The sequence below is a fragment of the Oculina patagonica genome, chromosome 5 (genome assembly GCF_052425735.1).
Source record: "Oculina patagonica isolate OP01 chromosome 5, crgOcupat, whole genome shotgun sequence".
NCBI lineage: Eukaryota > Metazoa > Cnidaria > Anthozoa > Scleractinia > Oculinidae > Oculina > Oculina patagonica.
This window is the reverse complement of record NC_135762.1, coordinates 28,119,353-28,172,302: the sequence shown is the minus strand read 5'-3', so window position 1 is coordinate 28,172,302 and position 52,950 is coordinate 28,119,353. Positions and strand designations below refer to the sequence as shown.

The window sequence follows — 52,950 nt, the reverse complement described above, 5'->3', positions numbered from 1 at the left end:
GACGAGGACCTACTTTGTTCTTTCTGACAATGATAATGTTCGTTCAGTTTTAAGTGACTTTGTTCTATTACTGAACATTTCTTTCTCTCTAAATAGCTATAGATTATTTTTTTTAATTTTCGGAAAATCGCTTAATTTAATAGTCGCTAAATCTTGCTCAGAAAAAATCGCTAAAATTAGTAGTCGCTAAAAATAGTAACCTTAAGGTAATTTATTCATAGATTCATTAACCTAACCCACTTCTCTACATGTGTGTTTATATTGTTGATATAGTCATTTTATTCTATCATACATTGGGCGACACACTGAGCAAACCTAGTATAAACATAATATTCTTTATTTACAATTCCTTTCGGTATGCCAGATATGAGCTTTAATCTGGCTCATACTAAAACAAAGTAAAATATAGATACTTTTTGTTGGACATATTTCCGGGGGGGGGGGGCTAAAAAGGGACGGGAAAGGGAAAGGAGACAGGGCCTCTTATTGGAAAATATTTTGCGTTACGCTTGAAATTGTGCCGACACAAAAAGGTCCCAGGGACATGACGCGGTGACATATATCAGAGACAGAATCACAACCTACTCACACGATGTGTTCATGTTGTGGTTTTGTCCCTACTACATGTCCTACATATCACCGTCACTTGTTCCTATGTACATCAGTTTCTTTTTGTTAGGTAGTTCTTTTCGTCTAAAAGGTGCAAAGTGTACATAGGCAACTGTGCATGGAATTAAAAACACTCCAAAAATATAAAGATATGAAAATTAAAAAAGTCTCTGAACATACTGCAACAACATCAAATAATAAAATAAAACCTCTACAGAAGTCCATAGCCTTAGATTCGGGAGGATCATTAATTATGGGAATTCTACGATAAGCAATTTCAGACTTGATATAATTGTACCTGAGTCAAAGTGGGCACTCCACAAAATACTGCCATTTTGGTTCGGTTTCTGTTAGCAAAACTTATTGCAAAGCAAAAATATATATATCGCGTATGGACTACTATTTGTTTTCCTTTTCTCTCGCGAAAACCATTCGTTATAAAATACATTGTTTTGTTATTATCATATCGTGTCAGTACTGTAGCTTTTTACAGACTCGTGGGTTACGCCGAGACACGGGACTGGTTATTTTCTTCGTTCTGTTGTTGCCATGGATACATATTTCCGAGCGGTGGATACTGTGGGGCACTCTCCTCTCCAGGGTAGGGTGGAGGAGACTCTGCCGGATAAGAGTACGGTGGTGGTGGCTGTGAAGGATAATCCGCTGCGGTGGGTGGGTATGTTCCAATGGGCATGTATGAGTTGACGCTGTTAGACTGGAATTGCGCTTGCGGGGGAGGGGGGAGGGCTCTTGAACAGACGTCAAGGCGGTTGACAAATCCGCAGTTCTCTTTGCGTTCCTGCATCGTAGAATTACACAGGCGATAAGAAAGCAAAGCAGAAGTACCACAGACGCACCGATAACATAGCCAATGATCTTTACATCTTAAAGAAAATACAATGAAAGATATAAATTAGACTATGTTACTGGCAAACGTCGATGTCGCCTATGACGTATATGCTTGTTTATTTTAGATCTGTATGAAGGCAGGGCCGTAGCTTAAGTAACAGGCGAACCGAGGCACTTGGCTCGGTAAAAAAGTTTCAAATTATTTATCTTTTCAGGTTCCTGAAAGATGCCGTAAGAGGTTATGAATTAAAAAATAAATATATCAAATATGAAAGGTTTTTTTCTGATATTGCCTCGGTAAGAATTTTCGTCTGGCTACACCAATAAACTGTCAATGCAGAAATGCGCATTCTTCTGTTTCTCAATGCAAAGCAAAAAGAAAGTTCATGCACGATGAAAATTGCAAAATATCTGGAGTGGCCAAGGGATATGGCAGCTTTAATTTGGGATCGACTAATTCTGGGCGGCTTCAAGCGAGATGTACAAGAGATAAGTATCCAGTAATATCTCCTTTCCTAGCTGAGTGGCACATTCCCAGGTCGTCTTTTAAGTAATATATCAAACACAAGAGAGAGTATTTCATAGCATTTCCAAACACCAAGAGGAAAGTTGAAAATACGACGAGCAGAGAAGTATTTTCAATGACGAACTTCAAGGTGGTTGGAAATGTGATAAAACACTCTCTCGGGTGTTTGATATATCTTCCTTATCTAAACTGAAACAAAGGAGAAAACGAATAAATAAATCGTTAAGAGCCCTACTAATTAAGATCACATTTAAAACTGTACACGACCCCCACCAGCTTAGTTTTAAACTTTTTACTGTGGATAAATTAAGTTGTTATTCAGTATTAAATATCCAAACCATTGTCACGGAGTTTGAGAAAAAAATGTCGATGATAAAGTAGTTCGTAGTTGTTTACTCAAGTTATACGAAACTAAAGTAGTAAGCTTACTGGGATTGACTTCTTCAAACTGCGCCTTGAACCCATAATTGCTATAATTGTTACTGTCAGAACTGAATTGAACCCTCATGTGGCGACCAGTAGAGAACACATCGTCTGGTATTGACGAACCACATAACGTCTTTTTCACCGTGCTAGAGGAATGCTGTCCGTCAAACACTTTTACATAGTCTTCATCGCAGTTTGCAGACCACTCGACATCAAATTTTTCGAAGTTGAGTTTGACCTGCTTTCCTTCCGGGACGGTTATAACCCAAACACAGTTTATAAATTTGGGGTACTTCAGTGGGTAGCGTGGACTTTGAAACGTCCCTGACGAGCCTTCCAGCTCCAGATTGCTGTTGTCGATGTTGCCAAGGAAACACTTCTTTTTGTCACTGACTTAAGTAAAGGCAGGCATGGGAACATTAGCAACTAATTAATATACATAAAAACGGCCACCGTTAACAACTTTAACATTGGCCTGAACATTATTACTTTATTTCACGTCCATATAAAGGTCTTACAGGACAACTAAAATGCAAGATTTGCAACAACAAAAAAACGTCACTTAATTACATCTCATCCACAAATGAATTAGAGGGGGACATTGGGGGTTGCTGAACACCGCATTACCGCAAAAAAGTTCGAAAAACACCGCAATGCTGAAAAAAGTTCGCAGAATACCGCAATTTCATAGTAAGCCTGTAAAGCTAGCGGATTCGTTGACACGAGGGCAAAAAAGAGACAAAACACAAGCGGCGGGACCGTGGAAACAATGACGGCTTTAATGACTGGTTGTTAAAACAGTCAAACCGTGTAGATTAAAATGTGTGACAAAATAGAGCTGTTACAGGTTGCTTCCGAAACGACCAGAAATTACTAAAAAATGGTCGGGAGAAAGAGAAGAATACGTTTTTTATACTGACTATCGCCGGCGAAAACGCTAAGATAAGGTATCCCACAGGTTTGGAGAATACCGCAATTCAAGAGTGAAGTTATGTATACCGAAATACCGCATGAAAAATTGGCTAAAAAGGGCAACCAGGGCCGTAGCCAGCAAGAGGCAAGACGAGGCAATTGCTTCGTCTAGATTTTAGCTGAAAATTGAAAAAAAAAAAAAAATGTTTTGTTGGGAAAATAATTCCAAGTTGAACAAGATTGATTTTTCTCAAATTCCCTATGAAAAATGTCGAAGAACGAGTTTCAGAGCTTCTAGATTTCGACATTTTTTGGAAGGCATACCCCCGGCCCCAGAAGCTCCTAGCCTCGTCTATGGCAAACGTCTGGTTATGTCATCCCAATTGAAATGTTTCGTTTCCCATCGCCCCGTCTCTTGTGATGGTGGGTGGGTCGGTCGGGCAAAAAAAAAAAAAGAATGAACACTTGAAGGGTTCTGGGTTCCAGAAAAGGCCGGGATGCTAAGTAAGAAAGCCTGATTACAAAGTCAACTCGAAAACGTGGTCTTTTCGTTCGTTATTCCTTAACAGTCTTTAAATAACGTAGTATCGATGTTTATTAAAGACAAAGACATCACATCATACCAATTGTTGTTAATAAAAGAAGATCGTGTGCTTGTAAAATGAAGTACTTGCCTCTTTGATTAGTGAATCTGGAATTTTTTTTTTTTTTACTTTTCGAAAAAATTGGGTCGGTCGGGCGATGGGAAATGAAACATTTTATTGCGATGGCATTACGGCACTGGGCAATACCGCAAAACCCAATGTCCCCCTCTGAATTATTCAGTAAAGGTGAGTTTCAGTTTTGCTAACTACACAATTATCCACATATACATGTACAAAGAACTTATCTTTCCTTACCTGCCGGAACAGCGAAGTAGCTCAGTTTGAATCCTTTATAATTGAATCCTACATCAGTAGCAAATCTCAGCGACAGGTATCTTCCTGTTGAATACACCTTAGCGGGCGTATCCATGAAACCGCAGAATGTGCCAATTTTGGACCCTGATTGTGGTAAGCCGTCATAGACCACCAGGTAGTCATGGTTACCACAGCTTTGCACGTTATCGGATTCTAATCTAAAATCATCAAACGTCACCTCTACAATATAACCATTGTGCTGGCTTGTTTCGATAGTCCATGAGCAATCCGTGTTGCTGTCGTAATCAGAAGGGTAGTTAGGACTTGTTAGAGTTTTAACGGAAGAGGATTCTGCTACGAGAGTTTGACCCAGACTCGAACAAGCTGTAAAGAAAGAATCCAGAGCAACCACTTTTACTGTAAAGATTCGATTTAGCGCCCTCTTTACATAAGTGCCCCAGTCGACTCAAACGACTTCCCCACCCATCAACTCTTTGAACGGGTTTCGAAATAAGTGCCTGGACAGAAATTTGGTAAGCATCTACATGTATTCTTACAAACACCAATGTGACTGAAACTAAAATTAGTGTTAAAAAACGCTTTATATTAAGGGCAATGGGGGCGGGGCACTCTGTATATTTTAGGTGGGAGTGTGCCGCTGGGACTCTAAAGCCCTTACCCTATACCAGACCATGTTCAGCTGAATTTGCAACCCTATACTAGGCTAGACGCTGGAACCCACACATATTACAATGAAAAAATAAAACATTTTCATAATACAGGAAACTATGTTATCAAATAGACTAGTAAACTGTTTAGAATACCGACAGAAGAAGACACAACAGCTAACTTACAATGACTCTGAACACCAGATGATTCCATCCAGGCTACTAAAAACAGTCCTGAAATATAAGCATACATTTATTGAATCTTAATAGCATTTACTTTCATACCTTATATTTAATTGACTACATCATCACTAATCTGAATACATGCACATGAGGCACTGGTTAAAATATTTTATGGCTTGTGGTTTTGAAGGTCCAAAAAAATTGTTTTAACCCAAAAAGCCATAGCAAAATCTCAAGCGCTATGATAATACAGCTGTTTTATTCTCATGTTTTTAATAAAAACAGAGCTTTCCTTCATACAAAAAATAACCGCAACAATGGCTTTGGAGGCCCAAAAAGTTTGCAGGGCTTTCAAGAAACAGGCCCCCAGACTCCAGACCAAGTGATCTCAGGTTTGTCAGCCCTGGCTGAGATCATTTTGTAAGTTCTTCTCTCACATTGCCACCCACTGCAGGCATATATAACTCACACTGGAACCCTAATTAATATAATGAAGCCCTATTAAAGGGACATTGTCACCAGTTTTACTTCAAAACCTCAAGAGCCGGTAAAGACATTTGGAAACTACAAAGAGTAGTCCAATCAGTTAAAAATCACCATCAAGTGATATTATTGTGATGCCATCAGGAACTTTAGATCTCAACTTGAAAAAAAATCAGGCTGATTTTTTCAAGTTTTGTCCTTAAGCTTGTGAACTGCCTAAAAATTATTATGGCTACCTTCTTCCTTCAACAACAATTCATTTTATATCTTTATCTTCAGTTGATGTACTAGGTGCATTTCATATACGAGAAGACCTACATGTATTTGCCAATTTTGGTACCTGTTACTGAAAAGCATTAAAATCACCGTGACATTGTCCCTTTCATAAATAAAAAGTTTATGCCAAAATATATTCTGAGTCAGCCAAACCAAAGTAAATAGATATTGAGTGACAGTTAGGTGTATATTGGAACGAAGCACTGGTATGAAAAAATACTGTTATAATAAACATATTTTTCAGTCCCTTGGCACTTTGTATGTTATAATTGTGGTTTCGCTGACAAATGGTATTAGTGCAATTTTAGTGTAGGGTGGGGGGGGGGGGGGTCACAATGGACCTGCATGCAAATTTTTGAGTTGTCTTTACTTAATACTCAATAAGTATACTTTGGGAACTTTGTCACATGTCAGAGCTATAACTATTTTTAAAAAGAAGTTAAAGCTCTTACATCAAACAAGGTTCACATTCAGCCACAACTTATCGGTCAACTACATTGCTGTGTCAAACTCCCATACTTATATTCACATTTTTAAATAATGGGTGAATGCATGTGCCTGGAAGAAATTATTCCATCCAAACTAAGGACCGGTGTACAATATTTTGGGTACCAGCAAATTTAATGCTAGCTGGGGTTACCTTTAGCTTGCAATGGACTAGCTAGAATAGATAGACAAACAAACAGAAACAAAAAAACAAGATTAATGGCCACCTACATTACCTTACTCATTATCAGACTTACATGTAAATCAACACTCTTAACCTTCTACTTACCGGTATATACATGTAATGACATCAAAAAGTATACTTTGTATAACTTTGTCAGATGTCAAAGCTTTTATTTTAACTTTTTGAAAAAGAAGTTCAAGCTCTTACATCAAACAAGGTTCAAATTTAGCCACCTTTTCTCGGGTCATTTCTTTTGGTTCAGCTTAATCCGCTTGCATAATGTTTTGTCAAAATACATATATATTGTGTAATTATATGCCAGGGTGCATTCCATGTACACACCATGCCGAAGATATGCCAAGTTTTTTTTATAGGTCTATGCCAATGTCCTTTATTATTCATACCTAAAATAAGTCATCTGTGTGCCAGTTAAAAGGTACCAACCGGATTGCACGCCAGCACACCAGGCAATTTTGAAATCCACACCAAAGATCTTTGGCGTAACCTACGTGTACATAGAATGCAGCCTGGCATGTATGCCTTCCTTAAAAATTCTGAGACATTTGTTAACCTAGTCAGAAGCCAAGTGGAATCCCGGTTTTTAAAACCTCCTAAGGAAACAAAATTTGGTTTGAGAAATCCGAGGTAAAATGCCGTGTATTGACTGATAGAAAGGAAACCAGCTTTTGGTTCAAGTTATCAGGAGGCTCGAGAAATTGAGGGTTCAAGAAATCAGGACATCGCCATATTTTTTTATTTAAAAATATACACTGTAAGTGCATATGGGCTCCCGGGCGCTTTTGCTCTGGGCCGCGCGCGCGGGCGGGGGGGGGGGGGGGGCGGGGTCGGGGGCCCCGTGGTCGTGTGGGCTGCGGGGGCGGTTCGGCGCTCGGTGGGGGGGGGGGGTGTGCGCTGGGGGTGGTGGTCAGTGCGCGGGGAGCCCAGGCCCTCGCCTTGGCTCGATGTTCTTGTTCTCTTCTCTCTCTGCATCTGTGCTCTCCCGTCCTTCGGTTCGCTGTCGGTGTCGGCGGCCTGGGGTGGCGTCCTTCTGTCTTCATCTGAGGAGAATGTCATTTTTAATAAGCCATCTTGCCCCTTTGAGTGGAATTGAGGGTTCAAGAAACTAGGATTCTACTATCTTAAAAAAAAAAAAAGGATTCTACTATCTTAAATCTAAGTACAGTAAATTAAGCAATCTTGCCCCTTTAAAAGAGATGGCTTTTCTATTAATTTGGTTCAAATGATTTGCATGCAGTGCACGCATGTTGCAAGATGTATATTACTATATTACAAGGGAATTTATAGAAATTATTTCACATTTTAATATTATGCGTGAACAGGCCTGGAAGTAAATATTCTATCCAAACCAAGGACTGGCGTACAGTTTTGGTACCTGTGAATTGAATGCTGGGATAACCGTGCAGTGGACTAGCATAGTCGTATGATAGAAAGACAGACAAACAGACAGACACACAGATACATGTAGACAGATAGGCAAAAAGACAGACAGACACTACAAGTAGCTCAAACACAGACTTTTCCTACTTACCTTACCTTACTCATCATCAGACTTACATCATCACTCCGATAATGATTTCATAGCTATCTACTCACGGGCTGATAATGACATCAAGAAGTTAAGTACCAGGAGTGTACTTTGTAACTTTGTCAGATGTCAGAGTTTTAACTTTCTTAAAAAAGGAAATTCAAGCTCTTACATCAAACAAGGTTCAAATTTAGCTGCCTTTTACGGTCATTTGTTTTGGTTTAGATTAAGCTACTTGCATTGCTGTGTCAAGCTCTCATACATATACATGTATGCCAGGGTGCATTCCACTTTGAGTATAATGGTGTTTCCACAATTTTGTCTCAAATGATTTGCATGCACGCATGTTGCCAGATGTTACTACGACATAATAAGCGAATTTATAGAAAACATTTCACATGCCAATATAATGCGCGAACGCGCCTGGAAGTAATTATTCCATCCGAACCAAGGACCGGATAATACACAAATAAAGGTCATGTTGATAACAAGACATGATGATAACATCAGCATAGACATCTTAGACATCTTATTACTCACCTATTGTCATAAATCCAGGAGCTAATCTCAAAGACTTCTGCTCTATGGCGGCCCAGAAAAACATCGTTTTTACGCAAATTGCTACAGATCAAAACATTCGATCAGGTTTCACGAGAGGGCTAACAACCACGGACTTCTTTCTTACGATTTTCTTCAGCCATAAGATGAACATTTGAGATGGGGCGTCGAAATTAAAACAAATCCTTCCGGAAGCAATAGGATTGTTTTCAGAATTGGAATTTCCGCTTGTTCCGCCAGGCGTCCCCAATGGAGTTAAGTCTGGGAACCAATCCGACACACTCTAATCCCCAGACCCCATCTTCTCTTTCAGCCGGGAAGGGCTAAGCACAAAAACAATCGGTAAAGTCTGACAACATGGGCGGCTATAAAGCTTTCGATTTCCCTTAAAATTGTGACATTTTTTCATGGATCACATCGTAGCCTGTATGATATTAGGTAAGATTGTCTTTTTCTTCAAATATAAATGTGGCAAATGATACAAACATTATTATTGCCAGGGCCACAGACTGACTTCGTGACACACGCTCATAATCATATTAAAAACCTCCGCCACAACCCGAAATGCGAAACTTTTTGAAATTGAAGTAAGCTTAATCTAGCTTGGAAGGTAGATTTTAAGTTAGTTTAATTTTATGTTGAGTAACTGTGCTTTTCTCGGAAGAGTGAAGAAAATCAGAACTGTTAATTTAGCAGCTTTAACTTTTAATAAATGTAAATGGCATTTTGGACGCATTTTGGACCTACGGGTGTATCAATGTTAAGTCGGGGGGGGGGGAAGGGTAGGAAACGGGCACAAAGGCAGAAATAAGATAAGAGATCAGATAACTTTATTTTAGGGTTGGATCTGGCAGCAATCATCTGCTCGTATTGGGGACTTTTGTCTGTTTTATGGACTAATTCTGGGACATATTTTGAACAGAAAATCTCAGCTAAGTTCAAATCCTCCGTTTATGCCCCGTCTATGCCCAGCCTCCCCCTGCCCCGTCTAGGTTAACATGCCTACAGTAAACCTTAGATGGTAACTAACTTCTGGTATCTTGTCTCAATTTTTTTTTATTTTATTGCAAATGGTTGGCCTGTCTTATACAAGGTTTTAATTACTTATCATCAATATCTTATGTTTCAAATCTAATGTCTTACAAACAGCACAACCCTGAAAGGTGTTGCAAAGAACTGTGAAGAAATCACAGTTCTTTGCATATTTTATTAAATAAAGCCTGAATGCAAAAGTCCCGAACTTTAATGTACAGATCTTCCATATTTTTATCAGAGCAGAAACAATCAAGTACAATTTAAATTGCATTTCCTGCTCTGTTTATTGACTATGAACAAAAGACGCCATTGTAATTCAAACCTCTGGACAACTGAAATTGTGTTTTCACCACAGGGTTTAAACTTAGCTGTCACACATGTTGTTTGTTTGTGAAAATATTACTTTTCATTCTTGAACTATTTAAAATCAATTCGTGAAATGTTAATGAACTAATTTACTAATAATTTCTAAGAAGATAGCTTGTGCCATAGGTTCAATTAAACGAGTTCGGCATCTCACTCCATTTAATATTTTAATTAAAGTTTATAGTAGCCTTATTCAACCACAATTTGATTATTGCAACATAGTGTGGGGAAGCTGTAACAAGGGTCTTTCTGAAAAACTGCTAAGGCTTCAGAACCGCGCAGCTCGTACCCTAATGTCTGCGAGCTATGATAGTAATTTAGATGATTTGTTCCGGACACTAGGGTGGGGAAGACTCTATTATCAAAGATTGGAACAGAAGTCTGTCCTAATGTATAAAACATTACATGGTATGACTCCTGATTATCTGAGATCAAGATTCCTATATCGTGACGATGTTAGTGCTTATCGTTTAAGGAATACCAAAAACAAATTAGTTCTTCCACAACCTCGAACTGATTATCTCAAGGAAAGTTTTTCGTACAGCGGAGCTCAGTTGTGGAACAACTTACCTAAGACAAGCAGGCCGATTTCAAATCTAAATTAAGTCGGCACAGTTTAAAGTAATATCTAAATTTTTGAAGTAAATTTTAGACACGGCCTCCACGAAAAGCAGACTTTTCTTTTTCTTTTTTTTTGTTAATATTTGAATTTGTTGTTATTAAATTTTTGTAGTTAGTTAGATAGGTAGATAGTCCAGTAACTTAATTGACTGATGGAAAAACTGTGTATAAATAAAGTTATCTTATCTTATCTCATCTAATGTACAATTGATTTTTTTATGTTAAATTGTTAATCTATCAATCTTGTTAATTAATTATGATATATGCTGACAAATTACTTTTCATTTATTTGTTTCTTATCTTAAAGGTCTAATATTGGTTTCCTGGGTACCAAGGAATACTTTTGCACAAAACATTAGTAAGTTGAATTGTTATTGATTAATGTCTTTTATTATATACCTCTTTTTGAGGTGATAAATTAATGGTTGTCAAGTGTCTTGGCATATAGGTAGAGGTTATATTCAATCTATATCTGATTATTTGTGCAGAGCTTTTATTACTACAGGATAAAACAGTGTTCAAGCCCCGGGGGGGGGGGGGGGAGGGGTACTCCATATAGTGGCCTATACGGGGAGGCTCCACCCGAAAGGGGTACCTTTTTCAGGTTTAAGGTATATAAAAGGGTAGGGATTTCACAAGTTTACAAGTTTAGGTATATGAAAGGGTATGTAAATCCGTCATTTAGGTTTTTAAAAGGGCCTTGAATTAAAATATTTCGAACAGACGCACTTTATGGCTATATTATTTTAATTTATAAAGCGCAACATGAAAATGACAAGAAAGCGTCCTGTTCTAAGTCTATGCCATGTCTTTTAGGTATATGAATTAAGTGGTACCTTTTTTCAGTAAAAGGTATACAAAAGGGGTACAATTTCTGTGAAAATGGTATATAAAAGGTTAAGGGGTAAGAGCTTGGGGCGGAGCCTCCCCGTTTAAAACTTTTTTGAGTGCCCCCCCCCCCCCCCCGGCTATTCAAGCTGTGTGGTTTAGGGCATAAAATACTTATTCTGGTCAATTTTATTTGTTTTATTGTTTTTAGACCTCTGGATATAATTATACCTGCCTTATTCGATTGGTTTAACATCAAATATGCGCAGATATCTTGTGAGTTGCGAAGTATTTTTCCGAGCCACGTAGGGGCTTGGAAAAATACCAAAATGGCTGAAAAGGTAAAACAAAACAAATCACCAAAACAACCAAAACCCATTGCAATTTAGAGCTACTGTGAACAGGCTAACTAGAGTGCCATATATATGGAACCAGAGTGCATAAAGGTGCACTTTGGTAATAAAGCCTGAAAAGCACTTCGGCTTAGCCTGTTTATGGTTAGTTCTCAATAAATTGTAATGGGTTTTGCTTGTATTGTGGGAGGCGCAATGACGTAATGGTTAGTGCGCTGGCCTCCGGATCGAGACTCAACGGTCCGGGTTCGAGCCCTGGCCGAGGTCATTGTGTTGTGTTCTTGGGCAAGACACTTTACTCTCATAGTGCCTCTCTCCACCCAGGTGTATAAATGGGTACCGGCAACATAATGCTGGGGGTGGGGGGGGGGGGGTACGCTGCGATGGACTAGCATCCCATTCAGGGGGGAAAAGAAATATTCCTAGCCGTTTAATGCTACAGAAACCGGGATAAGCTCCGGCAGTATGGGCCGCTTGGCTCGAGGCTTCCCTTTTTTTTTTTTTTTGCTTGTTTTGGTGAGTTTGTTTTCTTTTGCTTGTTTCGGCCATTTCGGTTGTTTCAGCAGTTTCATTCAGGTGGTTTTGTTGTGCTATTTTGGATTTTAGTACATTTTACATGCTTTTTGTGTTGACTATGCAAGGAGTGTGTGTGTGTGTAATAGAACACCCTGTCATGTGACCTCATCACTGATAGGAAATGGTCCTGAAACAAAATAGATGCAAGAAATTAAGACAGCGTGATGAAATTTGCGAGACTGCTAATTTTGAAAGCACAAGTGTTTATACCCTTGTAAAAATTTTACCGCGATCGCGGCGCGTTTTTGGCCGCCGCGATTGGCGCGATCGCGCCGCGATTCGCGCCGCGATCGGCTTGGATCGCGCCGCGATTTTGGCCGCCGCGATTGGCGCGATCGCGCCGCGATTGAGCTTGGATCGCGCCGCGATCGGCTTGGATCGCGCCGCGTTTTTGGCCGCCGCGATTCTCGCATCGCGGCGCGATGGATCGGGAATCGCGCCGCGATTTGGCTTGAATCGCGCCGCGATCGCGCCTAAATCTATAAATTTAAAAACAATTATCTTGGCGTTTTGCATATCGACAAAACAAACACACAGACTGTATCGAAACAACATCATTTATTTACAGAAGCTTACAGAAAAAGACGGCCAGTTTCGCTGCCGAGCACAATTAAATTTCGCAAAGCCGGAGAGCGTGATTGAGTCTTTAGTGTACAAGCAAATAGGTGAACAGTTCTTCTGTAAAATGTGAACAACACATACATAACGGCAACTAACCTTTTACTCGTGCTCAAGCGAAAGAAGATGCAATGATGTGATCTACCAAACGAGCGAACTATCTCTTGCATCTGCGAAGTAGCCGAACCGTCGAAGATGCGCTTTCTTTTCCCCGAAGCTTTTTTAAATAATACAACATCCCAAGCATCAACAGGTACAACTATGCATTGAATGGTCCTTACCGTCAAAATGTTTTCCTCTTTCCACTGTTCGAGTTTTGCATTTTTTTTATATTCACAGTTTAGCTGTAGTTCAGTCAACAAAGTCCATGACGAAGCGACGAAGCGCTAGCTGTTGAAATTATAAAAAAGCAGTCGCTCGAATTAACAAAACAAATTCTAGCAGTTTTCACAGAGACGCTATTCCCTCAAGTTAGGTCGCTTCTAAACTCTTGTTATTAACAGAAGCAGCTAAAAAAGAACACATTTTTCCAGTCCTGATTGTGAAGAGAAAACATACCAACTTTCTCGAAATAAAATTTCTTTTCTGCTTGGGATGGCGTAGCGATTGCGTGTACTATGCACTACGTGACCTAACTCAGCCAATCGTAACGCTCAGTTCACGACACCTTGCGGCAAAAGGCGGGAAAGGACTTCGATGTGTGTGGTCTACGATCGTGGTCTACGGGAAGGTAAATATAAAGCTCTAAAAAAAGCTCATTCTGACAGCCTCTTCGGAGCCACAATTAAATTAAATGCCATATAGAGGATTTTTCAATGCAAAAAACGCAATTGCAGCGAATTCCTGATTGTATTTGCATTTGAAGAAAATGGCCGACAGAAATTTGTCATTGGATTGCTCAAAGGTATTAAGGCTCCTCAAAGATAAGAAAAGAAAGAAACAAAGTGTTTGAAAAGATTAAAAAACGGACTGTTAAGAAATAAAAATTCTTATCTTTTAATTTATCTTTACTCATTATCACGCGCCGCTTTGTCGCGCCAGTTCGTCTAGACTAAAACTAAATAAAACTTTTCTCGTGGGAATCACGTCCTCACGGCTCACCGTCACGTAATAAAATGTTTTTCGACATTTTAAATCAAACTAGTTTTATAACTACTTTGATTAGTACTTAAAGTTTAATTCATCAATACAAGTCATGATTTGCGTTACGACCACAGCATGATTTGTGAGAGTTTCAAAGCATATTGACTTTCTCCCGGTGATCGAGAAGTGAGTTCTCGCCGGGAACACTTCCCGAGATTTATTGCAGCCCCCCAAATCGCGGTGCGGTGGTAATCAATCGCGCCGCGATCCCACTCATCACGCCGCGATCGCGACTATCGCGGCAATCGCGGCGCGATCGCGACATTCGCGGCGCGATCGCAACGGATGCTACTAAAAGTGGTAACGGGGAGCGGGGAACCGGGAACGACCGGGAACCGGGAACCGGAGTCTGGGAACGAGTGTACAGCGGTAATCCGTAAAATAATTCAAAATGGCGGACGAAAACACAGAAAAGGGACTGGGAACTAGTGTTCGAATTCGATTGTCGGAGCAAATCGACTTTTCGTGTGCTTTTGTTCGCTATAAAGGACTCACGAAGGTGCTGTTTAGGCAGAATTTTGGGACGAGTTGCAAGGTAGGTGAAGAATCATTGATATTTTCCTGGAGTTGTAAATATTTTTCCCCGATTGTTACATCCATAAATTTTCATCGTGTGCAATCTGGGCAAGGTAGACAACCTGGATTTTTGGTAGACTTTTTTAAAAGTTCGATGATCATGACGCAGCAATACTACGCGTACCAAATCAACTGTTCCACGAACAACCAAAATTTCTTTATAGGCAATCTTTTTTTTTTCCTGGGCTAAGCTATGTTCATGTGATACATCGTGGCGCACTGAGTATAATTTGCGCCAACGAAATGCCGAAGGCTGAAGACCAACTTTCATTACGAAAATAATCGAATGTGGGATGTTCCATTCTGGTGGATTAACCGAACTTCCATCCGCCGTGCATCTAAAATGCATGCTGATATCAGCTGCTGTTATTAAGCAACAATAATTATGAAAATTGCAGGAAATTTTTTTGAGTATTTATTTCATGATAAAGGAAATAGAGAACTTCTGTCACAAGGTTGCAAACCTCATGTCAGCAGGACATGCAACTGTGAATAAGAAATTCTTTAGACAGTTTGGCAATTTATACTATGGCAAGTGCAATTGTGAACCACATTGAATCTTAAAGAATGCTTAGTTAACACAAAGTTCAAGCACAATTCCTCACTTGGAAATCACCAATTTGCTTGTTGAAATACTTTTACAATGTCAATTTTTACCTTGTGGCCAGTAATAGAAAAGACAATCTCCAAATGAGTCCATGCATTAATTTCTAAAAATTTTTGTAACACCCCTCCCCAAACCACCAGTCGCTAATGCTATAATTGATTATGGAAACCAAGGTAAGCTCAGGCTTGATGGACCACTGGGCTCACACTCAGACTTAACCAACAGCTGTGATTCTGTAACCCCTATTGCAATCACGATACACATGTACGTCTCACAACAGATTGTGTCTTTTGCATGCTTCATCATTGGTTTTCAAACATGGCATAGTATCTTGGACTTTGCATGAAGATTTGTTCCATTTATGAAAAGAAAATAACTATTTGGTGATCGCTGTTCACCAGTTTATTGTATGCTGTTATATTTCAGCACACTGATCATAGCTGTATTTCATTTTTGCAGATCTGGCTCTTGCAGTTGACTAAAGGACAGACAACAAATAGAGACTAGTGTTAACCTACTGTAAAATGAAAATAAATTTGAAATTCTTTTCTTCTCATTCTGTCTGCTGATCATTTTGTGTTTTGTACAAGTGACTGGGGGATGTTCTTTCCAGCCCACAACTCTTGACAGCCTCCTGCAAAGCTCAGTGTGTTGCATTACGGTATATTTCTGTGTCATAGTTTGTTTTGGTGAATCTGTAAATGAATTCCAAACACTATGTGTTTGTACAAATTATCAGTAGGACAGCACAACACATCATTTGTGAGCAGTTTGTTATTTTTGGCATGCAACCAGTTTTATTTTTTTCGCAATGATATGAATTCAGAATGAATGCATGCAGTTGGGGAATGACATATACAGAAAATTAATATTCACAACATTACAAGGTTGTCTTTATTTCAATGTCCATCCTAACACTCGGTGGATGTTGCAAAAAGGTAAATCAGTGTAATTATACACCCCTGGAAAACTACAATTATAATTTACAGTACAGCATTAACAGCACATGTTAAATTTAATTTTTCCTTTTATGCAATACCATGATTACGAAGAAAAAGTGATTTTCAGGGACAATGATGTACACTGTGTTATACTGAATAGCATTTTGGAAATGCTACAAATATTCAGTGTTGCCTACAAAAATTGTTTGGTTCAAAAGCAAAATAAAAGTCACCATTCATATTACTATCTAACAACCTACAAATGCCAGAAAAAAGTTGTTTTTTAAGTCAAGAGATAGATGTACTTGGGAACTTTGTTAACGAGAGTGGGACAATACATAAATGTGACTAGCACGCAACAATTTACGCAGGTATGATCGATCGGATAACAAACCAAGCCAATATATATCTACTAATGTTACGCAACACATAGGTTCCATCCTGTCAAATGAAACCAATCCCGCAACTGTAGTGGAAAATACAGCATATTATGACTTACCCTACTATCAGCTACTATTCGACTGCATTTCAATAAAACATAATTTGATTTTCGAAATGAGGTATTTCGAAGCTATTGATCAGCGTGCAAGCTCCTTGCTCCCACAGCCGTCCTTTGCGTTGCGTTGTGTGTAAACGTGGATTCGAACACTGGCCTTGTTGAAAGATTCCTTCTAAAAAGAAATAAACATTCGAATTCTTCTTATAGCGATCGGCACGTCCACAAGTTTGCAAATGTCTGCGTTCGTCCGCCACGATCGGTGAACCAAAAGGCGGCTTCGGACCTTCCCATTGGCTGAAAGGCCAGATGGCCCTGTCCTAATATATTGGGATAATCTGGACTGGTAACACTAAGCATTTACCTTCATCAGTAAGCTACATTTTACTCCGTTTCTGTGTTTTTCGTCCGCCATTTTGAACTCTTATACGGATTACCGCTGTACACTCGTTCCCGGTTCCCGGTTCCCGGTCGTTCCTGGTTCCCCGTTACCACTTTTAGTAGCATCCGATCGCAACTATCGCGGCGCGTTCCCGTTCATTTACAATCGCGTCACGCACGATCGCGTCGCGATGACAACAAATCGCGGCGCGATCGCGTCAGTCGCGGCGCGATCGCGACATTCGCGGCGCGATCGCGGTAAAATTTTTACTGCCAGGATTTTATGTTTTTTTTTTAAATAATTAATGAATTTGTATGCTGCACTTGCCATCCAGCCTTTTTTTGCACAAATCATTCTTACCCTCAGACGTACAAGCAAATTCATACCCCCCACCATCGTACAAGAGGGGGGAGGAACCCCTCCCCAGAGGTTTCTTTCTATTAAGGCACAGCGAAATTATTTTGCACTGAGTAGAAAGCCCATAGCATTCTCTACAAGATGACATAACTTTTGTTGGTTGTGATGTCATATGACATCATGTGACGTCATTATGGCCGCCATCTTGGATCTGCCATGATCTTGGATTTCGCCATTTTCTTAGAAAGTCAGAAAATAACGGAAATTGATGCAAAATCAAGCCAGAATGCTTATGGAATGTGAAGATAATCAAATCGTGCAGTTCTGTCTCAAACACTGGAAAAATAAAGAAAACTGTTTAAAAAACTGATGATATTTGGCAAGACCGGCTTGCAATTATGACATTGTCATGGCAACATAAAAATTTCCTTGAAGCGATGAATGAACAGCTACTGAAAGTTTCAGCATTGAAGAGTAAATCCTCTTTTCCAAATTTCGAAAAAAGCTCAAGGGGGGGGGGGGGATTGGCATGCATCCACCCTCCCTGTATGTCCGAGGGTTAAGTAAATTTTTTTAAACTGTTAAACCACTTCTGATAAAAAATTAAATTTAGTCATTAATGATCTCAAGATTAGTAGCCTAGCTTTCAAATTTTGTCAATCTTTGCTCCGTTTTTCGTCTCCATTTAGTTCCACAGCCATTTTTTATGATTAACAAAATCATTTACATAGTTAAACCTGTTCCAGGCACATTTGGTTTGCAAAGGGGTTTTTGGCAAGGCAGCTCCAGATCCCCAGCTAACTGAACGGGGAGGAACAGGCCAATGTTCAGTACTACAACATCTTAACAGAATGACTATGGAATTAAAAGGTCTGATTTATAAAATTTGTATTTCTTTACAGCTGGCAGTTCCAAAGAGTTGTGTCTCCCAGGAAACATCAACAATAACAACCTGACATTAACTGGGTCAAATGGAACATTCCAAAGTCCACAGATGGGCTATTCGCACCCTTTGCAATGTAATTGGCTGATCACTGTTCCAGAGGGAAACATTGTAAAACTCAGCTTTGACAATTTTTTTCTTGTGTCAAGCTGTTACGAGGATTATGTGCAGGTTGTTGATGGAAATTACACTAACAGTAAGATTATACGAACATTTTGTGGTTTTCACTTCGACGATACTCCAAAGCACCCAGTTCGCTCAAGTGGTCAATACATGTTGGTCCGTTTTAGATCAGACTGGTTTTTTGGTGATTATAGCAGGGGATTTAAGGCTACATTCACAGCGGAAAATGAAGCAAGTAAGTGACAACTGTTCTTTTATAACGGCCATTAAATTAAATAAAAGGATCACTGTACTGTTACAGGGATTTTTCTGCTTTTCAGTAAAAAGCACTAAAATTGGCAAAGTACTCTGACTCATTCACTGACCGTATGCAGCTAGAACATTATGGTGAAGATATAAAGTAAATTGCTGTTGAAGAAATTAAGGGGGAGCTGTTACAAGTTATTAGCTCTTTTTCCAGGCCACAAGTTCAGAACTTACAGAAAAAGTCGGCTGACTTTTTCAAGTTGAGATTTTAAGTTACCGATGACATCACAATAATATCACTTGTTTATAGCTTCACTAAAACTGACATAGTAATTTTTTTACAAAACTGAACCTTTATTTGTAGATTTCAATATGTTTTCAGGCTCTTGAATTTTTGAAGCAAAGCTTGTGACAGTGTTCTTTTAATGTCCTGTCCAAGGAGAAAGATCCGCCCATTTTTCCCCAGGTGTTTTTTAGTTTGCTGTTCTCATGTTTAATGTCGATAATTAACTTTTTTACACATTTTTAATTACTTTGAAGTTTGTCCATATACCAGATTGGTGGTTAGTGCTGCATCCTACGAAAAAACTCTTACCAGCCCAAACTATCCCTCAAATACTGACAGTGGTTTGAACTGCAACTGGCTGCTTGAAGTTGACAATGGCCTTTCATCTGGTGGTTACATAGTGAAGGTGACATTCAGTGACTTTGCGGTGGAATGTGATGATGAGCTTAGGTTTTATGATGGTAACAGCACTAGCTCAAGACTTCTTGGATCATACTGTGGTTCAGCAACTCCAGAAGTTATTTATTCCACTGGCCGGTACCTATATGTCAACTTCCGTACAGACGACTATTATACTTACAAAGGGTTTAGCTTGAGCTTTTCAGCCGTTAAAGAAGGTGCAGTGTTGTAATAGATTATCATTACTCCCCAGCTGCTGTTTCTGTTATTTCCCTCTTACAGATATTTCTCGGTGCAATGGCCGGTGAATATCGCCTGTTATATTCCATCAGATATTTTTTCTCGCGTGTGATTGGTCTAAACACGTCACGTGACGCAGCCAAAATTGAAAATTATTTAATGAATAAACCCCTTCAGGCGGCTGGTATATTAAAGAATAACGCCCGAAGATAAAAGATTGTCCAAAAAATAAACAGTTGGCCGGAAAGCGAAGCTTTGAGGGCAACTGTGAAATTTTGAGGACAATCTTTCAACTAAGGGCATTATCCTCCAATAAACCCGCAAGCCAGAAAGGAGCTTTATTTAATTTCTAACCCTCCGATTAACTTCTACAACGCGCTTTATCGCAGGTGAATAGGAAAACCTACAGTGAAATTCGTGGCGTAAATGCAGTTGAAATAAATGCAAGTTGATTGGTTTACGTAAATTTTTTAACACTGTAATTTGTAGGTCGTGAAAAAATGGACTTGAAAAGGTGACTTTGTTCGTTTGATTTGTACTTGTCCATAAATCGGGCGACGGATATCAAATTGGAGGGGGTATGTTGACTGATACCTGTCGTCCGATTTTGTACCACGTGATGCGTTAATTTGTCCAATGACCGCGTGCGAAAATTAATCATCGGGTTACAACACTTGATATCCCGCAAGTGATATTCCGCTTTTTCCAAAGTTTAATCTGTTTTACGTTCGCTCGTTAGTTGTCAACGCATACATGTAAGTTATTAAATTAAATAGAACATTTTGAACGAACTAGCAACGTTTTTTTTTGGATGCCACGTAAAAATTAACTTTCACATTACGCTAGGAAAAAAGTTCCCCAGAATGAGCAACCCTGGCAAAAATATTTGAAAGATAATATACTCATTCGACAATAGCCTCTAGTAAGCTTCAAAAATATGCAGTAATATTTGTCCTTGGACATTATCTGTTCTTCGGCGATCACACTTTTTCTCGAGCTTCGTTCTCCGAAAACTGTTCACTGTTTTGGGAACAGATTATTTCTGCGGGCAAATATCAGTGTACATTTCGCTTCAAATGGAGGTTGTTGTTTATACGCAGAGCGAGGGTGATCGCCCCAGGCTTCTGGTAGAGAACAAAGGTGAAATGGTCCCGAGCAAGTGAGAGTTGATGCGAAGTTTATTATATAGCTTTTTTTTTTCCTTTTTTGAAAGTCATAATTAACTTTTCAAATTTCGATATAAAAATGAAACCCTAGCAAGAGGTTCGCTATCTCAGTACTGTTTGACTTCCTTATTCAATCGTTTCAGATAAGATTGACCGAACTTTTTTAAGATATCGACCAGTGCGTAAGCTAAGATTACCGCATGTAACTTTTCTATTTGTGTACCTAAGTTTTTTGTTTTTTGTTTTTTGTTTTAAATTGAAAAACAACACAACTTTTTTTGTTGCGGCACACTTTCTCTGAAACGGCTTGCCAGATGATGTTATGATGTTTTTTTATTATTATTATTATTATTATTATTATTTTCCTTACAGGGGAAGCCTCAGGAATATGTCGCCAATCAGATGGGGAAAATAAGGTCCGTAGGCTCAGTGGTTCTTCTGGTACATTCTTTAGCCCTGATTACCCATATCATTACCCAGATGATGTTAGGTGTGTTTGGACAATCTCCGTTCCTGCTGGCAAAGTTATTAAGCTGAGGTTTGAAAACTTTTACCTAGACTCTGAAGATTGCAAACGTAGTACAAAAGACAAAGATCATGTGCAGATACGCGATGGACAGGTCCTTGAAAGCAAAGAGCTTGCCCTTTATTGCGGATACTACGAGTTTATGGGTCCATCAGATGTTTATTCTACCGGAAGCCACATGACGGTTATCTTTCAATCCATCTCCGATGGTAAACAAAGCTCGAAAGGTTTTAATGCAAGTTTTGAAGCTGTAGACCCCCAAAGTAAGTATAACTCTTTAATTTATTGAGAGCGAGATACTTTCTTTTCGTCTGTCTTTCTTTTCGTCTATCAAATTTCATAGAATTTGATACTATTTTGTGCAAGCAGACTAAAATTTGTAACAACTAGCCAGCACGGTACATACCGTAAAATTCAGGTTATAAGCCCTGGGCTCATACAACTTCGTAAGGGGTTTTGGGTGGGCTTATAAGCGGAGGGGCTTATATCCGGGAGGGCTTATAAGCGGAATAATAAAAACGTTTCGAAACGAGCCACGGGAGTGTTGATCGAATTACGTTTTTAGGTTTAAAACACATAATAAAGCAACATTTAGCTCTGTTCAGTACTGTCATTCAGCAGAGAGGGGCTTATAACCGGATGTATTATTTTGTTTCCAGGTAGATGGGCCTATAACCGGGGGGGGGGGGGGTTATAAGCGGGGGGGCTCATAACCGGAATTTTACGGTATTTTATGAGTTGAGTATTATTTGTTCGCAGTTATTTGCAAGTGACTTACATGTGTATTGTCCCCTTAACCAATCAAAAGAACACTGTTAATTAAATCGCACGATAAAAGTTTTGTTGTTGTTGTTGTTGTTGTTGTGCCTTGTTGGTGTTTTTTGGCGCAGTAGTGAGTAATTTCCTCTCTTTTAATTATCCGCCTTTGATTTTTTTTCATTATCTTTACAGTTTTTCAGCGTAATCAAAACTTAAGAATGTCTCATTCTTTGTATTTACGATTCGTTTTTCTTACCTTGCCTTGGAGACAGAAAATTAGTTCTGGAAAACAATGTGGCAGATTAGAGAAAAAAACTCTAAAAAAATCCAAGACGGCTGATATTTTTGAAGCTATGACGTCATTTTGGCGCGATATCACTTCATAATTGAAACGTGACAGTCACGTGACAGTCAGATGTTTCACACACTCGTATTATTACCAGTGGGAACATGCAGAATAAGACAACGAGTAGTCTCTCATGTTTCACAGGGTCAGTCGAGTAGCCAAGCATACATGTGCGAAAAGGAGACGCAACACTTTTCGTTCGTGCGCGCTCTCGTGCTTTCCTATTCGACTGAAGTAAGAGACTACTTGTAGTGCAAGGAGGAATATGGTCAATGAGGAAAAAAAAAACAGAGAAATTTTTATGCTTAAAGCCCCAGCTAACCGATCAAACATTTTCGTCCAACATCATGTTGGCAGAGCATGTTTGACTGTTTAGCTGCCTCTTTCAACATTATGGTTTTCTATGTTTATCCATTATTTTGCTTCACGAGCAAATGTTTGATCGTTTAGCCACTGCTGCAAACAAAGCAAGCCCAAGTGGGAAAAAGCAACCAGGAACCGAATCCATGTGACGTTTCAGCGTCCAAAGCGTTATTTGGGCTCGCTTTGTTCGGTGTTTGATCGAACATTGTTTGCTCGTTAAGCCGCCTCAAGTTGTGTGCGATGGGCAGGAGAAACACAAGAATTTGCACGCGCATGCTTTATACACGTAATGACACACGCAACATAATTTTTGGTTTTGCGGTAAGTTGCTTGAATTTCGACCTAAACACCATAAATTTCTTACAGAAACTAAAGAAATACATTAAGTGTATCGATCAACCAAGCTTGTTCAAAAACAAGATTACGCCATCGAGCGCGAGCTAGCGCGCGCTGTGCATTTAATCAAAATATAGTAATTTGTTGGACGGAAATGGTTGATCGTTTAGCCGGGGCTTAAAGGTCTTGGATATGAAAATTTAACCGCTCTTTATTAAGAAATCGAATGGTGGTGTTTTTTAAAATTGGTATTTTGTTCATAGGTGCCACTTCCGATCATTTGTGTTTCTCGGGGAACGTCAACAATAACAATCTGAAAATAACTGCTTCACATGGAACTCTACAAAGTCCACTGAGAACTCTACACAGTTCACTTAGAGACTCCGTCTACCCCCCAGATCTGAGCTGTGATTGGCTCATCACTGTACCAGAGGGAAAGACGGTGAAACTCAGCTTTGAAAGATTTGATTTGGAACCGAGCTCTTGGTCAGGTAGATGTACAGCAGATTATGTGGAGATTCTAGATGGGAAGTACAATTATAGTGAGAGAAAAGGGAAATTCTGTGATCATCGTCCAGAGGACATTACCTCTAGTGGTCGGTACATGTGGGTGCGTTTCAGATCAGACTCTGCATACTACGCCTACAGTGGATTCAATGCTTCATTCATAGCGGAGGATAAACCCAGTAAGCCAGAAATGTTTATAACGATTAATGATACCGTAAATGTCCGAAAGGCCTCTACCTTTCAAAAATAGATCCAGATACAAAATATACATTACGGTTTGTATCAGAAACCCATAAGGGTTGAAAGGTGTAACGCGCGCGCACAGCGTTTGAATATTCATTTTGCTAAGTACCATATTTGGAAATACGAAGAATTTGCACGCGCATGCTTTATACACGTAATGACACACGCAACATAATTTTTGGTTTTGCGGTAAGTTGCTTGAATTTCGACCTAAACGCCATAAATTTCTTACAGAAACTAAAGAAATACATTAAGTGTATCGATCAACCAAGCTTGTTCAAAAACAAGATTACGCCATCGAGCGCGAGCTAGCGCGCGCTGTGCATTTAATCAAAATATAGTAATTTTGATTAGTTAAATGTTTCTCGTTGTTTTCCAAATATGGTACTTAGTGTAAACGAATGTACAAACGTTTTGTACAATCATAGGGAGTTACACGTTTCAACCCTTATGGGTTCTGTTTATATCTATCATGTTTTAACGAGATCAGGTGCAAACTTTTGCTCATGTAGTCTCTGTTGCATGAAATGTTAGCCAAAGGGGGCATTGTGGACATCAACATTATCAGAATTACAATGCCATGTACAGAAACGTGACAGAACAAACACGTGGTTGACGTTTTCCGAAATACCTGAATTCAAAGACGGCTCTCTTTTCTTGTGGTAATAAAGTATACCTGGTATACTGCGCATTAATTATTTGCTCTCGTTCAGTTTTTTTGGTTGCCATCGAATACAGAGTACCCAGTCGTTACTTGTTTTTTCGCTACGCTCGAACAGGTGGATGGGAAGGAGAGAGCGCTTTTCCTTCACCCTTTCCTTGATGCATTGTGCGCCGCTCGAAAAGCGAGAAAAGCGACCTAGTTTAGCAGTAGTCCGTCTGCAAAAAATGTCTATGCTAACATTTTGCAGAAAGAAAATCGCGAACAGTAAATCTTGCACGTTAGACTTTTTCTACCTGGCGATAATTTGCTGCACGTTTTGCTTTCGAAAATCAGACTTATGACATAACTTATAAACTAAAATAAGACCACAACAAAACATGGGAACCATGTGAATAAGATTTTGACCATTTTTGCATGGAATTGACAAGTATATGTATCTGTCCATATATAGCTGTAGGGGTACCTGCCAGTTCAAAGGAGGTGTGTTTCCCAGGGAATATCAACAATTACGACCTGAAGTTAACTGGCTCACATGGGACTCTACAAAGTCCACAGGAGGACTCCACGTATCCGCCAGACTCGAGCTGTGATTGGCTTATCACTGTACCAGAGGGGAAGATTGTAAAACTCAGCTTTGACAGATTTGACTTGGAGTGGAGTGAAGGATGTACAGAGGATTATGTGGAAGTTAGGGATGGGAATGGCTTAAATAGTGAAAGTAAAGGAAGATTCTGTGGCTTGACAGCTCCAGATGACATCCGCGCAAGCGGTCGATACATGGGGGTGGCCTTCAGGTCAGACTCGGAGTATTCATATTACGGGGGGTTCAAGGCCACATTCACAGCAGAGGATAAACCAAGTAAGTGAGAAATGTTAACCGTGAAGCAATAAACAGACTGTTCACAGTCCGCTATGGAGATCGATTGTGGAGTTCGACGGGCCGCTATTTTGGTTCCTAATTGGAGCAAAAACTGGGTAGAGTACAAAAAGCGCGGGGTAGCCAGGGTGCAGGCTGTTTATACTCGCCACAGTTTTGCTGGCGTTCAGGAACCAAGATGGCGGCACGTCTAACTCAACGATCGATTTCTACAACTTATCGGGAAAATAGGGAGCTGTGAACAGTCCAAGCAATAAACTACGTATACGCATTACTGTAGTTTATCGGTTCTATAATTCACAAAGAAATGATGCTATAGTCGTATGCTATAGGCAAGAAGTGTTTTACGATAATTTACGTTCGAGCCCAGTGGCCCATATGGCCAACTTTGCTCTCTTCATTCTACGGAAACTAGAGTCAAGAGATAGGAGTATTTATTTATTACTACCTTGTGGATGGGATACTTGCCCAGCCACTTAGCTCGATTAGCCTTAGCTATTTCTAAGTGACTGTGCTCTTTTTTATTGTTAATTTTTCTCTTTACATGTATTTACTTATTGTTAAACTCTTCTGGGCACGAAATAAAAGATTGTTGTTGTTGTTGTATACTCGTCCATTTCAGGGTTATCCCCAGTATTTAATTTGCTGGAATCACTGTGTTAGAGTAAAGTGTTTCGCCATCTGAAGAGCACAACAATAACCCCGGCCAGGGCTCGAAGCCCGACCACTCATTCCAGATATTAAGAGTACAATTGCGAAATATAATGTTGCGCCTCCCAGTAATTAAACTAGAAGCTGGAGAGTAGAGAATTACTCAAATGAAATTTTAAGTGATGAAAAACAACCCAGGATTTCTTTGTGAGCCCTAGAAAGGAAATTGGGGGCCACACTAGGCAAGGAAACATTACTTGTCCTTGATGGGATACGAACTCACAACCTCCGGATTACCGTTGCTCTGCTGACTAAGCTGCATGGCCCGACAGAAGCAGGTCGTGGGTAATTAAGGTGATAACTCGTGTGGTCCCAACATAATGCTCAGAAGAAAAATCCTGGGTTACTAGAGTTGATTTTCTACTTGCCAGGGTGGGGGCACGGAGGCGTAATGGATAGTGCGCCAGACTCCGGATCTAGCAGTCATGGTCGAACCCTGGCTGAGGCCATTGTGTTTTTGGGACGGCACTTTACTTTCACAGTTCCTCTCTTCACAGTCTGGAGTGTCACTTGAAGTGACTTGTGCCAATTAATTGTGAGGAGGATTATAGCTAATCTTATATAATAATAATAATAATAATAATAATAATAATAATAATTATAAAAACAATATATAATTATAATAAAAACCTTCCCAAAATCCTTTGCAACTGAAAAATCGTCAATGCCAAATAACTTGGTCAGTTTGAAGTCAGCAGGAGTAGTACGTCGTATAGAAATAACTCTTACCATAAACTACTTCTTGTATAAGTCGTAGGTTGATGACGTCATTAGTCACGTGACTTTGCTCAGAAGTTCGTTTTTGCTCACTGTGACGAAAATAGTTTATTACTAAAAAAGCAGTCATTGCAGTTTGAAGCACATTGGTGTGAGACATTTCGGACTGCCCAGGTACCGAACAAAATATCAAAATTAAGGGAGCAATGCACAATTTTCAAAAAATGGGAGTCTGGGTACAAGTGCGTATCTGGCATTGCATTAAATGCGAGGTAACAAGAAATTACATGTTGGTAGATACTTATATGTGAAGTAGTTTTTAATTAATCCCATTGTTATGACGTCATCGGTCACGTGACCAGAACGGATCACATTTTTAAATTCGCTTGAAAACTTTACTAGAACCTCTCTCTTGGGATCTTTTTGAGCAAAGTTGTAGTTTGTTAAATAGTGTTTTTAAAAATGGCCATTATTACTTTTTCGTGAAAAAGTACGGCAGTAAAAAATACAATTGAAAAGTTTGTTGGCTTCCTACTCAACGACCATTTGCATTTGAAATAAAAGAAAATTTTGCCAAAGGCTTGAGTGTATGCTCTTTATTATAGCGTTGTCAGTTTCTTTTCATTTTAATTGCTTTTCGCGAGATTGGATGTAATTTCTTTCGGACAAAGGAGTGGCGCTTGGGGAGAGTTTAAGAGGAAATTCGCCGGGAATTCGAGTAGTTATTGGACAAAATTATGTACCAAAACTATTTACACCTGATTGCAAGCTTTTGTGTTACTGCTTCAAATATCTTATCGAAAGAAATCTTTTCTAACAACACCAAACATCGAAAACAAAGTTCGAAGTTCCACTGAATTCCCATGAATCGCTTAAAAGATGTGAGCTTTTGCCCATAGCTTGTGAACTTTGAATATCATTTTCTCAGACTCTGATAAGAAATTGTTGTACCAGAACTATTTCCACCTTATTGCAAACTTTTTTGTTACTGCTTCAAATATCTTATCAAAAGAAATCTTTTCTAACAACACCAAACATCGAAAACAAATTTCGAAGTTCCGCTGAATTCCACTGAATCGCTTAAGACGAATTTACAAAATGGCTACACGTGAGATTTTGCCTTTACCTTGTGAACTTTAAAATTAATTTCTCAGACTCTGATAAGAAATTGTTGTTGGTGTTATCAGGGATAATTACTTACATCTTTACCTTTTATAAAGGGTAGGAAACAACGCAATAGGATTTAAATCTGATTGTATTTTTATCTGATTGTAATTTAAATCGGGTTTTTATATTTTTACTTTTAAATTTCAAATGTAAACGCACTGAGACGTTTGTAAAGTGCGTGCTAAGAACTGTTATTATTATTATTATTATTATTATTATTATTATTATTAAATTATTCTGGTACTTGATTTTTGTCCAACTTTAATAAATATTACTCGACTTCCTAGTGGATTCCGTCTTAAGCTGTGCCCCCCCTGCTTGCGGATTCCCCGTGGTCCGTATTGCGGGCGCATTTTCAAAATAGCGTCGATCGATCTAGTACGAGTGATTTTGCAATTTCGAGTTCTATAGGATAGTTTGGTCAAAGTTCTTTCTTCTTGACGCGATCACGAGTCCCGAAACAAAGGGTATTCGATATCCTTTATTTGTATTCCCGATACTGGAGAAGAATATGGAATGAGGAGAAACGGTGGAAGCTTTTCGCAAACATTTCTAACAGAAACTTACGGTGACCTGAGGTCACTTGAGGTAAGCGTTTCTCATTGTACTATAATTTCATTTTGAAGACTGGCTTAAGCTTATGTCTTCGGCGTTTATGTGAAGATTTATAAAAGTGCTAAAGATAGAATCGTACTAAAACTTAGCTCACTGGAATTAAAGCCGAGCTCGGCGATAAAAAAATAGATCTTGTAGATTTTGAGGCGATAGTGTCATAGTAATGTCACTCAGTTCGTCGAGGCATGTAATTGTTATTTATATTTGTCATCTGAATGTTCAGCTACTTCAATTTAATAAGAATCGCATCCTTTCATTATTTATACGTGAGGAAATGTTTGTCAAAATATTGACCATGTGGTCATTTCCGGCCGCAAAGAAATAAATGAGACCATTTCTGAAGTTTAAATTTCTATCTTTCCATGATGTGTACATGTATTGTATTGCCAGACATAGATTTACGTTTCTTTTGCATTTTTGTATACAGGTAATTTGTGGGATTAATAGAATGTCTAATTTGTAAACAGGATTTACAGAATTCAGAACTGAGGACTTTCTGAATTACTGGTGAGTTAAACTATGGATTATAACAAGTTCAGGTAGTTATTGATCTCTTCAGCCAATCTCAGCAATTCCCATCCTCCTCTCTACACACACTCACTACCTGAGACATTTTTAAAAGATCTACTTTTTGACCAGACATTTGCCTACTTTATAAAAAAGCTGTTTGACATTTTTTTAAGGCATGTATTTTCAGTTGTTGGATGGCCTTCAGTAGCATTTTAAACTACAGCTAGCAATGTAAAAAATTCAAATGAAGACTGACATTTTTTTCTGCAAAATTATGATTAATAAAAGGAAGGGTGCAAAGAAAATTGATTTCTTCCTGGCCTGACCCAGGTAGACTGTGCAAGGTGAAACCATTTATATGCTTACCCAAAGTCCCATGTTTCTCTGAAAAGATCAACAACAAAAAAATAAAAATCCATAAATATGTGGAAAAAATTATTGAATCCACTAGCCCAACATGAAAGCAGTCAGTTTTTTTTTTTTCACACACTGAAAAAGGCCATTCAATATACAGTCTGCATGCTGGAAAAATAGCAATTTCATCAAAATAAACAGTTTTGTTTGTTTTGTTTCTATTTACAGGTGACTTGAAGAGTGCAATGACATTCCTTTTAGTCAAAATGAACTCAAAAATACACATTGTGTTAATGTAATAAAATTGTCACATGATTGATTCCCACATGTTGCCAGTTTAAACCTGAATATACTTTAGTGACATTTATAGCTATTTATGTAATATGAACATCCCAGAACCCAATAAGGCAACATGTGAATACTGACACTTTATTACATGTAAGTTTTGAAACCATTCTGGGTTCATGACAAAACTATTTTGTTTTGGCATGATTGTAGAATACCCCGGCACTTTTTTTGCATAACTGAAATGACTGCCACCGCAGTCCGCAGTCACCATACAAATATCAAAATTTCATGCTGAACTGATTTTAATGTCACCGCAGTCCACGGTCCACGGTCCGACACAAAAAGTTTGGTGTTTAGATTGCCTGCCACCGCTGTCATAGTCACGCATTTCTTGTCTGCCACCGTGGTCTGCAGTCCCATAGTGAACACATGGGACAGAATGTTTTGTGTTTAGAGAGGCCTACTTATTCATTTTGGTTAGCCTAATATGCACTTTGGTTAGCCTGTTCACGGTTAGCTATCTATATTTGTAAGGGCAACACTATATATTGTTAACATGTAGAATTCTGGGTACACTACGGACTGCGATTAGGTTGCTTGCGGTTAGCCTTTATATTGTGTTCAGGATATCTACTGTTCTTAAATCCACTACGGGACTGCGGACCGCGGTGGCAAGCGATTAGAACATTTACTAGCATTTCTTAGAATCGACTACGGGACTACGGGCCCTGGTGGCAGGCGATTAGCAGACTTTGTATTATTTTCAAATAAAACACTACGGGACTGCGGACCGCGGTGACAGGCGATTATAACATTTACTAGCATTTCTTAGAATCGACTACGGGACTACGGGCCCTGGTGGCAGGCGATTAGCAGACTTTGTATTATTTTCAAATAAAACACTACGGGACTGTGGACCGCTGTGGCAGGCGATTATAACAATTAAATCCAATTTTGATCAATGGACTGCGGACTGCGTTATGAGTGAAATATAACTTAACAACAAAATTTCACTGCGGACTGTGGACCACGGGAGCAGACGAATAATGACGGGGTATTCTACAATTGCTCCTTTGTTTCAATAAAAATAATGAAATTACAGAGAATTTACGAAATTATTATCGCAGACCATAAATTTACTCTAGCACAGGCTAAAGTGTCTTCAATAGTGTAAAGGTCGGGACAAACTATGCGACAAGTCGCAGTGACAGGTCGCGGCGACAAGTCGCTCCATGTGTACTGCTTACAACTAAGTCGCTGCAACAAGGTGTTTGTTTGGTGCACAAGCAGCGAATTTGGAAGAGTGGGAATGCAAACTAGTTTTCCATATTCAATATGGCGAAAATACATGACGCGCTCTCATTGGTTAATTCATATTTTGTCGCAGCGATTTGTCGCAGACGTGTACACACGCTGCAACAACGCTGCTATCGCTCATTTTGTCGCTGCGACATGTCGCACAAATTCAATCCAGTTTGAATTCGTGCGACACATCGCAGCGACAAAATTCTGTTGCAGTGACATAGTTTGTCGCATGTCACACGAGGCGACTGTCACCGCGATGTGTTGCAGCGACGTGTCGCCTAGTGTGTCCCAACCTTTATGGCAGTTTAATTATAATGTGTGGTTCCAAAAATATCCATACCTATCCCAAGGATGGACCCTTCCGACCCCCTGGAACTTTCAGTTTAGCTTCATACTTTCTTTTAAAAATTTGGGCTATTGCGCCCTCCCTCCCCTTCGGAATTTCCATTGACCATCCTTGGGGTGAGTATGGAATTTTCTGGAACCGCACAATGCAGGCATTTACTTATGAATGTAAGCTGCAGATTAATACACACTAATCTATTTTTTTAACCTTTTCACATTTTCCTGTTTTCTATGGAATATATAATTATATATTGTTTTTACCGGTTTCACTTGTAATAATAATAATAATAATAATAATAATAATAATAATAATAATAATAATAATAACTTTATTTAAGTGTCTGGTCTTCTAGCTAGCCTTAAGCTTACTAATCGGGGACTAACTGTTCCTATTGTAGTTTCACCCTGTTTCTCGAGTGCTACGTCTGACAAAGAAAATTATATTTGAGAAGGAGAATACTTCTCTCAAGCTCTCTAAGTCATTTCGCCTGCTCATTTGCTTTTCCGTTCTGTATCTTTTTTCAGGCTCGAGCTCTACGACTATAATAATAGTCATTGTTTCTGTAGTACTCTTCTTTGCACTGGTTTGCTGTGTCGTGTGTGGCGCAATGCGGAAGAAGAAGCCAAACAACGATGCCGATGTTGCAATTCCAATGACGACATCAACGACTTCAGCATCTCGTACCACCCGGCCAGGTGTGGCTGAACATTCCCCTCACCCCTCCCGTCAGGCACCTTCTGTACCGGCGTTAAACCTCAATCCACTCCCTCCAGTTGGTTATGCTCCAGTCCCAACGAACCCAAAAGTACCTCCCCCAGCGTACCCGTATCCATTAGAATCACCACCACCCTACCCTGGAGATGAGTCAGCTCCACAATACCCACCACCAGGACAATCGTATCCATGGCAACAGACCAATAGCAGTGCTCCAGCCGAACCGTCTGCACCCACCGAGGGTCCAACCGAACCGTCTGCTCCCCCTGAGAATCCATAAGGTGTTGGTGGACAGCTGCAGTCAATGTTTGAAAATAACATTTCATTTTTTTTATCTAGTGAAGTCCTTAGCCAGAAAAATATTGTTTCTGCTCACTCACACGGAAAGATAAAAATATTCCACATCGATTACACGCATTACAAAGATCTTAATTAGTTAAATACCATTACCTGCCAGTCAGTAGGGTCTAAAGCACTGAAGTGCGCAAATAAAGGCCCTGTGGTAAGTGCCGTACGTGGATAGTTATGTTACGAAATGATATTAGAACTATTTATAGGAAACCTGAAAATAAAAGCCTGCGTCGCAGCCGGACGTGTCACAAAACCTCGGTATATACCAGGGCTTAGTTCGTCTGCTAGAAAATATCAGCTAAAGAAGATAGAGAAAATTGCTGGGTAGTCATCACGTAGAGAACGGACGGTATAAGATTAGGAATTTTGAAAAACGATAACATCATAATGATTTCTTTGTCTGTTTATTTATTTATTTATTTATTTATTTATTTATTTATTTATTTATTTATTTATTTTCGTTTCCTCTCGTTTTCCTGACGTGAAAAGAGTCTTTGGTAGATCAGAAGTTAGAAACATAACTTTCTTTGGGCATTTTTTTTTAGAACGTGCGATGTTTGCTGCAACCTCGTTCCGAGCACCCTGTACGTTTAGTATGTTGTGGTTCAATTTTACCCTTGAGACAATCTGGTATTTTCCTTTGTTTTATTGCCATTATCACATATTACGATAGCTCAGAACAAAAAAGTTTACATCTTTTTTTATTTTTTTGTCTTTTTCGGAGATATTTGCTGCCAAAGCTTCTATGTAAAATCCGAGATTTAAAAAAAAACTGATTCCGGCATGTATATACGTATGAAAAAGGAAATACCAAATTGTACCAATGGTAAAATTGAACCACAAAGTTTTGTATATAGCCAACTGGTCAGCCTCCCGCCAGGTTGGATTTTCAACAAGTTTCTGTTCTATTTACAATATTTGTCGTCTAATTCTGTCTGTAATCATACTACGCGACCGTCCGATTTTGATAGACACTCGTATGATTACTAACCGAAATGGACTGCACTGACTCAGTCGGATTACCATCTGACTTTAATAATAATTAATAATAATAATAAAATAATTAAAGTATTTATATAGCGCCAAAATCCACTAATTGCCCATGGCGCTTTACAATAAAAAAATAATTAAATGATGTAAAAAGTTAAAAACTCTAAACATTTAAAAACGGATATTTACAAATATAAGTTTAAATGTATCTAAAAAATAAAATAATTAAAAAGCCTGTTTAAAAAGGTACGTTTTAAAATTCTTTTAAAACATGTCAGTGGAAACACTAGACTTGCCCCAAGTCGCTCGTTTTTTCTTTGCATCTATAGTTACTTAAATAAAATCGCTTTGAAATCAAGCGCGAAAGACCACTTGAGTAAAATCGCCTTTTAAAATCGCGCGCGAGAGATCGCGCGGGATTCATTTCTGTGAACGCGCACGCCAGGAAAAGAGATGACCCTTGCCGAGGAATGGCCCGGAACGAGCGACTTGTATCACTTGCAGGAAATCGATTCTAGCTGACGTTTTTTGCCGCGAAAATATTGCATCATTTCGTGTGCATTATCTTGGTTTTCGGAATTACAGGTTTCCGTAAAAGTATTTCTACTCCTACCTGGATGGAATGCTAGCCCAAACCATTAAATTTGCATGTACCAATTTATACGCCTGGCTGAAGAGATGCACTGTGAGAGTGAGAGGTCTTGCTCAAGAACACAACACACCTTAACAGTTGAATACTACGTCAGTGAGTATCTTCCAGTGGAATGCACCTTAGCGGGTGTGCCCATGGACTAACGCAGAATGTGCCAATTTCGGACCACGATTGTGGTAAACCGTCATAGACTGCTGGGTGTCTTTGCATGTCATGTTTGTGTATATAAAAAAAAAAAAAAAAAAAAAAAAACACCATGATTAGCATGCCCAGTCTTACTGAACTTACTCACTGATTGTCATAAATTCTGAAGCTCACTTCTATGATTTCTGCTCTACAGAGGCCCCAAAAGACATCAATTTTACGCAAATTGCCCCACGTTGATTAAGTCGATCAGTTTTGTTGTGAAGGCGAACCAACATGGACTTCTTATTGTGAATATTGCAAAAAAAGTATATTGTAAGTGCCAAAAAGTTCATAATAAACCAGACGTTTCGGGCTTAGCCCTTCATCAGTGGTAAATTGGTCGTAACTAAAACTACCGTTAAAAATACGCCACGAGGGTATTTATTTCATGTCTCTAGCACGCGCGCGCGCGAGAACCTCAATAGAAACGGAAATCTAAGTTGAGGCCGCGCGGTTGGCAGGTGCCAAGTTGGAAAATTAAACGCATCTCCTGCCGCTTTCTTTGCTTGTTACCGCCGCAGAGCTTGACGCCGCGGACCTGTGCGTCCGCTGAGCTGTGTCATGCTCAACCTCATCCAATAATTGCTTAAGATTTCGGCTCTATGATGGCCCAGGAAAACATTGGGTTTTTTTTTTCACAAATTGCTGTTACAGATCAAAACATTCGATCAGGTTTCACGAGAAGGCGAACCACCACAGATTTCTTTCTTACGATTTCCTTCAGCCATAATAAGATGAACTTTTAAGATGGGGCGTCGAAATTACAACAAATCCTTTCAACAACTTTCATCAACTTTTAATGTGTCAGTACAATTCTAGCCGAGAGTGAAAACACTCCGGAAGCGATAGGATTGTTTTTAGAATGGAATTTCCGCTTGTTCCGCCAGGCTTTCCCAAGGGAGGTAGGTCTGGGAACCAATCCGACACTCTCATCCCCAGAGCCTATCTTCTCTTTTAACCGGGGAGGCCTAGGCACAAAAACAAAAACAATCGGTGCTTCCGGGAGCTTCCGTCGGTGAAAAGCTTTCTATTTCCCTTGAAATTGTGACATTTTCTCATGGATCACATCGTAGGTTGTATGGTATTAGGTAAGATTGTCTTTTTCTTCTAATATAAATGTGCCAAGTGATACAAACATAATTATTGGGGCCACAAATTGACTTCGTGATACACGCTCCATAACCTCCGCAATGCGGAACTTTTTAACTGCGCTGCGCAGTTCTTGCTCTGCACGGGGTTTATTAGTTTTGTCAGTGACCAGACGCAGACCTCCACTCGGTCGAGATTGAAGTCACGCGATGTTTAGAAGCTACAAATCAGTAACAAATGGAAACGTGTTCTCTTTTTTTAACCGGGTGGGGGTCTGGTGCCCCCCGGTTCATAATCTACCTTCGATTTTTAACCGGGTGGGGGTCTGGTGCCCCCCGGTTCATAATCTACCTTCGGTTTTTTTTTTTTTTAGTTTTTTTGTCGGTAGGGCATTGAAGGTCACGCATGTTGATTGGCTTAAAACAGGTCACCTTTCATCACCCACTTGAAATTGCCTCAGTATGCCTCAATGGGGGAAGGGGAATGGGACGGAGGAAATGTTAAAAATAACTTGCCACTTGAGGGATTAAAATTACGTGCGTTATACGCGTGTTCCATGTGTTTAACTCAACAATAAATCATCGCTTAGACCACAGTGCAAAATAAAATTGCTGCTCAGTTAGAAATGACCAGTACGAGATTTAAATGAAAGAGTCACATTATATTTTTATGACTTTTAAAAGTAGAACGAAAACAACTCTGATATCTCTACCTTCAAAGTCTTCAAAAGCGTTTAACGTGCCTTTGACCTTATTTACTGACCACAGAGTATCGTATATCGCATGTCACGCTTCAACATAACGCACTTCTTGTTGAACAGCAACAAAGGAAATATAAACGATACTGGGTACGTCTAAAAGCCTTAGGCTTTCTTGTTAGCCAAAAGAGTGGTTAAACATTAACCACCCGGTTTCGAGCTACTCAGTAGCTTCTTGTTTTTTTTTTTTTGTCGGTAGGGCATTGAAGGTCACGCATGTTGATTGGCTTAAAACAGGTCATCTTTTATCACCCACTTGAAATTGCCTCAGTGGAGGAAGGAGAATGGGACGGAGGAAATGTTTTAAATTACTTGCCACTTGAGGGATTAAAATTACGTGCGTTATACGCGTTTTTCGTGTGTTTAACTCAACAATAAATCATCGCTTAGACCACAAAGCAAAATAGAATTGCTGCTCAGTTAGAAATGACCAGTACGACATATAATTGAAAGAGTCAAGTTATATATTATGCGTTTTAAAAGTAGAACGAAAACAACTCTGATATCTCTACCTTCAAAGTCTTCAAAAGCGACCAAAGTGCCTTTGACCTTTAATAAATAATAAGGTGTACACTGACGGCTGAGTATCGTATATCGCATGTCACGCTTCAACATAACGCACTTCTTGTTGAACAGCAACAAAAGGAAATAAAACGCTACTGGGTATACGTCTAAAAGCCTTAGGCTTTCTTGTTAGCTAAAAGAGTGGTTAAACATTAACCACCCGGTTTCGAGCTACTAAGTAGCTTCTTGTTGTCTTTACAAAAAATGTTAAGTGTGAAATATTCGATTTTGAAGCGTTTGACTCATGGAAAATGATTAACTTCGACGCTTTCAAAGAGAATTATAATTCAGCGGGACAGAATCTGTGAATAAATACAATTACGTTGGTTTAAAAGAATGTGCTGACATGACAAGTTTCACTTTCGATCGGCTAGACCTCGCGTCACGTAATTTTTCAAAGCTATTATCAGCTACCTTTCAAATCTTTGCGAATCCTTTGGTCTTTACTTCAAAAATTCAGCGTGAAGTATTTTGAAGTGTTTGAATCAAAGAAAATACTAAAATTTCATGCTTTGAAAGAAAAATACGAGTTAGCGGGCAAGAATTTACATTTATTTACATTACGTTTGTGTCCTGGAATGTGCTGGCGTTGGCAAGTTTCATTTTCACAAGGCTTTGATGACGATAGGCAAGAATCACGCAATGTTTTGAAAGCTTTAAATCTGCTACAAATGGAAACCAAACAAATCCTTTGGTCTTAAACTAGCATGTTAAGTGTGAAATATTCGACTTTTTAGCGTTATGTATTTTTGAAGCTGTGTCATCTAGAAGATTTCTGAAATCTGAAGGAAACCCACTGAGACAAACATGTAAGGCTTACTTCACTAGTAAAATATTCCATTTTCGGAGTGAGTTATTCAATCTTTAAACGGAAATTCAAGACAACACTGGATGCTGATTTAAAAGATTTTTTTGTTTCACGGATCAGGATCGTGGGAATTAAATTTGGCCACCATTAGCATAAAAGAAAAATGTTTAATTTCGGATGGAACTAGTCAACCATGAAATGTCACGCAAGGTGTTTTCTTACCATCTTGTTTGTCAGTCGCAACATTGTTCGACGCAGGTAAAGGGGATAAGGGCAGGGGGGGGGTGCATTTTTTGTTCCCCCCACATGGCTCCCCTAAAGTGCTCACGAGACCAGCGCAGTTGTAAGCTCTAAGAGCTCTTGTTGAAATTGAAGTGTTAAAGCTTGAATTAGTTTGGAAGGTAGATTTAAGTTAGTTTTATTTTATGTTGCGTAGCTGTGCTTTCCCGGAACAGTGAAAAAAAAAATCAAAACTGTTAACTTAGCGGCTTTAACTTTTAATTATAATATTGTAAATGCCATTTTGGACGCTAATAAATTTAATGCTATTGGCCTCTTGTCTCAATTTAAGATTTCTTAATTGCAATTATAATTAGTTGGCCTGTCTCATGCACGGTTTCAATATCATCAATATCTTATATTTTAAACCTAATCTCTTACAAAAAAACACAACCCTGAAAAGTGTTGTAATTAACGTACTGTGAAGAAATAAAAACATTATCAGAGCAGAGACAATCAAGTTCAATATTCTGCTCTGTCTATTGACTATGAACAAAAGACGCCATTGTAATACAAACCTCGCCAGGACAAGATTGTGTTTACACCACAGGGATTAGCTGTCACACGTGTTGTTTTGATAATGTATAAAAACAAAGTGAACTCAGTAATTTCTGTAAAAATATTACTTTTCATTTTTAATTCTTTTTATTATCAGTTTGTGGAATGTTACATTTAGATCCATTTGATTTTTAGTGAGTAGAGTTACTAATTTTTATTATGTTAAATTGCAATCTTGTTAATGAATTATAATTCATGCTGACAAATTACTTTACATTTATTTGTTTCTTATCTTAAAGGTCTAATATTGGTTTCCTGGGTACCAAGAAATAGTTTTGCACAGAACATTAGTAAGTTGAATTGGTATGAATATAACAAATACATGTATATCTTTTATTATCTCGCAGCCTACCTTTTTTGTGGTGATAAATTAGTGGTTGTCAAGTTTCTTGGCATATAAAGGTCCAGAGGTTATATTCAATCTATCTGATTATTTGTGCAAAGCTTTAATTGCTACAGAATAAAACAGTATTCAAGCTGGGAAGTTTAGGGCATAAATTGCTTATTCTGGTCAATTTTGACATTTTATTATATTTTAGACCTCTGGATATATACGGGGCCTTATTTGATGGTTTAACATCTTATATGCGCAAATATCTTGTGAGTTGCATAGTATTTTCCCGAGCCACCTGGAGGCTAGGAAAAATAACAAAATGGCTGAAACAAGCAAAACAAAACAAACTACCAAAACAAGCAAAACCCATTGCAATTAATGAGAGCTAACTGCGAACAGGCTAACTAGAGTGCTATATATTCAGGGCAACCAGAGTGCATTAAGATGCACTTAAATTGGTAGTAAAGCCTGAAACGCTCTCCGGTTAGCCTAAGCACTTTGGTTAGCCTGACGGATGTAACCTTAACCTTAACCCTCGGATGTACAAGCGAATACATACCCCCACCATTGTACAAGGGAGCGGAGGGGGGGGGGGGGTGGGGGTGGATGGAATGCTTCACATGTTCTTTTAAGGCACAGCAAAATTATTTTGCACTAAGTAGAAATCCCGTAGCATACTCTACAAGATGACATAATTTTTGTTAGTTGTGACATCGATATCTTGGATACGCCATCCTGGATTTCACCATTTTCTTAGAAAGTCAGAAAATAACAGAAACTGATGCAAGATCAAGCCAGAATGCTTATGGATCGCGCCAATGTGATAACATAAGATAAGATAAGATAACTTTATTTATACACGGTTTTTCCATCAGTCAATTAAGTTACTGGACTATCTACCTATCTAACTAACTACAAAAATTTAATAACAACAAATTCAAAATAACAAAAGAAAAGTCTGCTTTTCATGGAGGCCGTGTCTAAAATTTACTTAAAATTTAGATATTACTTTAAACTGTGCCGACTTAATTTAGATTTGAAATCGGCCAGTGAAGATGCTTGTCTTAGGTCTACAGGTAAGTTGTTCCACAACTGAGCTCCGCTGTACGAAAAACTTTTCTTGAGATAGTCAGTTCGAGGTTGTGGAAGAACTAATTTGTTTTCGGTATTCCTTAAACGATAAGCATTAACATCGTCACGATACACGAATCTTGATCTCAGATAATCAGGAGTCATACCATGTAATGTTTTATACATTAGGATAGACTTCTGTTCCAATCTTTGATAATAGAGTCTTCGCCACCCCAGTGTCCGGAACAAATCATCTAAATTACTATCATAGCTCGCAGACATTAGGGTACGAGCTGCGCGGTTTTGAAGCCTTTGCAGTTTTTCAGCAAGGCCCTTGTTACAGCTTCCCCACACTGCGTTGCAATAATCAAATTGTGGTTAAATAAGGCTATTATAAACTTTGATTAAAATATTAAATGGAGTGAGATGCCGAATTCGTTTAATTGCACCAATGGCACAAGCTATCTTCTTAGAAATGTTTTCAATATGACACTCCCAGTTTATATTTTGATCAACATAAACTCCGAGGGATTTAGCGGAGGTTACTTGTTCTATTGCGTTCTCATTTATAGTAAGAGAGGGACTTTCCGTAAATTGTGATAACTTTTGCCTTGATGCAATAAGCATAAACTCAGTTTTCGTCATATTTAGAGTAAGCTTGTTAGCAGACAGCCATTCGTACACATTTCTCAGGTCGTGATTAAGGCGATAATTTATATGCTCAATGTCAGTGCTAGCAAGTGTTAGGCTAGTATCATCTGCGTACATTCTGGGTTCCGAATATGTCAGACAGTGTGGTAAGTCATTAATATATATCAAAAACAGAAGAGGTCCCAAAATTGTTCCCTGGGGAACACCACATCTTAGACATTTCGGAGTTGACTTACAAGAATTAATATGACAAATCTGTGTTTGATTATCTAAATAAGAAGCAAACCATTGATGACTGGTCCAACAAATCCCATAGTATTGCAATTTTCGCAACAAAATATCGTGATCTACTGTATCAAATGCCTTTTTGAGATCTAAAAAGACTACGGCATTAACAAGACCACGGTCTATATCCAAGGCCCAGCTATCTGTAGCTTCGATAAGTGCGGTGAGCGTGGAATGCAGAGATCGAAAACCAGATTGATGGCACGAGAGAAAGTTGTTTTTCGTTAAATAATGATAAAGTTGATCGTAAATTATCCGTTCAAAGACTTTGGCCACAACTGGAATTACTGATATTGGCCGATAATTCGTCGGATCAGAACGCTTCCCAGAATTTTTATACAATGGAGTGACTCTGGTAGATTTCCACTCATCGGGAAAGATACCCGTCTTTAGGGATTGATTAAATATATGAGTGAGAGATTCCGCCAGTAAATCAGGACATTCCCTTAGAAGTTTCGCTGAAATATTATCTAATCCTGTTGCCTTTGACCTACAAAGCTTTGATAGTAGTGCAAAAACACGTGTAGGTGTCGTTTTTTCAAAAACAAAATTTTTATCAGTTGCGGTAAGAAATTCGTCGAAGGATTTATCAACTTCTGTTACGTCTCCACTAAGGCTTGGCCCAACTTCTGTGAAAAAGGAGTTTAGCATTTCTGCTATATCTGTTTGATCTTCAGAATTTACCCCACTATATTCCATTTCAGCCAATGTGAAAATAATCAAATCGTACAATTCTGTTTAAAATATCATGGCCCATGATTGACATATCAAAATTTCCGCAAGGGATATGGATTAACAGCTACTGAAAGTTTCAGCATTGTAGAGTAAATCCTCTTTTCAAAATTTCCAAAAACCTTATGGGGAACCCCCCCCCCCCCCCCCCTTGTACATCCGAGAGTTAACTTATTTTTTTTAAAACTGTTTAACAACTTCTGATAAAGATTTAAATTTAGTCATTAATGATCTCAAGATAAGTAGCCTTGCAAATTTTGTCAATCTTTTGTCAGTTTTTTATATCCATTAAGTTCCACACAGTACAGCCTATTCCAGGCATTTGGTTTGCAAAGGGGTTTGGACAAGGCAGCTCCCCAGCTAACTGAACGGGGAGGAACAGGCCAACAGTACTACAACATCTACAGAATAACAATGGAATTAAAAGGTCTAATTTATAACACGTGTATTTATTTACAGCTGGCAGAACCAAAGAGTTGTGTCTCCCAGGAAACATCAACAATAACAACCTGAGATTAACTGGGTTAAATAGAACTTTCCAAAGTCCACAGAGTGACTATTCGTACCATAGTTTGCTATGTAATTGGCTGATCACTGTTCCAGAGGGAAACATTGTAAAACTAACCTTTGACAGATTTGTTCTGCCGTCACACTGTATCGCAGAATATGTGGAGGTTTTTGATGGAAATAACACTTACAGTAAGAGTATAGGAAAATTTTGTGGGTTTTACTTCGACGATACTCCAAAGCACCCAGTTCGCTCAAGTGGTCAATACATGTTGGTGCGTTTTAAATCAGTCTATTTTTTGGGTGGATCTAGCGAGGGATTTAAAGCTACATTCACAGCTGAAAATGAAGCAAGTAAGTGACAAATGTTCTTTTACAATCAACGGCCATTAAATAAAATAAAATGAAGACGTACTGTTACAGGGATTTTTCTGCTTTTCAGTAAAAAGCATTAAAACTTGGCGAAGCACTCCGGCTCATTCACTGGCCGTATGCACCTAAAACATTAACTCAGGTGAAGATATGAAGTAAATTGGAAATCGTAGCTGTAGTAGTCTGTTAAAACATAAATTTCGTACATATTGTAAGCATAGTTAGTGATAGTACTGCGTCTTAAGTTTTTGTAATATTTTAAATATGTAAGTATAATTAGTACGTTGTTGTTGTAATTGCTGTTGCAGAAAAGGGGGAACTGTTATTGTTTATATCAGCTCTTTTTACAGGCCACAAGTTCAGAACTTAAAAAAAGTCGTTCAGCCTGACTTTTTCAAGTTAACTGACTTTACGTTACCGATTGTATTACGTTTTAAATCACTAAAACTGACAGTAATTTTTTACAAAACTGAATGTCCTGTCCAAGGAAAGAGATCCACCCCTTTTTCCCAGGTGTTTTTTGTTAGTTTGCTGTTTTCAGTATTGTTTAATGTCGATAATTAACTTTTTTTACACATTTTTAATTACCTTTTAGTTTGTCCGTATAACAGATTGGTGGTTAATGCTGCATCCTACGAAAAAACTCTTACCAGCCCCTACTATCCCTCAAATCCTGACAATGGCTTGAATTGCAACTGGCTGCTTGAAGTTGACAATGGCCTTTTATCTGGTGGCTACAAACATGTAGTACGTGAAGGTGACATTCAGTGACTTTGCGGTGGAATGTGATGATGAGCTTAGGTTTTATGATGGTAACAGCACGGGGTCAAGCCTTCTTGGATCATACTGTGGTTCAACAACTCCAGAAGTTATTTATTCCACTGGCCGGTACCTATATGTCAACTTTCGTACAGACGACTATTATACTTACAAAGGGTTTAGCTTGAGCTTTTCAGCCGTTAAAGAAGGTACAGTGCTGTAATAGATTATACACCCCAGCTGCTATTTCTGTTATTTAACAATTAGACTACGAGCCCGGAGTTTTCTATGAGCGAGTTGACTATCGCTAGCTCATAGAAAACGAGGGCGAATAGTCTAATTGTTTTAGTAGAAATTTAACTCTTACAGGACTGCAGTCCAAAAACCTACAATTTTAGGTTCTTATAAGCCAAAAATGAAGAAAAACTAATCTTTAAATGAGCAACGAGCGCGCGATCATTTTCTTTCAGCGATTAGTAGAAACTCAGCTGTGTTCTATTGGAAATTCGTGAATCTGATTGGTTCTCCCACTGTTTTCTATTCGCCGTTATAGTTCACCACTAAATTTTCTCTGATTCTGATTGGTTTAAATTGAACACGTGACGCAATAGTGCCCGTCCGCCGGAGGGCACTATCAGCCCATAGTGCCCTCCCGTGAAAAATGCCCGGATCGATAGTGCCCGCCCGTGACTGTTTTTTGTAAACAAGCTGCCTGCAGACAAAAAAACCCAACCAAATTCACTGCATTTAGTGGGTTTCTCGTCTGGTTTTGTTTCGTTTGTTAAATTTCAGCTTTCAATTGAGTTTTTTATCCTCAAAAGTAAAAGTAATTCACGATGCTTGTTTTTGTATGTGCGCGCGGCCGGAAGAAAATTTAGTGGTGAACAATAAAGACAATAGAGTGTTTCTGTCTCGGAACTATCGGTCTGATAGTTGCCCCTTGGAAATTTGATGTTCTTAAAACTAGCATATTTGCCCTCGAAGCGAATATTTGTTTTAAGAACATCAAATTTCCGCGGGGCAACTATCAGCCGATAGTTCCTCGACAGAAACACTCTATTGTTAAAATAGAAAACTCGGGCTCGTAGTCTAATTGTTAAATAGAAAACAGTGGGAAAACCAATCAGATTCGCGGATTTTCATTAGAACACGGTTGAGTTTCTACTAATACCCGTTATTTATCAGGTGTAATCACCAAACTAGGAGAATATTGCCAGTTATAATCCATCATTTCTCGCGCAATTGGTCTGAACATGTTATGAGACCCAGCCAAAACCGAGAAATATCATTTGTTGTAACCCACCGTTTAATTTCCTTGCGCTTTCGTTGCATAAAACATATCAAGTGATACAAAGCTGGACGACAGGTATCAGATAATGCACCGCACCCAATTTGATATCCGCCGAAAGTTCTTAAAAGACAAATTAACCAATCAACTTGCATTTATTTCAACCGCAGCCCACACCGTAATTATCACTGTAGTTTTCTTTTTCCTCTTTACTGCCATAAAGCGCGTTGTAGAAAAAAAAATCAGAAGGTAATAAAATAAATGAACCCCTTGCTTGCTTGCTGGTATATTGGAGGATAATACCCTTGGCTCAAGAAAACCGAGGAATATTTAACAATTATTCCACGAGCGCGCATTGGATATGAGATGGTAGATAGCCAAAAGGCGCGTAGCGCCAAGTTGGCTATAACGATCCCATATCCAACAAGCGCAAGTGGAAGAATTGTTTTGTTAAAAACGCCCAAAGAATTGCAATATTTGAGCTCCCAGATATTTTCGTTGACGCGTATCGGCCGCCAAATTTGTCGTCAATGGTATATGAGCTCATATACCATTGCCTGTTAACCAATCAAAACTCAGAAATTGCAATATACCATTGCTAGTTTTTAATAACATTTGATATTCTCCAAGTGATAATCCCCATTTTGCTAGTATGGTCCCGAATAAGTGAGAGTTGAATTCCGAAATTTAATAATTATTATTTTATGAGGTTGGAAATGGAGGGTTGTTGGGGCAAGGGTGGTATATTTTTCTTAATTTTATTAATGGAATCGTCTTAGGGAGGGGAGGGCGGGGGTACCCTTTGCACTGCCTTGAAGCCTCAGATTCTTTTTTCCCAGCATGTTGTTGCAACTGACACGCGCACATGGGCTGGTAGCTTCACTATGTGATGTTTAATATTTGTTCTTTACAGAGGAAGCCTCTGGAATATGTCGTTCATCGGATGGGAGAAATAAGGTCCGTAGGCTCAGTGGTTCTTCTGGTACATTCTTAAGCCCTAATTTCCCCTATTATTACCCAGATGATGTCAGGTGCATTTGGACAATCTCTGTTCCTGCAGGCAACGTAGTTAAACTGAGGTTTGAAAACTTTGAACTTAACCTAGACCCTGAAGATTGTAAACGTAGTACAAAAACGAGTAAAGATTATGTGCAGATACACGATGGACAGGTCCCGGAAAGCAAAGAGCTTGCCCTTTATTGTGGAAACTTCCTATCAATGGGCCCATCAGATGTTTATTCTACCGGAAGGTACATGACGGTTATTTTTCAATCCATCTCAGACGGTCAACTAGAGAATAGAGGATTCAAGGCACGTTTTGAAGCTGTAGATCCCGAAAGTAAGTATTAGTCACTGATCACATTTTTTGTTCATTTGGTAATGTGGTGGAGAGCGTGATGCCTCCACAACAGACTACTCTGTCTTCGCAAAGTTGGATACTCAGGACACTTCGTTCGTTATTTGTAGAAGTAGTTATTTGCAGTGCCATAGTGGTCCCTTAACCAATCAAACGTCAAAGCTTTAAACAAATCACACTTAAATGTTTTTGTTGTTTGTTTGTTTGGTTGGTTGATTGGTCTTTTGTGGTACAGTTATGAGCAAGTGTTGTGACTTTCCCTTCAAATTACCCAGCTAAGATGTTGTCGTGAGAATTTATTCAGATGCTCAGTTCGTCCAATATCTGCAGCTTTTTCGCCGAGTTTTCGGTTTTAAGAAGAAAAATTTTGCTACAGTATTGTAGTTATTTGATCCTTACCAACAACAAAGAATGTATCATGGAAAAAAAGTTGGATAACAAATTTTTGCACACTTTTTGACTGTTTAAAAAAATTACAATTCAAGGTGGCTTATTATTTTTGAAGTTCTATGAAGTCATTCCCACCATCCTCGGAAACCCAGTGGCAATTAGTGGGGGCGAGGGAAACTCGAGACTCGGCATAGAAAAGTTGTTGCCATTGAAAGGTGCCCCTGGGGAAACCGTCTTACAGGGCCATTCCCAAGCAGCTCTCTGAATACCGCCTCTGAAATCACACTTAAATGTTTTTGTTGTTTGTTTGTTTGGTTAGTTGGTTGGTTGGTTGGTCTTTTTTTCGACTTTTTTTGCTTGTTTACAAGCAAAAAGAAGGAGAATAGCAGTTATTTGGGGTAATCTGGAACCGGAAGGAACCACATTCTTGATAACTCTCAAGGGACTGTTTTAATTTCTCAAGGGAATACTTTCCGCTGTGGGTGATCAAAGCGCATGACTTGTAAAGTGTCACTCTATAGTTGTGCTTCAGCACTTCCGTTCTTGTAGAAAAAACGTGACTTGTCAAAATTTACAAAAGTTATATAACAATCAAAAACGTGAGTAGCCCAAATCTTACGTCACATAACCAATTAAGAATGTAAAGGGTTCAGCGTTCGAAGGCAGCGAAGTTTAAAACGATTAAGAACGCAATTTGTACTGGTACAAGTCTTTAGGCGTTAATATTAATTTAACCTAAAACGATTAACAACGCAAATTTGTACTGGTACAAGTCTTTCACACACTAAAACGTTGCTAATAGTTAACCAAAGGGAACTCATTTCGTGACAATTGATTATTTCTGCTGAATTGCACAATGTAGAATTGCAACATCATTAAATGTGTTAAGTGATATTTACAAGTGTTTTTGTAGCCTGTTGCGAAATTACTTCCGGTGGAAGCAGTAAACGCTAAACCTTTTTGCTTCTGTTCAGAAGTTAATGCATCGCCATTAGAAAAATAAACAGCAACTGTTTTACTGGAAATGTAGTCGTTAGAAATGGCATGTGTATCCGTAAGGTAAAGAATAACGCGAGGAGAAGCGGCTTTTGGTAATATCCAAACGAAAATTTACTTCTCAATGTGGGGTTAAGATTGCGTGACGAGACAAAAGGTAACTCTGTCGTGCGTAACCTTTATTAAGCCGAGTAGAAATCTTTCTAACTCGAAAGGAAACAACTATTTCGATTAAAGGCAAACGTCAAAGTTTACCATTTTTAACCAAGCCAAAGTATATGAGTCGCAAAGCACCCAGCCGTCGCGACTGACAAATACAGCATTTCCTCCGCGAAAATGAAAAAAATGCTTGAACTGAAAGAGGTTTGAATTCTTCCATGATATGTTCGAACAGCAATGCCCAGGATAAACCTTTTACTCATACTAACTTCATGCAAAAAAAGTCGATATCTCGAAGAGATCTTTGATTTGATACAGTTATGAGCAAGTGTTGTGACTTTCCCTTCAAATTACCCCGCTAAGATGTTGTCATGAGAATTTATTCAGATGCTCAGTTCTCCCAATATCTGTAGGCTTTTTCACTGAGTTTTCAGTATTTGTAGCTATTTGATTCTTACCAACAATAAAGAAATGTATCATCGTTCTTAGAAAAAAGTTGGACATTAATTTTGTACACTTTTTGACTGTTTAAAAAAAAAATTAAAATTAAAATTCAAGGTTGAAAGTTTTATGAAGTCATTCTCACTATCCTCGGAAACCCAGGGGTAATGAGTGGGGACGAGGGAAACTCGAGACTTCGAGAAAAAAACGGCATAGAAAAGTTGGAGCGATTGAAAGGTGCCCCTGGGGAAAGAGTCTGACATGGCCAGTTCCAAGCAGCTCTCTGAATACTGCCTCTAATTGGGCAGAAAAACCTGCAACTTTGTGTCCAAGTTTTCTTCGCCAATTTAGAATTTCAGACGTTGATTCGCGATGGCCATTAACTTTGTGTAGTCTTTTGTGTTATGACAGAAGCGAATTTTGAAATTCCCTTTTCAAAAAGAAGATGTTCTGATAGCATATTGGTTTGAAGTTTGGATTTCACATTTTTATTTCTTAGAAGCAAATAACTTTCAGCAGTTTTTGAAAAGGAGAGTTTCGTTTCTGTTATAACACAAAGGAGGATATGATTTATCGCTAGGTCATATATCGTCATTCAGTTTGGTCTACTTTTAGCTGAAAACTTGGACACAAAATCGCATTATTTTAGCGGAATCGATGTTCAAAATTTAGCGGATTAAAGCTTTACAAGATAACACCCCCTCAAGAAATTTGGCTAATAAATGCTTTTTTTTAAGAAATGTAATGATGTTGTTTTTGTGTCCATAGGTGCCACTTCCGACCAGTTATGTTTCTCGGGGAACGTCAACAATAACAATCTGAAAATCACTGCTTCACATGGAACTCTACAAAGTCCACTAAGAGGCGCCGTCTATCCTCCAGATCTGAGCTGTGATTGGCTCATCACTGTACCAGAGGGGAAGACGGTGAAACTCAGCTTTGATAGATTTGATTTGCAACGGAGCTCCTGGTCGGGTGTATGTACAGCAGATTATGTGGAGATTCTAGATGGGAAGTACAATTATAGTGAGAGTAAAGGGAAATTCTGTGCTCACCGTCCAGATGACATTACTTCTAGTGGTCGGTACATGCAGTTGCGTTTCAGATCAGACTCAACTGAGACAGACTTCATTTACAGTGGATTTAAGGCTTCATTCATAGCGGAGGATAAACCCAGTACTAGTAAGCTAGAAATGTTTGTTATTAAATGATGCATGATATCGTAAATGTCCGGAAATAGAATTCCAGGTACAAAATATATAAGTATTACGGAGTGTCTCATCAGAAATGTTTACCCCATTGGATAACAGCTATCATGTTTACACGAGACATTGTTACACGTGTTGGGGAGCAGGGATGATGCAGTGGTGATTGCCCCCTCCTCCCACCAATGTGGCCCGGGTTTGATTCCCAGACCCGGCGTCTTATGTGGATTGACTTTGTTGTTGGTTCTAGCGGGTTCTCCGGTTTCCCTCCCTCCTGAAAAACCAACATTTTCAATTACAAATTCGACCTGTTTTGAGAATCCGCCTGAAAACCAGCAATAGTTGCTGAGGCTTCCTCTTTAAATATAGTAAGTTTTTTTTAACTTTTTATTAGGAAAACCGCGTACAGTAAATCATGCACATAAAACTTTTTTTCTCTCTACCTGGCGATAATTTGCTCACGTTTCGCTTTCGCAATTCAGACTTGTGTCATAGCTAATAAACCAGAATAAAAACCACAGCAAAACATGGGAACCATGTGCATAACAGTTTGACTATTTTGCATGAATTGACAAGTATGTATTTGTCCCTATATAGCTGTAGGGGTACCTGCCAGTTCAAAGGAGGTGTGTTTCGCAGGGAACATCAACAATAACTGACCTAAAGTTAACTGGCTCACAGGGAACTCTACAAAGTCCAAAGGAGGACTCCACGTATCCGCCAGACTCGAGCTGTGATTGGCTTATCACTGTACCAGAGGGGGAGATTGTAAAACTCACCTTTGACAGATTTGCCTTGCAGTGGAGTGAATGATGTACAAAGGATTATGTGGAAGTTAGAGATGGGAATGGCTTAAATAGTGAAAGTAAAGGACGATTCTGTGGCTTGACAGCTCCAGATGACATCCGCTCAAACCGTCGGTACATGTTGGTGGCCTTCAGGTCAGACTCGGATTATTCAAATTACGGGGGGTTCAAGGCAACATTCACAGCAGAGGAAAAACCCAGTAAGTGAGAAATGTTAACCGTGAAGCAATAGACTACGTATATGCATTACTGTAGTTAGTTCAATAATTCACGAAGAAATGATTGTAAGTCATACCGTATTTATTCGATTAAACGCCGCCCTCGAATAAACGCCGCATTTTAGAGCGGAAATATTAATAAACGCCGCCCTCGAATAAACGCCGCATCACAATGCGGCGTTTATTCGTATTATAGACTCAAAAAGCAAACGCAGTGAAATATCAAGTTTGAGCAAACTTGCACATACATTACTGTACTTAGTTTAGTAATTCACGAAGAAATGATTGTAAGTAATACCGTATTTATTCGATTAAACGCCGCCCTCGAATAAACGCCGCATTTAAGAGCGGAAATATTAATAAACGCCGCATCAGGATGCGGCGTTTATTCGTATTATAGACTCAAAAAGGAAATGCAGTGAAATATCAAGTTTGAGCAAGCCTAAAATAATTATTTTCCTTGATGGTAACAATGATTTAAGATATTGAAAAAATGACTTTTGAGGCCAGTACTACAACATGTTCCTGTTTTCAAAGTTCAAATGTTCAGTTACCATGCTGTTGTTTGCAAGAAATAAATCGAATTTTAAATAAACGCCGCCCTCGAATAAACGCCGCACTGGAATCGCGAAAAATTTAACAATAAATACGGTATGCTTAAGGCAAGAATTGATTTACGATAATTTACAAGGTTTTAGTGGTTGTTGCACCCTTTTGCGTTGTCCAGAGCCCCATGGTTCATTGGGCCGGCTATACTCGCCTCATTATACGGAAACTAACCCGGAACCACACAAAGCAGGGAACAATTCTTTTTCCTCGGTAGGATTTGAACCCACGACCTCCGGATTAGATAACCGTTGCTCTGCCGACTGAGCTACTGGCCAGACGGGAGCAGGTCGTGAATAGTTAATTCGTTATTAAGGTGGTAGTTCGTGTGGACCCTAATTTCCTTTCTTGGGCTAACACTCAGAAGGAAATTCTGGGTTTTTTCCAGCACTTAAAATTTTATAAGAGTTAATTCTTAACTTTCCAGGACTCCTTTCAGAGCCCAGTACACTAACTAACTAATTAGGCCAGCGCGCCTCCTGAAAGATGGAGTGAAGTATCCCAATTTATTGTGAGGCGGATATAGTTGTTACTATTGTCGTCTCACAAGTTTTCGAGTGGAAAGTAGCACCGTCTAAAGAAGGAAATAATACCTGAAAAGGAGACTACTTCTAGTAAGTTATCCTGCTCACTTGCTTGTCCGTTCTAATTTGTTTTCAGGCTCGAGCTCTCACACTGTAATTATAGTCGTTGTTACTTTGGCATTTGTAATTTCACTGGTTTGCTGTGTCGTGTGTGTCGTAAAGCGGAAGAAGAAGTTAAACAGCGATGCTGATGTTGCAATTCCAATGACGACAGCCACGACTTCAGCATCTCGTACCACCCGGCCTGGAGAGGTTCAACATTCCCCTCGCCCCTCCCGTCAGGCACCTTCTGCCCCGGCGTTAAACCTCAACCCACTCCCTCCAGTGGGTTATGCTCCAGTCCCAACGAACCCAGAAGTACCACCCCCAGCGTACCCGTATCCATTAGAATCACCACCACACTACCCTGGAGATGAGTCAGCTCCACAATACCCACCACCAGGACAATCGTATCCATGGCAACAGACCAGTAGCAGTGCTCCAGCTGAATCCTCCGCACCCACCGAGGGTCCAGTCGAACCGTCCGCTCCCCCTGAGAGTCCATAAAGTATTGGTGGAAAGATGCGGTCACTGCAGGGGGGGGGGGGGGGGGGGAGAAACTTCCTTTGTTACACGACTCAAAAAGTAATCATAGCGGTACCGGGCAACCGAGACTACGCAGTAGCTATCCAATGGTTGCTAAGGGCTTACTGATTAGCTTGACAAAGTTCATTGTTTAGTTCGCATGATTTGTTCTTGACCGTGCACAAAACACAATAGCTATTTGCATTTTGATTGCTCCTTTGAAGTCTTCCGGACATCAAAACAACAAACAGTGATAACGGTGACCAGTCTGGCAAAAGTAAGGCTTGTGAATTATACTAATTAAAAATAACTCCAATGGTTCTAACAATTGTTTCCCATTTTTTGGTTGTTAAATTTCAACCGTGACAAATTTTTCGCTTGTTATTCCACGCCGCCAAAACATTGTCAGTGACGTGAGACATTAGGTGAGAAATCTGGCTGAAAATGCCAAAAACATTTCAGCGGCGTCAAACATCAAACGCAAACACCGCGACTATTCGCATTTCACACGCACACAGTCATTGATATTTAAATCTTTCTGAGAAAACAAAACTTTGGTTTGACGTCTTTCTTAGCAACGGCTTGATTGATATAGACTCGCACCGTTTCCAAGCACTGCTATGTATTCAAAGAAAAGTGCCGACTTTCTTCCCCCCCCCCCCTCCCCCGTCCCTGGGTCACTGTTAGAAAATAACAGAAACCCACAAGGGTTGAAACGTGTAACGCGCACGCACAGCGTTTGAATATTCATTTTGCTAAGTACCATATTTGAAAACACGAAGAATTTGTGCGCGAATGCTTTATGCACGTAATGACATACGCAACATAATTTTTGGTTTTGCGGTAAGTTGCTTGAATTTCGACCTAAACGCCGTAAATTTCTTAAAGAAACTAAAGAAATACATTAAGTGTATCGAAGCGAAGTTTTCAAGACTACTTCAAGATGATGAAACAGGAGAATTTAACCAAATTTAACTGTATTCAACCAAACTTGTTCAAAAACAAGATTACGCCATCGAGCGCGAGCTAGCGCGCGCTGTGAATTCAATCCAAATATAGTAATTTTGATTGGTTAAATGTTTCTCGTGATTTTCCAAATATGGTACTAAGTGTAAACGAATGTGCAAACGCTTTGT

General features: G+C 39.1%; 3 protein-coding genes and 2 long non-coding RNA genes across 6 annotated transcripts; 4 read left to right on the top strand and 1 right to left on the bottom strand.

Annotated features, from left to right (window-relative positions):
• Positions 1–321: 321 nt before the first annotated feature.
• Positions 322–8,833, bottom strand: LOC144654355 (bone morphogenetic protein 1-like). The gene is made up of 5 exons (XM_078514485.1): positions 8,588–8,833; positions 5,076–5,123; positions 4,222–4,605; positions 2,414–2,803; positions 322–1,493 (listed from the first exon to the last, which is right to left on the bottom strand). Exons 1-5 carry the CDS (start codon positions 8,649–8,651, stop codon positions 1,081–1,083), a joined length of 1,299 nt encoding a protein of 432 aa, XP_078370611.1. The 5' UTR covers positions 8,652–8,833; the 3' UTR covers positions 322–1,080.
• A 78-nt stretch (positions 8,834–8,911) lies between these two features.
• LOC144654313 (bone morphogenetic protein 1-like) lies at positions 8,912–33,026 on the top strand. 2 transcript variants are annotated; one of them, XM_078514412.1, is made up of 8 exons: positions 8,912–9,043; positions 10,935–10,985; positions 18,407–18,805; positions 19,357–19,719; positions 21,280–21,696; positions 23,501–23,923; positions 25,103–25,510; positions 32,066–33,026. In XM_078514412.1, the coding sequence occupies exons 1-8, from the start codon at positions 9,013–9,015 to the stop codon at positions 32,533–32,535; spliced, it is 2,562 nt and encodes an 853-aa protein (XP_078370538.1). In that variant the 5' UTR covers positions 8,912–9,012; the 3' UTR covers positions 32,536–33,026. The 2 variants fall into 2 exon arrangements, with proteins under 2 accessions (XP_078370538.1, XP_078370540.1); XM_078514414.1 differs by lacking the exons at positions 8,912–9,043; positions 10,935–10,985 and adding an exon at positions 11,680–11,796.
• LOC144654481 (uncharacterized) lies at positions 14,433–15,882 on the top strand. Its single transcript, XR_013570908.1, has 2 exons — positions 14,433–14,680; positions 15,788–15,882. It is a non-coding gene; the product is annotated as an uncharacterized LOC144654481 (long non-coding RNA).
• On the top strand, positions 28,494–30,773 carry LOC144654496 (uncharacterized). The gene is made up of 3 exons (XR_013570918.1): positions 28,494–28,711; positions 29,206–29,245; positions 29,831–30,773. It is a non-coding gene; the product is annotated as an uncharacterized LOC144654496 (long non-coding RNA).
• A 2,399-nt stretch (positions 33,027–35,425) lies between the features above and the next one.
• LOC144654349 (tolloid-like protein 2) lies at positions 35,426–51,817 on the top strand. Its single transcript, XM_078514477.1, has 7 exons — positions 35,426–35,522; positions 38,729–38,779; positions 42,022–42,423; positions 45,402–45,827; positions 48,600–49,013; positions 49,634–50,042; positions 51,327–51,817. Exons 1-6 carry the CDS (start codon positions 35,492–35,494, stop codon positions 49,693–49,695), a joined length of 1,386 nt encoding a protein of 461 aa, XP_078370603.1. The 5' UTR covers positions 35,426–35,491; the 3' UTR covers positions 49,696–50,042; positions 51,327–51,817.
• Positions 51,818–52,950: the final 1,133 nt, after the last annotated feature.

Excerpts from the sequence above, each read along its gene's own strand:
- LOC144654355 (XM_078514485.1), bottom strand. The coding sequence starts at position 8,651 with ATGTTTTTCTGGGCCGCCATAGAGCAGAAGTCTTTGAGATTAGCTCCT. Across the intron at positions 5,124-8,587 it reads TCCTGGATTTATGACAATAG|GACTGTTTTTAGTAGCCTGG; the intron begins GTGAGTAATAAG and ends CTTATATTTCAG. Across the intron at positions 4,606-5,075 it reads ATCTGGTGTTCAGAGTCATT|CTTGTTCGAGTCTGGGTCAA; the intron begins GTAAGTTAGCTG and ends CTTTCTTTACAG.
- LOC144654313 (XM_078514412.1), top strand. The coding sequence starts at position 9,013 with ATGGATCACATCGTAGCCTGTATGATATTAG. Across the intron at positions 10,986-18,406 it reads TACTTTTGCACAAAACATTA|CTGGCAGTTCCAAAGAGTTG; the intron begins GTAAGTTGAATT and ends ATTTCTTTACAG. Across the intron at positions 18,806-19,356 it reads CACAGCGGAAAATGAAGCAA|TTTGTCCATATACCAGATTG; the intron begins GTAAGTGACAAC and ends ATTACTTTGAAG.
- LOC144654349 (XM_078514477.1), top strand. The coding sequence starts at position 35,492 with ATGGATCACATCGTAGGTTGTATGGTATTAG. Across the intron at positions 38,780-42,021 it reads TAGTTTTGCACAGAACATTA|CTGGCAGAACCAAAGAGTTG; the intron begins GTAAGTTGAATT and ends ATTTATTTACAG. Across the intron at positions 45,828-48,599 it reads TGAAGCTGTAGATCCCGAAA|GTGCCACTTCCGACCAGTTA; the intron begins GTAAGTATTAGT and ends TTGTGTCCATAG.